This window comes from Eschrichtius robustus, chromosome 1 (genome assembly GCF_028021215.1).
Source record: "Eschrichtius robustus isolate mEscRob2 chromosome 1, mEscRob2.pri, whole genome shotgun sequence".
Classification (NCBI taxonomy): Eukaryota; Metazoa; Chordata; class Mammalia; order Artiodactyla; family Eschrichtiidae; genus Eschrichtius; species Eschrichtius robustus.
The window spans coordinates 87891967-87961879 of NC_090824.1; the positions used below are offsets into that span (position 1 = coordinate 87891967).

The 69913-nt window shown below is 50.7% G+C and overlaps 3 protein-coding genes across 3 annotated transcripts; all 3 read left to right on the forward strand.

The window, feature by feature from the left end:
- Window positions 1-11581: 11581 nt before the first annotated feature.
- On the forward strand, window positions 11582-22992 carry DISP2 (dispatched RND transporter family member 2). The gene is made up of 8 exons (XM_068535462.1): window positions 11582-11694; window positions 16467-16796; window positions 17082-17111; window positions 17261-17384; window positions 17658-17773; window positions 17887-18014; window positions 18383-18480; window positions 19726-22992. Exons 1-8 carry the CDS (start codon window positions 11582-11584, stop codon window positions 22990-22992), a joined length of 4206 nt encoding a protein of 1401 aa, XP_068391563.1.
- A 7841-nt stretch (window positions 22993-30833) lies between these two features.
- On the forward strand, window positions 30834-41230 carry KNSTRN (kinetochore localized astrin (SPAG5) binding protein). The gene is given in 10 exon segments (XM_068535476.1): window positions 30834-30906; window positions 30909-31041; window positions 31205-31296; window positions 34111-34240; window positions 35115-35162; window positions 37490-37595; window positions 37762-37855; window positions 38883-38938; window positions 39710-39784; window positions 40520-41230. Coding segments are annotated over 10 exon segments (939 nt in total). The 3' UTR covers window positions 40652-41230.
- An 8065-nt stretch (window positions 41231-49295) lies between these two features.
- IVD (isovaleryl-CoA dehydrogenase) lies at window positions 49296-62009 on the forward strand. The gene is made up of 12 exons (XM_068549299.1): window positions 49296-49493; window positions 51311-51400; window positions 51638-51689; window positions 53751-53920; window positions 54872-54965; window positions 55170-55306; window positions 57026-57122; window positions 58442-58535; window positions 59016-59097; window positions 59800-59904; window positions 60016-60088; window positions 61099-62009. Exons 1-12 carry the CDS (start codon window positions 49341-49343, stop codon window positions 61230-61232), a joined length of 1281 nt encoding a protein of 426 aa, XP_068405400.1. The 5' UTR covers window positions 49296-49340; the 3' UTR covers window positions 61233-62009.
- Window positions 62010-69913: the final 7904 nt, after the last annotated feature.

Consider the following 69913-nt stretch of genomic DNA (forward strand, 5'->3'; position numbering starts at 1 on the left):
TGAGAAGCCCACGCACCCAACAAAGAGTAGCCCCCGCTCGCCGCAACTAGAGAAAGCCTGCGCACAGCAACTAAGACCCAATGCAGCCAATAAATAAATAAGACATTATTAAGCAAGACTAATCCATTAAAAAAAAAAAAAATTGACTCCAATATGCCCACCCACTGCTGTGGACATCCTCCTCACCTCCCGAAGGCCTGCACCCCACCCAGACCACTCAGACTGTCCTCGCTTCTCTGTCCACCCTATCAAGATGGGTCTACCTCTAAATTGGGAGATTGGGATTGACATATACACACTACTATATATAAAACAGGTAACTAATAAGGACCTACGGTATAGCACAGGGAACTCTACTCAATACTCTGTAATGACCTATATGGGAAAAGAATCTTATAAAGAGTGGATATATGTATATGTATAACTGATTCACCTTGCTGTACACCTGAAACTAACACAACATTGTAGATCAACTATACTCCGATAAAAATTAAAAAAAAAAAAATGATGGGTCTACCTCCTCGGCCCAAGGCCTCTGTGCCTCCTACTGCCTGCCTGCAGTGATGCAGACCCGGAGCCCAGACCCTAACTCCAGAGATGCAGAGAACCAGGGTACTGAACCTTGAGCCCAGAGCATGAGGCCCCACTGCCCTCCTCAGCCCTGCAGTCCCCTCTCCCCCTGGGGGTCCATGAAGCCATAGGCCTCTCCTTTTAGCTTTCTGCCAAAGGCTGGGGCTGGGGGTGAACAGGTCATGACATCAGGGTCCCGGAAGGGGAAAAGGAGGATTCTTGGAAGAGGGGGGCTGGGAGGGCTGGGGAGGGCAGGGCGTGGTGGCCACAGGTAGTACCATTCAGGCAGCGTGGGCTGGAAGGTGTGAGCTCTGCAGACACCACGCCTTTGTAAACTTCCACCCGTCCTCCGTTCACTAGCTCCCCTAAGGCTCACAGCAAATACGTACATGACGGATTAATAACTCCCCATCTAGTCATAAACCAAAGTCCTTTGCCCACAGTGTTACCAAAGCAGGCTGGAATTTTTCAGAAATGCATTCCTGAAAAGAGAGACAACGTAATGTGGAGAAGGGGCCCAGGCTCTAGACTCAGATGGTCCTCGATTGGGACTAACTACACGCTGGCTGGGTGACCTCAGGCGAGTGTGTTAACTTCTCTGAATCCTGGCTTTTCCTAATCTATAAAAGAGAGGAAGATAGTAACACCCATCCCCAAGAGCTGTTGTGAGATAATTGGTATTTTAAAAGAAACTGACACACAACTACTTTCCTTTCCTGCCCACCATGGAAATAAAGGAGAGTCACTATTTTCCTCCTCTCCATTTTCCAAATTGTTTTCTGATGTGGTTATGTTGCTTCTGTTTTTACAGCTCTGACTGAGGCCAAAATGATATACCAGAAATGGCACAAAATGTACAATTTGATAAGTTTTGCCGTGTGTTTACCCCATGAAACCATCCTCACAATCAAGGTAATGAACACATCCATGAAACCCAAAACTTTCCTCATGTCCCTTTCTAATGTCTCCCCCAAGCCCCTCCCCCTCCCACCACGCTTTCCCCGGGCAACCACTGATCTGCTGTCATTATCAACTGGTTCACATTTTCTAGAATTTTATAGACACTTATGTAGTATGGATTCTTTATGTCTTGCTTCCTTCACCAGCAGTTATTTTGAGGTTCACTTATGTTTTTGTGCGTATCAATAGTTCATTCCTTTTTACTGTCGTATCCCATGGAGTGCATGCACCATGATCCGTTTATTCATTCACATATTGATGGACATTTGAGAAGTTCCCCAGTTTTTAGCTATTCCAAACAAAGTTACTTCATTCAAGTATAAACCTTAGTGAGGCCCAGGTTTTTCCTTCTCTCCGGCAGGTCACTGTTTAAAAATGAATTTAAAGCAGTCCAGGTGCATCCAGTTCAACCAGGCTTTTTATAGGAGAACCTAGAGAGAGCAGCTGCTTTAACTTCTCTGCCTCCTCCTGCATGTTCTCGATTTCACACGGTCCTTGTTCTCCTTGATCGAAACAGGGCCCCTCCGAGCCCCTTCGCCTAGTTGAGGGTGTGAGTGTCAGCTGGCCTCGGTTTCATCCATCACGGTGAGCCCAGGGGTGGGCAGCATGAGCTCAGGTCAGCCAGGGGACTGCCATCATGGGAGAGATCCTCCTCCTTCTCCTTTTTCCAGAAAATAAAAAATGTTTTTAATATGTAAAAAAGAGAGAAAAATAGACAGAATATAAACCACAGAAATGGAGACCAGTTACTACCCAACAGTACCTACACTCCAACCTTGCATTCATTCACCAGATTTTTATTGGGCACCTGCTAAGGGCCAGTCCCTGGGGATACAAAGGTAAGCAGATAGTCCCGTGGAGCAGGATACAGGAGAAGAAAGATGCAGGGAGAGAGGGGGTGCCTTGTAACAGGGGCGCCTGGTCTGTCTGCAGGGGCCTAAGGGAAGCCAAGGGGTGTGGCACAAGCAAGAGGCCAGACAATTCAGCTGGGCCGGGCCACAGGGGCTTGCAGAGCACAGAGCAAGCTGGTGGTCTGGACTGCAAAACCCTAGGCTTGCTTCCCGCTTGTCGACATTCCAACCCCAAAGTCCCCTCTTCTTCTTTTCTTTTTTCTCTTTTTTCAGTGTCCTGGAAATTTATTAATCTTATCCCCAGTTCTATTTTAAAAACTTTTTTTTATTGAAGTATAGTTGATTTACAATATTGTGTTAGTTTCAGGTGTACAGCATAGTGCTTCAGTATTTTTGCAGATTATATTCCATTATAGGTTATTACAAGATAATGAGTATAATTCCCATGCTATAGAGTATAGCCTTTTTCCTTATCTATTTTATATATAGTAGTTTTTAATCTGTTAATCCCATACCCCTAATTTGTCCCTCCCCACTTTGGTAACCACAAGTTTGTTTTTTTTCTGACTCACTCAATTTCCACTCCCAGGCGAGCCGCCTGAGCTGGGGCAGCACACATGAGAACTCAGGCCTGGGGCTTGGCTCCCAGGGCACAGATTCCAGAGGCCCCTCCACTAGGCTCACTGTTTCCTCCTCCCCCATGGAAGCAGGTGATAATCTCACTGTTTTGTATGAGTCAGTGGGTTAACTAAGTGTGTGAAGCACCTCCGGGCCTGGCATTTACTAGGAGCTCCATAAGTGTTTAGAGACGGCCCTCTGGGTGCTAAACAGCCTCGCCAGGGTATGGGCCCCCTGCCTTGGTTCTGTGGCATCTTGTTACCAGGCTGATGGGGTAACGGGTTTTTCCCTGCTCCTTCCCACCCACTCCACCCTTACACACACACCCCCCCCACACACACACCCTGTTTCCAGCTGCTCTTTGCCCAGTTAAAGATTAGCCCAGCCCCCCTCATTCCTCCACACCTTCAGCCCAGGATCCTCCCAGCGCACCTGGCCCACCCCAGCCCCTCCCTATCCTTTACAAATATACCTGAGGACAAACAGAGCCTCAGACTGCCTCCTGCCCTCTGCTCTGCACTCCCAGGTAAGGGTCTGGCTCCGCTGGCTGTGGGCTCTGTGAGTGCTGTGGGCCTGTGTGGTCATGGTCTCCCTGGGTATGTGTGTGTGTGTACTGAATTGGTACCTGTGCCTCTGTGTCTCTTTGTGTGGGTGACATTCGTGCACACGCGCGCGTGTGTCTCTCATAAACGCAATGTGGGTCTGTGTGCTATGTGTCTAGGTGCCTGACCCCACTCCTGGGTCTGCGCTCTCTTCTTGAATTAGAATTGCATTTACAGCCTCTGATGCGCCAGGCACAGGGGTTTAGCTGAGGGTCCAGGAGATTGTGTTAGTTCCCTTCCAGAGTCACCAACTCCTACCCCTCAAGCACCTTGGCCTGAACTGGGGAGAGACAGTCCAAGGCCTGTCTTTTTTTTTTAAATTGAGGTATAATTAACGATAAGGTTAGATTAGTGTCAGGTGTACAGCAGCTTGTACCTTTCGACCCCCTCTACCCATTTCACCCAGGTCCCACCCCCTGCCTCTGGCAACCACCCATCTGTTCTCGGTATCTGTGAGCTTGAGGGGTTTTTTTGTTTGGGGAATTTTTTAGGTTCCACATGTAAGTGAGATTATATGATACTTGTCTTTCTCTGTCTGACTTATTTCACTCAACATAACGCCCTCAAGGTCCACCCATGTTGTCACAAACAGCAAGATTTCATTCTTTCTTGTGGCTGAATAATATTCATTGTTTATAATATACATTTTATCCATTCATCTGTTGATGGACACTTAAGCTGTTTTCATGTCTTGACTATTGTAAATAATGCTGCAATGAACATGGGGGTGCATGTATCTTTTCAAATTAGTGTTTTTTGTTTTCTTCAGATAAATATCCAGAAGTGGAATTACTGGATCATATGGCAGTTCTATTTTTAATTTTTTGAGGAACCAACATACTGTTTTTCATAGTGACTGCACCAATTTACATTCCCTTTTCTCCACATCCTCGCCAACACTTATTTTTTGTCTTTTGGATGACAGCCATTCTAACAGGTGTGAGGTGATATCTCGTTGTGGTTTTGGTTTTCATTTCCATGATGATTACTGATGTTGAGCACCTTTTCATGTACCTGCTGGCCATCTGTATGTCTTCTTTGGTAAAATGTCAGGTTCTCTGCCCATTTTTTTTTAATTAATTAATTTATTTCTTTATTTTTGGCTGCGTTGGGTCTTCATTGCTGCGCGCAGGCTTTCTCTAGTTGTGGCGAGCAGGGGGTACTCTTCGTTGCCGTGCTTGGACTTCTCATTGCAGCGTCTTCTCTTGTTGTGGAGCACGGGCTCTAGGTGCGCGGGCTTCAGTAGTTGTGGTGCGTGGGCTCAGTAGTTGTGGCTCGCAGGCTCTAGAGCGCAGGCTCAGTAGTTGTGGTGAACGGGCTTAGTTGCTCTGCGGCATGTGGGATCTTCCCGGACCACGGCTCAAATCTGTGTCCCCTGCATTGGCAGGGAGATTCTTAACCACTGTGCCACCAGGGAAGCCCCTCTGCCCATTTTTTAATGGGATTGTTTTTTTTCCAAGGCCTGTCTTTTCTCTTTCTTCCAAGCCAGATCCTGGCTGGCCCTAAGGTTTCCTTTACCACTCCCTCCCCAACCCTAGTCCCATGGATCTCTTCCATACTTATTACTCACTAAGGGGAAGAAGGAGGTGACAGGAAGGACCATGGCATAGCTCAGAGGCTGACCTCAGCTGAACATTTCTTGCATAAGTAAAAGCCAGTAAAAATGGGTGGCTCAAAAGGTGCCAGGGGGACTTCCCTGGTGGTCCAGTGGTTAAGGCTCCGCGCTCCCAATGCAGGGGGCCTGGGTTCGATCCCTGGTCAGGGAACTAGATCCCACATGCTGCAACGAAGATCCAAATAAATAAATTAAAAAAAAAGGTGCCAGGGGCCTGTCTTGCAAGGGGCTGGGGCTGTTGTAGTACAGAAGTGTGTGCGTGTCTGTGTGTGTGAACATTTGTGCCTCTATGTTCGGCAACCATATGAGTACCAGAGTGCCCTCATGTCAAGTAGTTGGTCTGTATGTCACATATGATATTCTGATTTGTGGGTCAGAAAAAAAAATTAATTAATATACCACATTTGCACTGGGTCCATTCTGGAGTTGTCCATCATGACCTATGCGCCAGCCCCAAGCAAGACAAGGCCAGCCTTGGCACCAGGGCACCTCAGAAGCTCCATCCTATGAGAGCACACTTATTGGCAAATGACAGATTGGCTCAGCCCCCAAGTCCCCTTCCAGTCCTGGTGGGAGGAGACAGGAACAAGCAGCTTGGATCAAGGAACGTTTTCCATTCACTTGTGCCAAGGGGGTAAAGGTCTTAGGATCCCCTGGATCCCCCAGAGGCCCCTACCCACCAACCCCATCCTCCCTGCTCTGGGTGCACTGATCTCTCCAAGCCTCCCTCCCCACCTTTATGCCAGGAGTCTACACAGGGACAAGAGTCCCTAGGGACTGAGTACTGTGACCTGACACATGGTAGGCATGCTACATGAATAATTAACATGATTGAAATTGACCCAAGTAGAAATGAATTAATAGGGGGCTTCCCTGGTGGCACAGTGGTTAAGAATCCGTCGGCCAATGCAGGGGACATGGGTTTGAGCCCTGGTCCGGGAAGCTCCCACATGACGCGGAGCAACTAAGCCCACACGCCACAACTACTGAAGCCCGCGCTCCTAGAGCCCGTGCTCTGCAACAAGAGAAGCCACCGCAATGAGAAGCCCACGCACTGCAACAAAGAGTAGCCCCCGCTCGCCACAACTAGAGAAAGCCCGCGCGCAGCAACGAAGGCCCAATGCTGCCAAAAATAAATAAATAAATAAATTTATTTTTTAAAAAATGAATTAATACAGGATTGTGAGTCTGGGGGTGGATCTGGTGGGTCACGTGTGAGGGTGTAGGGTTCAGGGGTGCATAATGCTTTCATGTCTCCGCCTACCTACCATATGAATGAACCCAGTGCATCCGCTCAACACCCTTGCCTGGCGCCTACTCAGTGTCCAGCTCCATAGTGAGTCCCAAGCTAAGCCACAGGGAGCAGTTTTATCCCTTTCATCCCTTGAAGGGTCTACGTGTGTACATCCCTGGGAGGAAGAAGGAGAGACAGATTTAGATTACAGTAAACTAAACTTTACCTGTTGACTCACAGGTGTTCTTTTTGTCACTCCCTGTGCTTGCCCCATAAAGATGGAGCCAGGTAAGTACTGCAGCGGGAGGCTGTAGGGTGGAAGAAGGAAGAGAGAAGGAAGGGGAGGGTGGTGAAGGCAGGGGCAGTCAGTCAGTCACATCTACTGCAAGCCAAGAGTGTGTATGTGTGTGTGTTGGGGGTGGTGGTAGGGTTCCAAAATGAAAACAAGCCCTTAAATTTTGTAGTACACTCTACAGTTTAAGAAGCATGCCCACACATCCTTCATTTCACTAGATCTTCAACCTCAGGAGTAAAACAGGCAGGGGCTCCTCCTGCGTACACATGAGCTCTGGGGAAGTTAGGGGTCACGCTCAGGGTGAGGCCCTGGAGGTGTGGCTGGGTCTGGAGCCCTGAACACAGCTCTTGGCAACTGTGCCATTGGCTCCCCTCACAAGGAACAAAAGACCATGCTGGCCCTCAAGAAATATAAATCTCAGACTTCCCTGGTGGGCCGGTGGTTAAGATTTCGCACTACCCCTGCAGGCGGTGCGGGTTTCATCCCTGGTCAGGGAAGTTCCACATGCTGTGTGATGCGGCCAAAAGAAAAAGAAAAAAGAAATATACATCTCATCAAGGAGGCGATTCTCACTAATGGAGCACTTCAGAACACCCAGGACCACGCAAATTAGTTACTGCAAGAATAAGCCCTCTGGGCCAGCAGCTGGGCAGTGAGGGCAGGCAGGACAGCCCAATCTAAGCAGACTTCCTGCAGGAATGCGACACAGAGTCAAGCAAGAGAGAGTTCCAAGTGGCAGGAGACATGAGCAAAGGCTAAGAGCTGGGACCAGAAGGTCATAAGCAGGAGCCAAGAAACAGCTGAGGATCTGAGTAGAGATTGGGCTGAGAAAATGGGATCGGGGGGAGGAGGCAGAGGGGGAGACTGGGTGGGGCCCGCCTAAAGGTGGAAGTAGAAGAAACAGGGTTTTCACTGCAGACGGCTCCCTTAGTGTTAGGGAGTTTGGCCGAGGTTGGGAGGGCAGACAGCTGGCTCTTGAGGCTTGTTGGAGGAGGGGGGTGGGAGGTGGGCACAAAATCAGCACCAGGAGGAAGACAGGATTCTCACTGCAGAACCAAATAACTAAAGCTATTTCTTTTTTTCCCTTCCTTTCCCACAGGTCCAAAGGATAGAAAGTTCCCCAGCCGTCTCCCCTTTTTCCTCCCCGCTGCCATGTCCCCCAGACCTCCAGCCCCTTCCTAGACCCTCAGGGAGCAGCCACAATGTCCCCCAAATGCAGAATAGGGAGACCTCAGCCCCAGCAGGGCATCACAGCGCAAGTTCACCCACTACCGGCGGCAGCCTTCTCCTCTGCTCCTCTCCTGTTTTCCCATCTGTCTCTCTCCTTTTCTCACATCCCCTCCCTGCCCCAGCAGCCCATCCTCTCTCCTGCTGCTTCCCCTCCTGTTCCATGCTTCTCTGCATTCCTGGCTACTCACAGCCTCCCTGGATAGCTGGCTTGCTCCCAAATCGCAACCACACTGCAGGGCCCCAGTGACCTGCCTCTGCCAGAGAAGGGAGGCTGCCTGCCCTCCTCCCTGCTTCCCCCTCCCCCAGCCCCCACTGGCTACCACCAGCAGACCCAGCTCCTAGGCCCGGAACTGGCCCCACCACAAAAACAGTCATAGAAGAGGCAAGCAGGGTGGCAAGTGGCAGTTTCCAGGCATCACTGAGCCTGGATGGGGCAGCGGCAGCCCTAACTTGGTCACAGGAAAGTCCCCTAACCATAGAGCCTGCCTCTTCCCCACTGGTTATAAGCCCTTTTCAGGCCCTAGGCGGCAGGAGCAGACTGGGGAGTTATCCACTCCCCAGATTAGGGCCATAGCCCCAGCCCTGCTCCCCCGGGGCCCCAGGTCCCCTGTGCCCAACACCAGAAGCAAGGTAGCGTCTCTACTCTTCCCTAGGCCTGTGGCAAGAGGCAAAGAGACTTCTCTGGCCTTGGGGCCTCAGGAGTGGTTCCAGCCAAGACAGAAGGTTAAACCACTTTTCCCAGGACTCTATTGGCTCAGGAAATAAAGCCTTGATTTTACTTTCTATTCTTCCTGGTTTCTTGAGTCTGGCACTTTCTCAGGGACAGGCATGGGCTCACATGTACTCCCACAGTCACATACACACGACCAGGCACATGCACTCATACACATGTATCTGTGCACACAGCAGGCATGTATAGGCGCCCACCCATGCACATGTATACAGACATAGCTATCTGTATGTAAATGCAGCACATAGCCTTGTACCTGCATACACTACCTGCATAGAGAACAAACACATCCTTACCTTGTCACCTCCTACCTTTGTCTCCTCCCACCCTCCAGCTGCCTCTCCTTCTCCTTGGCTCCCGCAACTCCCCTCACCCTGCCTCCTGTCTCCTCCTTGCCCCTGGCCCTCACTGTGCCCCTCTGTAGCCTCCCCCAGCCCCACGTTCACTTCTAAGTAGTCAGCATGGCAAAACCTCTAATCACTCTGCATGGGTTCCTGGGTGAGGGAAGAGAGAAGATGAGATAATTCTGCTTCTTAGTTGCAGATAAAATAAACTGAGGTCCAGAGAGTGGGAGTCATATCTCAGCTCAAGGAATGGAACCCAATGAATCTAGGTTCCTCCCCTTGTGTCTGCTCTGTGCTCTGGCTTCATCAAGGCAAAAGGCCCAGGGCTAGGAGCAGTCACTTGCTATCCCTGTCTCCTGACCTCCACAACGAGCCCCTGCTAGTGCCCAGGAATCCTGAGTCCCCTAGAGTAGGGGCTGGAGAGGGGAAAGGGGAAGGGAGACGGAGAGTTGACTGCAGGTAAGATTGGCACTGACCTCTGACTCTATTATTGTTCATCTGGCTCATCTGTTCATCACAGGGGCCCTGCCATGGTGGCGGGCATGGTCACGGCCCTGGCTCTGGGCACTGCCATGGTGGTGGGCACCCCCCCGGCATGGCAACCATCCTCCAGGTTCCCACCCTGAACCAGGGCACTGTCCTATGGGGGGCCACCCCCCAGGGCCATGTGGGCAACCCCCTGGTCCACATCAGTGAGGAAGCAGAAGAAACAGGACATAAGAATGGAGAGCATGACCTGGCATGGGGCCTGAACCAGAATCTTCTGTATCTAATAAACAGCCTCCTGGAGGCCATGTTCTACTCTTAAAAGAGCCTATCTTCCTTCACATCCAAACTGGCACTCAGGGGGCCCAGTGGCCTCTGAGTTCCCTAGTTGTGAAAATCGGCACCCAGTCAGGCATTCTCAGTAGTGTCCATAGCATATGGTTGAATAAGGTCACCCCTCCTTTTGTTTTCACTTCTGCCCCACCCCCCATCAAAGGGTCTCAAGTATGGTCTCATCACATCTATCCCATCATATATACCCAGACCTGGTGGGCCTTCCAAGGTTCCATCTTACATGCCTCACCCTACAGATCAGAAGCCTTCAATGGATCCCTAACTCTCCAGATGTTATTTCTCACTATCCCCTGAAAACACATAGAAATTTCCAGCCTCTTAAACTTTGCACAGTTTCCCCACCACCACCACCTCCACCTCACCCCCAGGTCAGGAATGCCTTCCTTCCAAGCCAGCTGAAGCTCCACCATCAACATGAAGGCTTCCCTAAAGCCCATTAGGGATGAGTGAGGTCCTCTCTGTCTTTGCACACTGCCCCCTCCTCTGCAGCTCCTATCGACCATCACATGGGCCCAACCACACCCTACCCAATTGGCATCAATTAATCGGCTGGCTTTTTATCTCTCTAACCAAACTAAGCTACTCAGGGCAGGGCCACCACTTCTACAACTCTAGACTCTCCCACCCTCATGCCTACTGGTCTATGCCTCGCACACGGTTTGCACACAGTTTAGGGATACCCATAGTCCAAACACTTCTGGGTTCTGACTCTCTCCCCAGCCCCATGCTTCAGCCAAGGCACCTACCACACACACAGAGAGCCTGCTTACTGTAAAACCCCTTCTGCCCATCCAAATTCCACTTCTGGGATCCTCTCCGCTCCCCAACTCCCAGGCTTCTCACAGGGCCCATATCTGTTCTAGAGCTGTGGTAACAGCCCTCTAGCCAGGCCTCTCCACCGCCCATCACACCGCCCCTCTCTCACAGCCATTCCCTGACAGGGGAAGCAGCAAGCGCCCTGGAATGAGTGACTATTGGGTACCTTCCAGGCTGAAGTGGGGTGGTTGTAAAAGAGTTGAGGCTTCTCTGAGTGTCTCTCTTGTCCCTCTTCCCGGCCATACTCTGCACTTGAATAACAGAATCCAGGCTCCACAACTGAGGGGCGCAGACCCAGGTCCAGACCAACGTGAAGACCCAACTTGAGCAGGTGCCTAGCCTTACTGGGAAGGAAAGAGGGGACGCTGAGCGGAGCCGAGAGAAATGTGAGTCTAAAAGTAGCCCAACCTGTCAACCCCTCAGCGTCCGGAGCAGTGAAGTGCCGGCTTGGAGCTGCTCCCTCTTTGGGGCTGGAAGAGTCTGCGTTACAAGTTATGAGGCTCTTTACACGGTGCCTGGGGTCGCGTTTCCTGGTCCCTCACGGGAAGACGGATGCCCCCCAGGAAAGGCCGGTGTGCGAACTACTGCACAGACTCCTAACAGCAGATCTCAGACTTGGCCTGAGTACAAGGGCCCACAACTCCCGCCCGGGGGTCTTAAAGACAGCGAGCCTTCCGGCAGCGGCGCGGCGGGAAGCCTCTGTCCCCGCCCCCCGGTGCCTCGCCCATTGGCTGGGCTCCTCGTCGGCCCCGCCCAGCTATCGACCCGCTTGGCGTCGACGCGTGCGCAGGAGCCCGCCGCCGCCGCCGCCGCCGCCGCCGCCGCCGCCGCTGCCGCTTCAGCACCAGAGCCCGGACAGCGGCGCCGCCCACGGGCATGGACGGCGGTAGCGGCAGCGGCAGCAACGATCCGGCTCCCGGCCCGGGTCCGGAAGGGGAGCAGCGGCCCGAGGGGGAGCCTTTGGCTCCAGACGGCAGCTCCCCGGACAGGTAGGGGCGGACTGCTCCGCAGACCCAGCTCGCAGACCTTCCCAGAATCCCCGCCCCAGGTATCCCCAGTAGCCGCCATATGTCGTCCCATTCAGTCCCCAGCCCCTTCCAGAGCCCCTTCTGGGGCCTCCAGACTCCCTGCCCCCTGGCCACGCCCTCATTCTGCCGGGTCAATTTTCTCTCTCCCGATAGCCCCTACTGTCAGCCCCCTTAGCCCTCACCGCCCCCAGGACCTGCCCCACCCACTGTTCCTACCTTTCCTCTAAGGCCCCAGTATCCCCAGCCCCTCCGGCCTCCAGAGCCCCTCCCTCTAGGCCCTGCCCCCGCGTCTTCTCTGTAAGCCCCAAGCCTGCAGCAACCTCAGTCCGGGTTCCAGCGAGTCAATGTGGTCGAGGGTGCGCGTGTACTGTAGACGGGAGACTCTCCAAGGTGTGTCCTGGGGAGAGGGCAGACACTCGGCCTCCAAGCTAGGGTCTGTCTTTGTCCATCACCGTCTGTCTCCAGTCTGCCCCACATGGCCAGCTGCGCACGTGTAGGCTCGAGTCCCCACGTGTGGCAGCCACCTGCACTCTTTGGAGGCGCTGCGTGGGCAGGCTCTGAGGCTCAGGCTGCGGTCAGTACCGTCCCTGAAGGAGCACCAGGCTGGCGGGACAGAAGGAACATCTTCCCGCTGAGGGCCCAGATCTTGGTGCCTCTCCTCTCCCTTCCTCCACCATATGTGTGAGGGAACAGCCCAGCCAGGTAGCAATATGGCGCAATTTCTGTGCCCTGCCTGGTCTGCCGCCCCCAGAATCCCTCACCTGACATGACACTGCCTCTCTCTCCTGCCTGGACTGAAATAGGAAGCGTTCTTTGGGGGCAAAAGCAGAGGTGGACACATTGTCTCCAGACTGCCCCAGTTAAAATGTGCATTCTGTACCTGAGTGAAGAGGAGACCCCACAAGTGGAGGGAAATGTTTTCTTCCCTCTATGTTGACACATCAGCCTGGGTAGATTTAGCCACCTTTCAGTCTGAAAGCCACAGAACTTTCTTCAACGGGATGGTACACAGGTTTAATGTGTTCCCGGGACCAGGGGGCTGCCTGGGACTATGGCTTGACCAAAAAGCCAAGTATGGACAAGGCAGAGACAGTGACAGGACAGGGCAGGGGCCAGGAGCATCCCTAGAAGGGGCTGGAGAGTCATTTGCTGCCTTGGATATTTTGCCAAGGATCAGCCCTGTCTGGTCTGCTCACTTCCCCTGCACGTGGGGGTCATACTTGGGCACAGGAATCACTTGCTCTCTTCTAGCAACTCCCTGAGACCTCTGGCCCCTCTCTGCACTTCCCCAGAGACCCTGGACAAATCAGGCAAAGGGATTCATTTCAATCCAAGAAACAAAGATACATTCCTGCTGAACTAAGTAGCACTCTGGGGAGTGAATAAGGTAGCACACACACACACACACACACACACATTTACTAATGCATTGACAACAGGGCAATTTGAAATAGTTCATTCTTTGTGTTTTTAAAATTACCTTTTTATTTTCCTAGTGGCGTGAATTGCTCCCTCATCTGTCCTGGCCACTCCGCAGGATCACATGGATGTCCATATGGCTACGTGTCTGTGGACTTGGGGGCATGGTTAATACACATGTACATTTTCCGCTCACGGGGCTCCCAAGAGAGGTGTCTGGGGCACTATTAGCCAGGCCCTGACTGCTGTGACTTTGGCCATGAGTGAGGCCTGTGTCATCACTTTCCATTAACCTACCTGCCTGCCCCAATCACTTAGCTTACAGACCAGTGGGCCCAGGCAGGTGGCCCAGGAAATTGCTCATCCCAGTCAGAGCCATGGAACTGAGAGGGTGAGAATGAAAGCCCCCTGGGGAGGCAAGGCGTGGGGTGCTTAACTCATACTATCACTAGGTCTCTAGAGGGCAGCAGGGGCTGGCAGGAGAAAGCTTTTATTCTGAGAACAGTTTGGCTCTTCTCCTTGGGAGGGTCAAGACAAACTCCCGGTTCTACAGCAGTCGGAATGTGGAAAGTTTCAAATTCTGCCACATTCACAATGATGGGCACAGTCATGAAGGGTGAGATTTGGGAGCAGCTGATCCTAGGTCCCTGGAGAGGAATAGAAGGGATTGAGAGGAAGGGGCTGGGACCAGGGAGACCCCAGTAGAAGCAAACCAATGGTGGATGCTGGAATCCCCCTTGAACAGGAGCCTGCTAAGGAAGGGGGTGGCTTATGAGATTTGGTAGACTGGTGAAGGACAACTGGAGTTCTTGTTCTCCGCCAGCACGCCCTGGAGTGCTGGCTTCCCTTAATGAAAAAGAAACTGACACTCCAAGTGGGGGCCTGGCTCCTAGGATAAGCCCAAAGCTCAGTGAGTGCTCTAAGACCATGCGCAGCTGAAATAGGCACCCTGGCTGCCCCACCCTCCTGACTGCGGAAAGCAGGCCCTGCTCTAAAGAGGGAGACCAAGACTAATGGGTCACCTTCATGCCTTCAGGATCCAACCCAGACCAAGCACAGTGCCCAGCATGTGGCAGGTGCTCAATAAAGACCTGCAGAATAAAAATCTTAAAGAAGTAGATGTCCACACTTATACACATGAACCCGGGTCATTTTTCCAGCTTCCCTTTGGCCCATGGTGATGGGCCCATAAGCTATTTTATCTGCAAGGACACTGGTTGCTGTGTCATTGACTTTATGGGGTCATCTGAGGTCTTGCTTGAGAACAAGTTTAGTCAAATTCCTATTTTTCTAAGTGTTGAGTTAGTAAGAAAAAAAAAATCAGTGGTTTAAATCATGAAACAAATTCTGATGCTGCTTCTGGATAACAAAAAGAAAAGTACTTATAATTATATATGTAGTGAGATTCTCAAGGTGTGAGAAGTTCTCAAATGGAGATATATTATCTGAGGTGCCTAAAGAGGTCAAATTGTAAATATAAATACACTTCTTAAACTACACACTCCCTGCAGCACTGAGTGTGGGAAGAGGCAGGAAAGTAAATGTCTTCCACATGCCAGGCTCCACGCCAGGCACCTCACATGTGTTACCTCAGTTAATGCCCATACTAAACCTGAGAGGGAGGCGTTATCATCGTACCCTCACTCAGCAGACAAGGATGCCAATGCTCCAAGAATTGTGTGTCTTTCCCAAGACCCCAGAGTTAAAGGATGATGGAGCCAGGATCCCACCTCCACTGCTCCCCTATTTTAGTCCAAGCATGAGAATTATACCCCACCCCCCGACTGTCTGCCATCCAGCCTTCTGGGAGAAAGAGGAGGAGCTTGCCTATTCTTTCCAGTTCCTCTACTTGGTCTCTGGGCAGAACCCAGCCTCTGTGGGCAATGTCCACTTGCCACCACAGCCAGGACTCTGGCCCACGGCCCCTTCAGCAGTGCAGCAGGCAAGACTGGAAGCCAGGGTTTGCTCAGCATAGACTTGGCTCTCCCATGGGAGCTATGCAAGTTGTAGCAGGCGGCTGGAAGAAAGGAGACTCGCTGGAGGGCCCAGAACCCCTTGGGAACCCGCCATGGCCCTCAGGCACTCTGTTCTGTGGCCATCTTCTCCTGTCCCAGGCCTGGCAATCCTGCCCCTGGGGTGGGACTCCACCTCTGCCTGCACCCAAGGAGTGGGGCTGGGTCCATGCACAGAGTGCTGCCCTCGTGCGTAATTTGGAAAGAGGAATCTATTGCTGACTCCTCCCTGGCAAGTTCCTTGGGGGTCCCAACTCCCTCTCCCAACTGTGCACACCGTTGCAGAGCAAACCTCCTGCCCCAAGGCCCAGGGTTGGTGAAAAGGCAGTGGTTGCCTCTGCAAAGCTTTCCCTGACCCATCCCCGCCCCCGTCAAAGTTGGGCCCTCCTCTGGGCGCCTTCAGCCCTGTGTGACTTCCCCTCTCACAGCACTCAACACGGTGGCCCCTGCATATCGCCCACCTACCATGAGTGCCTGGAGGACAAGGACCGGGCTTTATTCATCCTGGCACCACTATTAGCAGCCCATCCAGCACTCAGCCTTCACTCAGCAAACATCCCTGGGGCACCTTCGGTGTGCAAGGTGCTGCTCAAGGCACTGGGGACACACAGATGAACAAATGCACCAGGCCCTGCTCTCCCGGAGCTCATGTTCCCTAGGAGAGACAGGCAGTAAACATGGCAATATATAATACAATGTCCAGTTGTGGAAAATGCTAGGAAGAAATATAGAGTAGGTAGGGGGATAGGAGTTGGTGGATGATTATTTAGAGAGGGTAGTCAGGGAGGGCTTCTCTAAGAAGGTAATGGTGTGAGCCGTGCAATTATCTGGGGAGGAACATCCCAAGCAGAGGGCAAAGAAAGCTCAAAGGCTCTAAGGTGGGAACAAAAGTGCAGCAGGTGCTCAATAAACGTCTGACAAGAGGATGAAGAGACAACTACAGCAGAAAGAGCACAGGGCTGCAAGTCAGAACTGGGTTCAAGGCCCAGCTCTTCAGGGCTCACTGAACCTCAGTTTTCAAATCTATAAAAGAAGGAAAGTACTTCCCCTGTGTGGTTTTTAAAGGAGTAGATAAGATCATATGTGTTTTGAGGTGCATGGGCAGATGAGTGAATGAGACAGTGGACCCCAAGAAGTAGGCTGGGGGTGTAGACCCAGAGCCTCCACCCTCCTTGCCTCTCCCCAGGCCTAGGAATAGAACAGCCTGAGCCCCGTCAGTCTCAGCTCACTGAGCAAGGCTGCTGCACGGTGTGGACCACCGCTGTCTCCCACCCCCTTTTTCCCTGCCTCCTCTCTCCCCAGGTCCCAGAGCAAGGCTGTGGCCCCTGAGGCAAGCCCAGAGAGAAGCTGCGCCCTCCACAGCTGCCCCCTTGAGGACCCTTCCAGTTCTTCGGGACCCCCACCAGCAACTTCCACCCTCCATCCTGTGGGCCCATCCAGCCCCTTGGCCCCTGCCCACTTTACCTATCCCCGGGCACCACAGGAATACCGGAGGGGCAGCTCCCTTCCAGGGCTTGGGGACCGGGCAGCGCTGTGCTCCCATGGCTCTAGCCTCAGCCCTTCCCCAGCCCCCTCACAGCATGATGGGGCCTGGAAGCCAGCATCTGTGCAGCACCACGTGGTCAGCGTCAGGTAAGGAGGGGTCCAGCAGCCTGCCAGCTGCCCTGGAAGGTGGGGCAGGGCTTAAAAGCGGGGTCGACCGCCCCCGGGCTCTGGACTCCTTCACTAGGAGGCAGCCCAGGATGTCCCCTGCGTCTGATGGAGGAGGCAGCCTGGATGGAAGAGGAAGGAAGTGTTGGAGCTTGGGAGTGGGAAAGCCTAAAAGGGTTGATGCCATCTTCCTCTATCCTCCACCCCCACCCCAACCTCCCACCCTACAAGAGGACTCTAGCAAGCGTCTTTTCTTCTCTTCCACAGGCAGGTACGGGCCTTCCAGATGCCAAAGAGGTAGGCCTGGGCCTTCTCTGGAGCCCTAGGGGTGACCAGGCCAGTGCCCAGTTTAGCCCCACCATCCCTTGTTGGTGGCTTCTAAGCTCACGCACTCCCTGCCATCACACCCAGCGCTAATTCATGTGGGATCTCTTCCTCTTTCCCAGCTATTCCCAGCTGATTGCTGAGTGGCCAGTGGCCGTGCTGCTGCTGTGTCTGGCTGTCATCCTCCTCTGCACCCTGGCTGGACTGCTGGGGGGCCAGCTACCCGATTTCTCCAAGCCCTTACTGGTGAGGGACCAAGGGGAGGGATGGGCCCCCAGGCCTGGCCACCTCAGCTCAGTCTGGGGCAGAAAATTGGAGTGGCCCAGCTGGGAGTGGGGTGGCAGCAGTGGGCTCTACAGAGAGAGCTGGGAGATGGTATAGAGGTGATCCTCGTGTCCAACAATCCAGGCAGGCAGGCCAGCCTTCCCTGCTCCAGGGACCCAAAGGGGCAGAGCCGAGAAGGGAGAAGGAGAACTCCCCCTCCTGCCGGCCTGATCTTCTCTGCCCTCCTCCCTGCAGGGCTTTGAGCCTCGGGACACGGATATTGGGCGCAAGCTAGTGGTCTGGAGAGCACTGCAGTCCGTCACAGGCCCCAAGAAGCTGCTTTCCCTTTCTCCAGACCTTGAGCTGAACAGGTAATGGGTTCCCATCTTTCCACTGTTGGGGGGAACCGGGGAAAGAATGAGGTCTCCAGAGAGCAGCCGAAGGCAGGTCAGAGGGCCTGGCACAGATTTTCTCTCTACCTCAGCTCAAACCCCCATACCACTCTGAGCCCCACACCCTGGAGCAGTGCCCAGGAGGGCATGGTCCGGCCTTGGAGGATGGTGGAGCCCCTGGAGGCCAGAGGGCAAGAGAGCTTCTTCTGTGGCCCCCCTGGTAAGCTGCAGCCTGGCCAGTCCTGGCTTTAATGGTGGTTACCCCCCTCCCCACCTACTAGAACAGGAGAGCCCAGGAGAACAAATTTGGGCAGACAGAAGGGGAAGGAGCCTGGCCAGTCACATTCAAGCCAAGGAAGTTGAGTTACAGCTGGGAGGATGAGGCAGGTGTCAGGTGCTCCAGCCAGGTAGGGGCAAGCTGGATGGGGGTGTGCCACAGGGGAGGGATGCAGGCCCAGGATCAGGCAGCCAGGCACAGGTTTCAGGCTCCTGAGAATCTAAACCTCATGTGGCCCTGGGTAAGCGTCTTCCCTTTGGTAGGCCCAGGACCTGGGGCCAAAGGGGTGAGCTCTGGGTGGTGTGTTGCAGAGAAGAGCTATGCACAGCTGGTGTTCATGTCCACCTCAGCGGGCAGCCTGTGGAACCTGCACGCCATCCATTCCATGTGTCGCATGGAACAGGATCAGGTGAGCTGGCTAGGGAGGTGCCAGGGGCTGGAGGGGAACCAGGGACACCAGGGACCTGAGCATAAGGAAATACAGCTGAGCCAGGACTCCCGGCCTGGACCAGGAGAGAGCATTCCCTGCTTAGAAAATTACTGCAACCCTGCTGAGAGGTTCTGGGTTGGCGGGGAGAGAAGAGTCAGCTGTTTCCAGAAGAGCCAAGACACAGGTGCTGGAAGACAGACCCTGCAAGAGCCTGGGGATTTTCGAAAGGTCCTGAAAAGGAGCCTCAAGAGCTGTTGAGGAGGCCCCAGCCCAAGGCCCCCAGTCCCCATCAACCCAAGCACTGCAGATCCAGTCATGCTAACTGGAGAACCATGTGCTATAACATCTGAAGAAAGTTTCGCTACTAAAAACAGTGTGAACACCACTAGGCTTAAAGAACGTGTGCTCTGGAGTCAGATTCAAGGCCAGCTCTAATACTCCTTGGCTGTGTGACCTCAGACACATTTCTCAACCTCTCGGTGCCTCGGTCTTTGTATATATAAAATGGGAATAATGGTAGTTTCCTCATAGGGGTGTTGTGACAATGAAACAAGGTAGAATTTGTAAAAAATATAGCATAATGACTGACAATAGTGATCTCTCAATAAATGTTACTGTTGTCACCATGATCTCAGGCCCAATGCCATACATCCAGCTGACGGCAGTACAGGGCCTCTGATTCCCAGGCTGGCATTCTCTGTAACTACACCAGCTATTGTAATGTCAGCATCAGGGTGGGTGAGAAAAACAGGCATGAGGTCTGAAAAAGAAACAGCCCTGTCCCTCACAAGGTTTAAGCAGACCAGTGGACAGAGATGGGGGCTAGGGTTTGGCAGTGACCCTGATCCTGGAATGTTTTGGCCTCCACTTTTCCTACCTGTCCAGTTCCCTGGACACTTGGCCCCGTTCCATCTGCAGCTGCCACTTCCACTCCTACTCCTGTCTCAGGCAGTGCAGAGTTGGGGTGTGTGACCTGCTGGGGCCTTTAGGGCAAGACCTCTCAGGCTGAGGCCTGGGGCAGCATTCCTGAGGCTTCTCTTTGATGGAGTCAAGATGTAGCTGCTGGAACCTGGGCCTGACCAGTCAGGTTTTGCTGGGCAGTCAAGATACCTCTCTGCCTCTGTCCTGCAGCCTGAAAGGAGGTGAGAGGGCCTCGGACAGCGCTGGGGAAACCTGGGACCCTGCACTGTCCCTGAGCTCTCTCCTGCTGTGTGTGTCCTATAGGTCCGCTCCCATACCAGCTTTGGGGCTCTGTGCCAGCGTACAGCAGCCAACGAGTGCTGCCCCAGTTGGTCCCTGGGCAACTATGTGGCCGTGCTCTCCAATCGCTCTTCCTGCCTGGACACTACTCAAGCCGACGCAGCCCGCACGCTGGCCCTGCTGCGGGCCTGTGCCCTCTACTATCACCGTGGTGCCCTGGTGCCCTCTTGTCTGGGACCCGGGAAGGACAAGCCCCCGCGCTGTGCCCAGGTTCCCACCAAGTGCTCCCGGAGCAGTGCTGTCTACCAACTCCTGCACTTCCTGCTGGACAGGGACTTTCTGAGTCCCCAGACGGCTGACTACCAGGTGCCCTCCCTCAAGTACAGCCTGCTCTTCCTGCCCACCCCGAAGGGTGCCTCCATGATGGGCATCTACCTGGACCGCCTAGCCGTGCCCTGGGGGCTCTCCGACAACTACACGTCCATCACTGGCATGGACCTGGGCCTCAAGCAGGAGCTGCTGAGGCACTACCTGGCCCAGGATACGGTGTACCCCTTGCTGGCCCTGGCTGCCATCTTCCTCAGCATCGCCCTCTACCTGCGCTCCCTCTTCCTCACACTCATGGTGCTACTGGGGGTGCTGGGCTCCCTGCTGCTCGCCTTTTTTCTTTACCGAGTGGCCTTCCGGATGGCCTACTTCCCCTTCGTCAATCTGGCGGCCCTTGTCCTGCTGAGCAGCGTCTGCGCCAACCACACCCTCATCTTCTTTGACCTCTGGCGCCTCAGCAAGAGCCAGCTGCCCTCCGGGGGGCTGGCGCAGCGCGTGGGCCGCACCATGCACCACTTCGGCTACCTGCTGCTCGTCTCGGGCCTCACCACGGGCGCGGCTTTCTACGCCAGCTACCTGAGCCGCCTCCCCGCCGTCCGCTGCTTCGCGCTCTACATGGGCACGGCTGTGCTGGCGCACCTGGCGCTCACGCTGGCCTGGCTGCCCTCCTCCGCGGTGCTCTACGAGCGCTACCTAGCGCGCGGCTGTGCGGCCCGGGCGCGCGGCCCGTGGGGCGGCAGCGCGCCCCGGCGACTGGCGCTGGCGCTGCACCGGCGGCTCCGCGGGCTTCGGAGGGCGGCCGCCAGCACCTCGCGCCTGCTCTTCCAGCGCCTCCTGCCCTGCGGCGTCATCAAGTTCCGCTACATCTGGATCTGCTGGTTCGCCGCGCTGGCGGCGGGGGGCGCCTACATCGCCGGCGTCAGCCCCCGCCTGCGGCTGCCCACGCTGCCGCCGCCCCGCGGCCAGGTCTTCCGGCCCAGCCACCCCTTCGAACGCTTCGACGCCGAGTACCGTCAGCAGTTTCTGTTCGAGCGGCTGCCTCAGGGCGAGGGCGGCCACATGCCTGTGGTTTTGGTGTGGGGCATCCTGCCGGTGGACACTGGCGACCCCCTGGACCCTCGCAGCAACAGCTCTCTGGTGAGTGACCCTGCCTTCTCGGCCAGCAGTCCTGAGGCCCAGCGCTGGCTGCTGGCACTCTGCCAGGGAGCTCGGAATCAGAGCTTCTTTGGGGCCCAGCCAGAGGGCTGGCCCACACTGTGCTTCGTGGAGGCCCTCCGGCGCTGGATGGAGAGCCCCGGTTGCGCCCGCCTGGGGCCTGGCCTCTGCTGTGGCCACTCGGGCTTCCCCTGGGTCCCCCAGCTTTTCCTGCACTGCCTCAAGATGATGGCTCTGGAGCAAGGCCCCGAGAGCACCCGGGACCTGGGAGCCCGCTTCAATACCCAGGGCGGCCTGGCCGCCCTGGTCCTGCAGTTCCAGACCAACTTCCAGTATAGTCCAGACTACAGCCAGGCCCACCACTTCTACACTGAGGTCAGCTACTGGCTGGCAGCAGAGCTGGGCAGGGCACCTCCCGGCCTGCGCCGGGGTTGGTTCACCAGCCGCCTGGAGCTGTACAGCCTGCAGCACAGCCTGAGCACCGAGCCTGCTGTGGTGCTGGGCCTGGCCCTGGCGCTGGCCTTTGCCACACTGCTGCTGGGCACCTGGAACGTTCCACTTAGCCTGTTCTCTGTGGCAGCCGTGGCAGGCACCGTGCTGCTCACGGTGGGGCTCCTGGTTCTACTCGAGTGGCAGCTCAACACTGCTGAGGCCCTCTTTCTCTCTGCCTCTGTGGGCCTCTCGGTCGACTTCACCGTCAACTACTGCATCTCCTATCACCTGTGCCCACACCCTGACCGCCTGAGCCGCGTGGCCTTCTCGCTGCGCCAGACCAGCTGCGCCACGGCAGTGGGGGCTGCAGCTCTGTTTGCAGCCGGTGTGCTCATGCTGCCTGCCTCGGTGCTGCTCTATCGCAAGCTGGGCATCGTCCTCATGATGGTGAAGTGCGTCAGCTGCGGCTTCGCCAGCTTCTTCTTCCAATCCCTCTGCTGTTTCTTTGGACCAGAGAAGAACTGTGGGCAAATCCTCTGGCCTTGTGCCCACCTGCCGTGGGATGCCGGAACTGGGGAGCCTGGTGGGGAGAAGGCAGGCCACCAACGACCAGGGCCAGTGGGAGGGGCGCCTGGGTCCTGCCCAGAGCAGTACGAGTTACAGCCCCTGGCACGACGCCGGAGTCCCAGCTTTGACACTAGTACCGCCACCAGCAAGCTGTCCCACCGGCCCTCAGTGCTCTCTGAGGATCTACAGCTGCATGACGGCCCCTGCTGCTCCCGGCTCCCACCAGCCCCTACCTCCCCAAGGGAGCTGTTCCTGGACCACCAGGCACTCTTCAGCCAGTGCCCAGCCCTGCAGACCTCCTCCCCCTATAAGCAGGCTGGCCCCAGCCCCAAGACCCGGGCCAGGCAGGACTCCCAAGGACAGAAGGCTGAGCCTGTGCAGGCATCACCGGAAGCCCCAGCCCGCTCCCCCAAGCCCAAACCCCAGGTCGCAGAGCCTCCTGATTGCCTCTGCTCCTCAGCCAGCACCCTGGAGGGGCTCAGTGTCTCTGACGAGACCTGCCTAAGCACCTCTGAGCCCAGTGCCCGTGTGCCAGATTCCGTGGGTGCCTCTCCAGAGGACCTGGATGAAACTGAGCAAACAGTACCTGAGCGGGGCCAGCTGAATGGGAAGCGTGACACGCTGTGGCTGGCGCTGAGGGAGACCGTGTACGATCCATCGCTGCCCGCCTCCCACCAGAGCAGCTCGTCCTGGAAGGGCCGTGGGGGGCCAGGGGATGGCAGCCCTGTGATGCTGCCCAACAGCCAGCCAGATCTGCCAGACGTTTGGGTGCGCAGGCCCAGCACCCACACTTCAGGCTACAGCAGCTGAGGGGGGCCCCGAGAGGCCGGACTGGGGCCCAGAGCCTGTCGGGGGTGACAAGGCAGGGGCAGCAGCAGGCTAGAGCCTGTTGGTGTTTCCTCACATCAGCGTGGAGGGGTCTCACTCTCCAGCTGCGGATTTTAAACCCTGCCAGATGATCCAGCCTTGGTAGGGGCTGCTGCTTCCTCCCCACATCTAGAGGATTCAGTGGTGGGGGGGGGGGCGCGGGGGGTGGTCTTTGGAGCGAAACGCCAAGCTCTCCTTGTGACCTGCTAAGGGCGCATCTGCCCCACAGTGCCAACCAGGACCCACCCTCTGGAAGGGGGAAGGCCACAGGTGTAGCTCCATGTATCAGGGGAGGCTGACCTGGCCCCCATGCCAAGTGACATGAAGTTCAGTGGGACTAAGGGACCCAGTCCTTGGGACCCTGCCAGGGCACCTCACCAACCAAAAGAGCCCTGGGAAACCTCAGCAGCCTCCTGGACCTCACACCTTTCAGGGGCTTTTTATCAGGACACTTCCTTCTCTTTGGGGATCCTCTCTGGGCCAGAATTGGGCTGGGCCCTCTGTCCTTAACTACCTGTGCCCCTCACACTCCTCAGTCTGACCAGGAGTTCGTCAAGGCCAGGCAGAGATGGCTGCTGGAAGTGAAGCAGGAGGAGGAGGAATGGTCAGCCTCAGAGCATCCCTAAATTGCTGATGGTCCCTCATGGGAAGCTGCATTGACATGGAAGGGGCCTCTCGCCTGTTAACAACCATAAGAATCCTTTACGTCCTGCATCTTTTAGTTTGCAGAACACTTCCACACCCGTCGTGTCCTGGGAATCTCACCAGTTCTGTATGGGGTAGCCTACAGTTGGTCAGGTCCTTTTGCCGCCAGTTTACAGGTAAAGACATTGAGACTAGGTAAGGTTAAGTGATTTACACAAAGTCGCATAGCTAGTAAATGGCAGAACAGGCTTCCTGACTCATTCCACCACAACTGCCACTCTCCTCCTGTCTACCTGCCCCAGGGACGTTGGCCTGTGGCTGTCTTGATCTTTGGCCTCTGACACCCTCTAACAACCTGCCTTCGCAGGTGCCTCTCAGTAAACTCCCCTCCTTCCCCACTTTAGGCCTCCATCTCCAGAAAGAGCTACATTCTGAGCAAGCCTGGAGTTCCTCCCCATCTCCCCCGTGCTTCCCTCCAGCTCCAGCTGAGAAGCCTACCATCCGTAAGGCATCCTGGCTGTTCTGATTCCCAGGTTCAGGGTCAAGAGGAGGAGGCCTCTTCAATGGCCACAATGTGTGGAGAGTCCCTGCCAGGAGAGGCATTGAGGGCAGTAGAGGCTGAGAAGAGTTCAATTAAGGCAGGAACTCAGGGCTGCTCTCTTTAGGAGTGTGTAAGTCTGAAGCTGTTTCGCAGGTCAAGGTCCCAGCTTCCTAAGGACAGGTCTCTCTAGGGGCACTCAGCAGACCAAAGGCTGACTGCCCCCTCCCCAAAGCAAAGGGTCTCTCTGGAAGGTTTTATCCCACATGAGAGCTCACGACACCTGGAGCTTCAGCAAGTTTACTGAACACCAACTCTGCCTATGGCACTACACGGGGACAGAGGCAAGGAGGGAAAATCAGACATCTGCCCTAAGGAGCTCACTCTCTAGCTGGGGAAACAGCTCACACACACATGCAGGCAGCGATGAGTCACTGATAGTAGCATGCAGCACATGCTGAGGGCCATAGGCCTGTCACCTTGACTATTGCTGGAGCTCAAGTACCCAGGAATGGTAACCAGGAAGGCTTCCTGGAGGAGGAACGACTTGAGCTGGGCTTTAGAAGTCCAAGTATCTCAAACTGGAAGGGACCTTAACAATCATTTATTCCAGCAGTTTTCAAACTTTGGAGCCTCAGGATCCTTTCTTCAAAGAATCCTTGTGTGGAAACAGTATAAAAGCAGATAAAAAGCAGCCACTCTGGTGGGCGCTGTGGGTGGGGGAGTGCAGAGCCAGGTCAGCCTCCCTTTCTACTGTGCCTCTCGGGGGACCCTGGGGATCCCCTCAAGCTCCTGGTGGCTCTGAAGAATGTGGTGCGAAACCACTGATGCAGGTCATTTTATCGGTGAGTATCACAGAGGGGAAGGACTTTTCTAGGGCCAAAGAGACAGTGTGTGGCAGAGCTGGAGGCAAATCAGGGGGTGTTTTGGTGTTTTTTCCTATATTGTTGAGCCCTACCTCCCTCTCCAAGTAACCCATAAGAAGTGAGGCCAGAACCCCAAAGAAAATATGGGCTTTGTGGAAGAGACAGAAGACCGTGGGCAGAAATGACCGGTTACGTTGGCTCCTTTGCAAGATAATGATACCCATTTGACTCCTGACACCAGGAAGGAGAGACAGTGACTAGGACTAATTTGGACCATCTCCCTGGAGGTCCGCTGGGACCTCTCTCTCTTCATGTCCGAGTAGAATTCAGCCTCTCTGGCCTGGCTTCTCTGCACCATGGACTATATCCTGTTATCACACAGCCAGGCTGAGAGAGCTCTGGTCTCGTCCGGGACCATCAGCCAGAGGGAGGACGAGGTGAGCCCTTCTTACTGAGCACGAGCAGAAGTCTGGCCTTGACTCAAAAGCGAGTCCAGCATCTTAGTGGTCTCTCAGTGACTCACCGCGGCTCTTCTGCCCTGTGTTGTAGGAAGGCAGCAGGGCCCTGGACGAAAAGGACTGGCTCCTCCACACCCTCTTTCGTGCCTTGCAGGGGGATACGTTGATGTCTGGGACTGGAGCTTCAGAAACTTGGCCTGAACACAACCAGTGAAATGTTCGAGAGAACATGAAGTGGTGGCTGGGGTGGGCATCAGGGATCCGGGCACAACTGAGGGCCCTCTGCAGGGACTTCTGGGTCCCCTTCTGGCAGGCTGTGGCCACACAACCCTTCAGGAAGGCAGATGAGTCAGAGCAGCCGAGGTACCCGCTGGATTTGTTCTTTACACCAGCGGGCCCAAAGGACTGGAAGAACCCAGTGGTAATCCAAAACAGCACCTCACGCCCAGAGTGGCCCCGAACGAAGAGCAGGCTTCCCACAGCAGCGGGTAATCCCGCCCGCCTCTCTAGCCCCAACTTTGGAAAGCGGGATTTGAAGCGCTTTCTATTTCCTTTGAGTTTCAGCAGATCTATTATTATCATTATGGGTGGTTACAGTGAGTGTATGGCCCTGGACACATGTGGGGAGAGGCTTAGATGCATGCTGTGAGGCAAGGGGAAACCAGTCAAAGCATTCACGATGGCTCTGGAAAATTCAAGAAGTGGTTTCTTAACACTGAGACACTGCATTAACACTCATTTGGGACTTGAAGTCATTTCTCCTATTTGTGCCACAGATCCTTGAACTCACACCCAGAGCATGAGTATGTGTACCGTATGTTTTAAAAATGTAACTTGGAATAGTTTGTCACTATGGGGAAACCCATCCTTCCATGGCTGTGGCACTTTGGTGACAATGTTAAAGATTGATTTGACCGGCAGAATCTTAGATTTTACGGGCACATCCCATACCATGATATTTAGGCAATATCTCAGCTTGAGCCTGGTTCTGAAAGAGACATCTCACAGGAGATTTATAAGGCAAATGCCCTCAGCCCCCTCCAACTAACTGCTTCTCCCAGTGCATGACAAGACAGGGAGGCGGGTGAGGGGTACCAGGAAAGAGGACATATTGGAGAGTTTCTGATCTTTTCTTCCGTGGTGGCCTTATCTCGGCCTTTGATAATACACGTGGGCAATGACAAGCTCTCTGGCACCCATGCCATGCATCAAGATTTGCTTGGGGGTGGGGAAACAGACATTCCTTACACTTTCTAACCTCACCCTTGTTCACAGGGACCACAGTAACTCAAGGTGTAGTGGTGTTTATGCTTAAGGGAAGAAGCTGTAACTCAATTCACTGGGAAGATGAGAAACAAAAGAAAGCCACTGTGTCCTATGTAAATGGCTGGCCGTCCCAAGCCACCTTGCACTGAAGAGCCCTGGAAGGACCTTGATAAACTTGTTATCATGAGGCCTCTGTGTGGTTATTCATGTTAGACCTTAACATAGGGAAAAGATCAACATTTTACCAAGTTCACAAACATCCAACAAGAGCTTCAGGATTGCTAACGAATATCACTCAGCTGGGCAGACTGATGTAGATTTGAATCCATGACCACCAACCTCACCTGCAGTCTCAGCCCTGCCTAGCCCTTCCATTCCAGTTACTAGTTTCCATTCTTTGCAATGATCATTTCATACTTTCTCTACCTGCTTCAGACATCAGATGCCCTTCACCTCCCTGCACCCCAACTTTCAGTAGACAAAAAACTCTATTCATAAAGAAACCTGGAGGCATCAGAGCAAAATGTGCTCACCTTCAAGGCACCAAGTCCCCAACTCAACTACCGTGCTCCTATTGGCTTCTCAACCCATCCCTTCTGTTACAAAGAAAGAAGCAGTAATGGCCCCATCAATGGCTTCACACACTTTGCATCAGAGGCCTTCAACTAGGGCTTGCATTCCCACAGAGACATAAACACTTTCTAGAAGGTAGGTGGGCACAGATAGTTTTAAGGGAATCAGTTTCAAGAGCTTCCTTCTTTATAATTTTCCTCTCCTCATATTGATCAGCCTAAGAAGGAGCCTTAGGTCGGCAAGTTCGCCTCCCCAACCTCCGCTTTCCCAGTTGACCCTTCCTTCATTCTGACTCCTACTCTGGCACTTCCCTCTGCAGTATTTTCTGAAAAACAAATAAAAGGACTACTTGAGAATGCTCTGCTTGAGGAAGTCCTTGATAGAGCAAAGCCAAGAACATCCAAACATTATTATAACTGTATTCCATATGTTCACATAGCTAAGTAGAGACTTAGAAAAAAATATATATATATATTTTAAATACCCAAATTGAACTTGTAGAGATGAAAACTAAAATGTCTGATTAAAAAAAAGAAAAATCCCTGGATGGAATCAATGGTTTAGACGTTTTAGAAAAAAAAGGATTAGTGGACTTGAAGACATAGCAATAGATATTATCCAAAATGAAACACCAAGAGAAAAAAAAAAGTTTAGAAATGAATAAAGAGCATACACAATATACAACAAGCAGAAAATATGTCCTTTACAACTATTTAAAATTATGAAATAATTTAGGCATCAACTGAAAATGAAGAGGGTGCATTTTAAAAATATATATTTTGTGAGGGTACATGCACAAAGGAGTTTGAAGATGCTACTCTAGGTACCATCTCCCTTGCCCCTTTCTCTATGACTTTGCTCTTTTGATCATCCCATCTCCCTTCTGAAGCATCCTTTTCTTCCTCTCAGCTGGCTCACTCCCATAGGCACATGTACCCACTGTTATCTACGTCTTCAAGAAAACCCTTCCTTGACCCCCACAACCCACCTCCAGTTATTGCCCAATTGTTCTAACTCCATTCACAGACAAACTCTTCTGCACCCGCCATCTCTGCTTCCTCGTCTCTCGTGTACTCTTCAATCTGTTCCAGTGTGGCTTCACTCCAGCCTCTCCACCAGAATTCCTCTTCCGATACTCAACAGTGACTTTTGTGTGTGTGTGAGAAAACATATGCATGAGTTTATTCATTGCAGGATTTTGTACACACCAATGACTTCTCTGTTGCTAAATTAAATGGATTCTTTTAAATTCTCATCTTGCTTGCCCTTTCAGTTATTTTCAATAGTTTATCACTCCCTTTTTCAGCAGTTTACCACTTCCTTCTTCCTGGCTTCTAGGACACCACCCTTTCTTTATTTTCTTCTCACCTCTCTGGCACCTCTTTATCAGATTTCTTGGCTGGCACCTTCTAATCATTGCAGCTTCTACGTACTGCCATCCCTGTCCTTGGTCCTAAGGCTCTCTGTACACTTCTTCCCTTGGTGATCTCATCCAATATCACAGCTTTAAATACATATGTATACCCATGACTCCCAAGAGTATATCTCCAACCCAGACTCTCCTCCAGGCTCAAGGCTTGTATTTCCAACTGCCTACTTGACAGCTCCACTTGAATGTCTCAAAGGCATTTCAGGTTTGCCGTGTTCAAAACTGAAATCTAAACCTCTCCCCAACACAAAATAATGACTCTATCCACACAATTATTCAAGCCTGGGAGTCATCCTTAAGATCTCCCTCCCCCTTACTCCTCTTTCCCCCACATCCAGTCTAGCACTGAGTCCTGGGATTCTGCCCTCAAAAGCTGTCTTAAATGTGTCCGCCTCTTTCCATCTCCACTACCACCACCACCATCCTGGCCAAGCCCCCATCATCTCTCACTTGAATGATGAGAGTAGCCTCCCAACTGTCTCTCTAATTCTGCTCTTGTTCCCCTTCAATCCATTCTCCATGGAGTAGCCAGAGTGAACTTTTTAAAATATAAATTGGGGAATTCCCTGGCAGTCCAGTGGTTAGGACTTGGCGCTCCCACTGCCAGGGGCTCGGGTTCGATCCCTGGCTGGGAACTAAGATCACACAAGCTGCACAGCGTGGCCAAAATATATATATATATATATATAAATAGAATGACACTCTCCTGCCCTAATACTTCAATGACTTCTAATTACCCTTAAGAAAAAAAATCTCAAAAAAAAAAAAAATCTCTTTACCTTTGGCCTACAAAGACTGCCATTTGACTTATCTCTCCAGCTTTATCAGTACCATTCGCCTCCCATCTTTCAGTCCGTCTAGGAAAAGCCCATTCCTACTTTGGGATTTTGCATTCCTCTCCTATTTCCCATTGTTCATCTGATTAACTCTTACTCATTTTTGTCAGTCAAACATCACTTAAGATGTCTTCCCTGGGACTTCTCTGGTGGCACAGTGGTTAAGAATCTGCCTGCCAATGCAGGGGACACGGGTTTGATCCCTGGTCCACATGTCTCGGAGCAACTAAGCCTGTGCACCACAACTACTGAGCCCGCGTGCCATGACTACTGAAGCCTGCGCACCTAGAGCCCGTGCTCCGCAACAAGAGAAGCCACCAGGACGAGAAGCCCGCACACCGCAAGGAAGAGTAGCCCCCGCTCGCCGCAACTAGAGAAAGCCCACATGCAGCAGCGAAGACCCAACGCAGCCAAAAAAAAAAAAAAAGATGACTCTGCAATTTAAACTAGGTTTCCCTGCTTTTCTCTCATAGCACATTGTACTTTCCCTTAATAGTTTTACTATAGTTGATAAATATATATATATATATATATATTTTTTTTTTTTCCCCCAGCTTAACTGAGATATAGTTGACAAGTTTGTGTGATTGTTTGCTGTTTCCTGGATTGTAAACTCCAGGAGGGCAGACCCCAGGTTAGTGTTGATATTTGCTGCCCTCATCCCATCCGCCCACTTAGAATTGTGGTCTGGCACATAGCAGGTGCTCAATAAATATTTGTTGAGAGAAATGAATCAGTGCACTGTTTGAGAACCCTGCCCTGTTCGCTAGGAGTAGCTTTGAATCTCCGCTTAAATTCTGGATAAGTGTTATTAAAGTTAGGACTGAGGGCAGGTGTTTCAGGTATTTCAGCTCACAGACCCTCTCCAAACCTCGCCTGCCACTCTCCACCCTGTAACGTGTAGTTTTCTGCCCATCCCTCTCTGTGCTCCTGGCTATCCGGTATCATGCACCATCCCTAACGATCACAGACCAAATAAAGAGGATTGTGACATGGACTCTAAACGTGACCGCGTTTGCGTCCCAAGGCCGGAATAAGACGCCAATGACTCATAGCTCCATTCAGGCCGGCAAAGCGCACCACTCCCCTCCCCCACCCAGACCTGGGGGCTTGCACATCCATCCTTCGCCAGGAAGCTCACGCTCGTGCCTCGATTCGGATCTTCCGTACAGCATGGCAGCCCCCGAAGGCGTCGCCCACGGCAGTGCCTTCCGTACAACATGGCCGCCTACAGAGAGCGCATCGCCCCCCTCCCTCCCGGCCACCGGAAGTTTCCGTTTGAAACCCAGGCGGCAGACCCGGTCTGCGGTACGGCGGTTATTGCCGAGCATCTTTTGAACCAGAGCGACGAGGCTTGCGGGCAGGAGCAGCAGGCGCCTGGGTTCGGCTCTCCCGGGGCGGGAGACTGCGCTGGATGTGGGAGGCCGATGGGATGGGCTGGGAATGGAGGATTTTCTCTCTCCCGAGTCGCGCTCTTCTGGGGTCCTCCGCCTGCTCGGGCCCCCTGGCCCACCCCTGGGTAACACTCACCTTGTACCTTCCAGGCCCCAGCCGTGCCGCCTCGTTACGATGACCAGCGTGGTCAAGACAGTGTACTTGCAGCCCCCCTCTGTGCTGAGCAGCGGCCTGCTCGCAGGTGGGTGTCACGCCGCCCCTGCCCCCGGGCGTTGCGAACTGGCCCCGGGTGGTCAGGCCAGGAGTATGGGGGATAAAATCGGTGGCTGGGAGTGGAGGGCTCCGGCAAGGGAGGGGGTTCTGTCGGCTCTGACAACCTGCTAACTCCCCTAGAACCGGGCTGTCTAGGCTTATGATGGGAGTTAGGGGAAGGGCCACATGGTGGGAATTTAGACTTGCCCCGCACCCCTGCTCCCCCAAACCGAACTCTGCTGCATTCACCAATTAGATTTAAGTTGCTGATTATTCTACAATATTATTCCCATTAAGCTAGGAGTCCCTTTTAAAACATTTACCTGTTTTATTTCCAGATGAGCTATCTGGAGGGACTGGGTTTGTTGTCAGGGAGGAGAGAAGAGAGTCATAGGAAAAGCAGGATACTTAGGGAGCACTAGGGTTCACACTGTGTCTGGTTCACATTTGTAACGGCACAGTGTCTCTTATATAGTACATTCTCAGTAAGCATTTGTTGAGTGAAGTGAGAGAGAAGGGTCAGGCCTAACTAGTATTCGAGAATCTTGGGAGAAGAGAGATGGTTAAAAGCAATGTTTGGGACTTCCCTCGCAGTTCAGTGGTTAGGCCTCTGCACCTTCACTGCCAAGGGCCTGGGTTCCATCCCTGGTCGGGGAACTAAGATCCCACAAGATGCCCTGTGCGGTCAAAAACTAAAAAATTAAATAAATAAATAAATAAAAATAAAATAAAAGCAATGTTTGATTGCTTTGCCATTTGCTTTGTGTTACTCGGCTTGTGGTTGAAAGTCATCTCCTAAAGTCTGCAGTTGTTGAGCTGCCTAATCTAGAGATTATAGCACAGAATAGGCTTCAAACATCAGAACCTGTGATAGGAGATTTTGAAGCAGCTATTTAAGATCCCTTCCCAGATGACTCCATGCAGCTGACTGATGAGCAGTAGCAGGATTGACCTTTGAAGTAAATAGGCTTTACTTCAAAGGCTTCAAACGGTTCTGTTTGTCCTATGTTGCTTCAGAACACCTGAGTGGCAATTCTGGCATCAGCAGGACCTAGGAGTTGATGGAGGAAATGGTGCCGGTCTTATGCTGCCTTTCCCTTAGAAAGCAGTCTCTCGTTCAGTGGGGAGTGACTGGCATCTCCCCAGCCAAGTTGGAAGTTTTCATCTCTTTGCTTTTTTCCTTGTCCCAGCTTTATGATATATGTAACCTAAATAGTTTAACATTTTTAGGCTGCCTCTCAGGATTTTAGATTTTAGGCATGGGTTGGTTGTTCTTTAGTTTTTTGAATAGGTAACATTCAAAATAAATAAATATTCAAAGTGGGGAAACGATATACAGTGAAAAACAAGTCTTCCCTTCCTTGACACCAGCCATCCAATTCCCTCCTTCGCATCTCTCATTTTAAGGAGATAGTCTTTGTTAAATCCTGCTAAATTTTTCCTATGATGCAGTCTGTAGGATCTAACAAATATGGGTTATTGAAACCAATTCCAGTCAATGAAGAGTGTTAATTTTGATCAATTTACTATTGACACCTTTTTGCATGACATAGATTTCTTATTGTGTGTAACTTATTAATACTTGAGAGAGGAGAAGGTAAATTCACGCACTCAAAGTTACCTTTTACTTCCAACAGAGGCCTCAGAAAGAACCTTTTTAACACTTGTTTTGTGGGTAAGAGGGGAAAATAGGATGTAAGTGCCCATTGAGTGTACCTATAAATGAAATAATTTGTTAGCCTGAGAAATCATATTTATTCCAAACTGTTGTGCAGCTAGAGTCATCAAAATAAATCTTTATCAAACACAAAGTTTCCTAATCCCTGTGATCCAGTGCTTTGTACCTCATTTCTTCAGCTTGATTTAATTGTTATGGCTCTTAATTTAGGTCAAGCTTAAAGGAGCCATTTTACAATGAACAAAGTGAAAGTTAGTATAAACTAGAAGAATCCTGTGCATGTGCTGGGGGTGTGTGCTTAACTCCAGAACAAGTGACTTGAATTTGCTATGGAACGTAAGTGGTAGAAAGATGTGTGTGGTAGAGGGCTGGCATAAGGGCTAGGGGGGAAATGCTCTCCTCTGGGGAAGAAGAATGTCATGTCAGGGCCATTTCTCTGGTTATCTGGCAGTAGCCTAGCAGGATCAGAACAGAATACCAAAAGGGAACCTAACGAGCCTCTAAACTTAACGATGGATAAACAGATTAAAAGGGCTGGTGGTAAAGGCAGTCAGCATGGAAGAGGGGAAGAAGAATAGAGGAGCTAGTTTAGAGATGGTCTGTGAAATAACCCATGAAACTGTGCCGTGTTCCGTTTATTCAGTAAGTAGGTTTTGAACCTCTGTTAATATGCCAGATACTCTCCTAGATGCTGGGGCACAAAGATGTCTCTTAGAGTACTAGTTAGGGAACCAGTCTGGTCAAAACAACTAAGCAACTGGTGAAACTCGAAGCAGCTTGAGTGTAGCCTTAGGAGAGCGGGCATAGTGCTTAGGAGCTGAATGACATAGTTCCTTTCAACTGCTGTGTGAGGAAGGACTCAGCTGTGTTCTGCCTTGCTGACGGCCACACTGCCTCTCATCCTCTTTGCTTGTATGAACCTCCACTTTCACATCTATACCCTCTGGCCATTCAGTTTGCTGTATCAGCAAGCTTTTGGCTACCCTCAAACACACTGTACTGTCACATTTAAAGAATTTTGGTTTCTATTCCCAACTGGTCTAGAAGTCTTATTCTTCTGAATTTATAGAGTTGCACTGTTGGGTCATGATGCGTGGGATTCCACCCTCTTGTTTTCCTTTGCAGATGCACAAAGTCGAGCCACTTCTAAGAGCCTATTACCTGTTAGGTCCAAAGAAGTCGATGTTTCCCGACCTCACTCAGGAGATTCAGAAAATGATGTTACAAAAATCATCAAACCAAGACGAGACAATGGGTGAGAGTCAGAGCATCGGTATCCAATTAGAACATTGGGCTAGAAATTGCTCAGTACCAGGAATTAGGGCTTTTGAGGGCACAGGGTATCTGAAGGATTGGCCTGTAGTCAGTGGCCTATAGCAGTGCAGCGTTGCTGACCTGTTTGTCAGAACCCTCTGTGTTGATCAGGTCAGAAGAGGCACAGCCAGGGTTGCAATAAGAGATATTCTTTGCTCTCTCAGCATTTGCTCTGAGTGTACAAATAGCAGCACAGCAGTCAAACGAGCCCTAAGTGGTAGTCGTGGCGGGTGGGGCCTAGTTGTTAGCCTAGGTTGCTGCTCTGAGCAGTCCAGCCCAGTGTAGTGGGCATGTGTGTCCCTCTACCTGGTGTTCAGCTCCCGTGTGAGTGAGGTTGACATGAAGTAGCCACACTGTCTTGAGCAGAAGCAGGTCTGTCAGGTTGTTGAGGTGGTCAAGAGGGGAGCCCGTGCCCTATTCATAAGCTTTTTTCAGTAGTCTGGGCTGAAACAAAAGTGCATGGGCCCTCAGAGCTTCTCAAGCTTGTGCTGTCTGGGACTTCCCTGGCAGTCCAGTGGTTAAGACTCTGTGCTTCCACTGCAGGGGGCACGGGGTTCGATCCCCAGTCAGGGAACTAAAATCCCGCATGCTGCACACGGCCTGGACAAAAATACCAAAAAAAAAAAAGTAATAACAGTACCGTGATTCTCTGATTGATTTCTTTGTTGTTGTTATTGTTTTAATTGAGGTATAGTTGACATACAACATTGTGTTAGTTTCAGGTGTACAACATAATGATTTGATATTTGTATATATTGCAAAATGATCACCGCAGTAAGTCTAGTTAACATCCTGATTTGTTTTTGCTTCTCTAGGCAGCTGAAAGCTACAGACACTGCCACCAGGAGGAACATCAGGAAGAGGTGAGCATCAGGGTAGATGAAACCTGGCCACCGTTTTAGGGTAGTGGAGCTCAATCCTGCTTGTACATCAGAATCACTCACAGGACTTGTTTTACTGTGTTGGAGTCTGGTGCCACCCCAGAAATCTAGATGGGATTTTCAGGGGTGAGGCACAGCCAGGTTTGCGAACCACTGTCAGGGCAAGAATCAGTGATGCTACCATCTTGAGTACCAGACAAGAGTTTGGGGGCTCCATGTGAGGACCACTGCCCAACCTAGCTGTGGCCCATCAGCAGGAGCGGGAAGCCCTCAGGATGGGAGAGCCTGCGTGTGGTTAGTGATTTCGAGATGAGTGTCCTGCTCCTGCTGCTGCTGCTGCTGCTGGTGAAATTCTGGAGAAGGATCCATTTGCTTGGACATTTTGCAGTCCTGCAGACAGAAATAACATAAGCTGAAAAGTCTGTAGAAATAGGTTTTAATTCCACATCTGTTATTTGGGCATGACTTAAAAGTTCTGAAGACAAAATACTATCAAGAAGGACTCAGAACTTTGAAAAGGCTTAATATTGATGATGATAATGGCTATTACTTTTTTTTGATTTTTTGCATTTTATTTTATTTATTTTTTTATACAGCAGATTCTTATTAGTTATCTATTTTATATATATTAGTGTATATATGTCAAACCCAATCTCCCAATTCATCACACCACCACCACCACCACCACCACCACCACCACCACCACCACCACCACCACCTTTCCCCCTTTGTGTCCATACATTTGTTCTCTGCATCTGTGTCTCTATTTCTGCCCTGCAGACTGGTTCACCTGTACCATTTTTCTAGGTTCCACATATATGCGTTAATATATGATATTTGTTTCTCTCTTTCTGACTTAATTCACTCTGTATGACAGTCTCTAGATCCATCCACGTCTCAACAAATGACCCAAGTTCGTTCCTTTTTATGGCTGAGTAATATTCCATTGTATATATGTACCACATCTTCTTTATCCATTCGTCTGTTGATGGGCATTTAGGTTGCCTCCATGACCTGGCTATTGTAAATAGTGCTGCATTGAACACTGGGGTGCATGTGTCTTTTTGAATTATGGTTTTCTCTGGGTATATGCCCAGTAGTGGGATTGCTGGGTCATATGGTAATTCTGTTTTTAGTTTTGTAAGGAACCTCCATACTGTTCTCCATAGCGGCTCTATCAATTTACATTCCCACCAACAGTGCAAGAGGGTCCCCTTTTCTCCACACCCTCTCCAGCATTTGTTGTTTGTAGATTTTCTGATGATGCCCATTCTGACTGGTGTGAGGTGATACCTCATTGTAGTTTTGATTTGCATTTCTCTAATAATTAGTGATGTTGAGCAGCTTTTCATGTGTTTCGTGGCCATCTGTATGTCTTCTTTGGAGACATGTCTATTTAGGTCTTCTGCCCATTTTTTGATTGGGTTGTTTTTTTGATATTGAGCTGCATGAGCTGTTTATATATTTTGGAGATTAATCCTTTGTCCGTTGATTCGTTTGCACATATTTTCTCCCATTCTGAGGTTGTCTTTTCGTCTTGTTTGTAGTTTCCTTTGCTTTGCAAAAGCTTTTAAGTTTCACTAGGTCCCATTAGTTTATTTTTGTTTTTATTTCCATTACTCTAGGAGGTGGATCAAAAAAGATCTTGCTGTGATTTATGTCAAAGGGTGTTCTTCCTATGTTTTCCTCTAAGAGTTTTATAGTGTCCGGTCTTACATTTAGGTCTCTAATACATTTTGAGTCTATTTTTGTGTATGGTGTTAGGGAGTGTTCTAATTTCATTCTTTTACATGTAGCTGTCCAGTTTTCCCAGCACCACTTATTGAAGAGACTGTCTTTTCTCCATTGTATATCCTTGCCTCCTTTGTTGTAGATTAGTTGACCATAGGTACCTGGGTTTATCTCTGTGCTTTCTATCCTGTTCCATTGATCTATATTTCTGTTTTTGTGCTGGTACCATATTGTCTTGATTACTGTAGCTTTGTATTATAGTCTGAAGTCAGGGAGTCTGATTCCTCCAGCTCCGTTTTTTTCCCTCAAGACTGCTTTGGCTATGGCTATTACTTATTAAAAGTTTTGTGTCAGTAGCTGTGCTAAGAATTGTATATGTATTCTCTCTTATCCTTCATGATAATAATATTATGAGATGTGGGTATTCTAGAAATGAGGAAACAGCCTCAGAGAGGTTACACAACTCCCTGAAGGTCATATACCACTATGTGGTGATGCCAGGATTCGAACCAACCCGACTCCATAGCCCATACTCTTAACCCCTCCACCACTTCATCTAAGTACGATTATCATTACAGCTGTAAGCCACTGAGTAAAGAGAAATCAGAGGAAGAGCTCAAGGATAAGAACCAGCTCCTAGAGGCCGTCAACAAGCAGTTGCACCAGAAGTTGATTGAAACTCAGGTAAGCGATCCCCCAGACCTGCCATCAGCTGCACTGGGTGATGCTTGTGGAATCCTGAGGGACCACGCCAGGTGCCTGAGTGCAGAAGGAGAAGATGCCAGGCTTGCACTGTGGCTGCCCCTGAGGAATGGGGCAGGCCTTACCTGTCTGTATGGCACCCCTACAGGGAGAGCTGAAGGACCTGACCCAAAAAGTGGAGCTGCTGGAGAAGTTTCAGGACAACTGTTTGGCAATTTTGGAGAGCAAGGGCCTCAACCCAGGTAAGAGATGGCACACAACTGCCTTCAAAGGAGTCAGTGCATGTGCCCCTTCCTGGGTGATTCTGGACTGTGCATCAGGGGTCTGGCATGGTGTCAGCTGACCCAGTCAGTGCAGGGGTTGCCTAGCAAAGCCCTGAAGATTTGGAGGAGCTCCTCTCGGTTCTGTTGTGATGTTGACTTTGCCTGCCCAGCGGAGTTTCAGATGGTTGTGCAGAGAGGATTCTCTCTTTCTTATCTGAACACTTTATACCATTAGTTTGGTGCTGACAGGTATGATCTTGCAAATAGATCAGAAATATTTTCTTTCTTTCAAGGGATATAGCATACAGGTAAGCTTCACAGGTGGAGAGAGAGATAATACTGTTGAAAGGGTTCCTAAAGCTGACTAGTTAGCAGAATCACGGTGTTTAAAATGTGATTCCTGTTCTGACCCTGTCCCTAGAGGGCAGAGTCTGTCACAGAGAGGAAGCGGAAGAAGGGATTACCCCAGGACTGTAAGAGAGCCTGAATTGAGGAGCCTGAGAATGCCCAGGGAAGGAGCCCAGGCTTGTTTGAATTAAGGAGTGCTGACTTTGAATGCTGCCATTCACCTGTGTATTTTAGGATATATTCTTGATAGTCATCATATACGTTTTTGGATGATTTTAATTTCCTACGTGTATGCACTGTTTTTACCAAAAATAATAAAATTTTTTAAGGCCTGAAAAGCTTTTAAAAATAGTTTTGTGTATTGTAAACAAAACCAAAAATTACAACCTATACATTTCTTTTGGACAAATTTTCCGCTGAGCTGAGGAGAAAGCAGGATGAAGTTTTGGCCATATCCATACCTAGAGAGGAAGGGGAGATAAAATCCAGCTCTGGAGGGCAGGCGTGGGTGACCTTGCCAAGGTGAAAACTCAGGGGAGAGAGTTTTCAGATGCTTAGAGAAGTTTCCCTCATGAATACTCCTGTGGAGGGCTTTTAATTTTCTTTTAAGTTGCAGTTCCCTAGGCAGGGCTGACTTTGTTGTATTTACTGGTTTTAGGCAGTGAGACCCTGGCGTCACAGCAAGACTCCACCACGGATCACATGGACTCGATGGTGAGGGTGTGGGTGTGAGTGGGCGAAGGCCCAGTGAGCGTGAGGCCCTGCAGATCTAGGCAGGTCTCTGCCGTATGCTCGGCAAAGCCCGCGAAGCAGCCTTCAGTTATCTAGGGTAGTGGAAGAGGGTGGTGGATGTGTACTCAACATAGCATATTTTACTTGGAAGGTGACTTTGTGCTTACAAATATGAGTGAGTCTAAGTTGAAAATGTACTACTTTAAAACCCATAGTAGGGTGGACCAGTAGAGACAGCTTTCTGGTTTCTCTATTCTTCGCTTTACCAAATTTCTCCCCTTATTCCTTTGCTGAGAACTGTGTCTTACAAAGGTCCAGCCTGAATTAAATCTGTCTTCTCTTTGGTTCCTTCCCTGAAGTAGGAAGGCAATTGTTTGCAATTAAAGCCTTTTGAGCTTCTGTGATCTATTCCCCAGGAAGATCAGTTGTCATTTTAGAATCCTAGAATACTAGGTATGGAAGCCTTCCTCAGCTCCCCTAGGTGATTTGTCACCCCTTTAGTGGCTACTGCCTTCCGTTCATATTACCTGTGTAGCACAGAGCACGTGGAGGTGGGGTTCTCTGTCCATCCTGTGGACTCAGTTCTTCCAGGCCCACAAGAGAGCCCGGCACTTTTGCGGACACTCAGTCAGTGACTGAACAGATGGGATATTAGCGATCATCTGATTCAACTCCCATGAAGAGATTAGTTTGTATGAAGAAAGTTCTCACATTTCAATAAAGACTTGTTACTACATTGTACTTTTCTCTTAGCTGCTGTTAGAAACTTTGCAAGATGAACTGAAGCTTTTTAACGAAACAGCCAAAAAGCAGATGGAGGAGTTGCAGGTGAGAGGCAGACATCTCCGCAAGGCAAAATTACCATTTCCTACCACAATAGGTGGATCTGTGGAGGGCTCTTTCTTATTTATCTATTTATTCATTTTTAATAAACTATTTTGTAATAATTTTAGATTGCAGAAAAGTTGTAAAGATAATGGAGAATTCAACTCCCCTAATATTAACATCTTACATTATCATGCTGTATTTGTCAAGACTAAGAAACCAATATTGATGCATTACTATTAACTAAATTCCAAGACTTTATTTGATTTCACCATTTTTTTCAACTAATTTTCTGTTCTAAAGACTCTTAGAAATGTTCACATCTGCAGGGCATGAGGCAATGTGCAACACGCTAGGTGGCTCCAGGTTGACAGTTGACACCTGTGTGAAATCCATCCTGTAGAAACTTGATATCTCAGGGAAACCTGTAATAGGAAACCCCGATTCTTGGGTCTGGACCGCTTTGGATTGCTTGGATGAACCATGGGATACTACACGGAATCCCAGAGGATTTCATTGCTCCAGTTGAGATAAGAGACTCTGTAGTAGAGAGAGACAATTCCTAAAACCAACACAGATAAACAAACCTAAGATAGAAAAGACAATGTCTGTCAGTATCCCAGTGGTCTTCCTCAATGAAACAGAAGCATAATGTTCTGGTTATGGTATTGTCTTTCCTGTGAGTCAGAGTTTGGTGGTTTTTTTGTTTTTTGTCTTTTTTAATGTCTTTCCATGCAGGCCTTAAAGGTAAAGTTGAAGATAAAAGAAGAAGAGAGGGCCCAGTTCCTAGAACAGCAGACCTTATGTAACAGTCAAGTAAATGATTTTACAACAGCCCTTGAGGAAATGGAGCAGCTGTTAGAAATGTGATAAAAAGCAGGTGGCCACATGGCTCCCTCTTGGGGATAAACTCTCAGAAGAAGCCACTTAAGACATCTGCTTCTTGGCCATGATCTTCTAGGACTCACCATCCCCAGAATGAAAACAGTTTCTGCAGTAGGATTAAGGACAGTTTATGCTGGAATGGCAATTCCTCCTTTAAGCAAGCATTCCCAGCCTTCAGATTGGCCAGCTCTCCTGAACCTCACAATACGTAACTGAGGCCTACAAGAGAGGGGGCCTGAAAGCTTGGATCAACCTCCTAGGCAACAGAGCGGCACAGAATTAGTATCAGGAGACTAAACCAGCCACAGCCAGAGAAGCCAAAAGGTCACATTCAGACGTGCGGGAAGAAACAGTGGTGCGCAGGTGCTCCGCGGGAGACATCACTGAGGAGCCCTGCGGTCCCCTCCTCACTTGGAACACATTCTGTCCCATCCTAGTTGGGCTCTATAACCTCACTGTAAATTTATGAACTGGAAGTTACCTGAAATGGCTTAATAAATGGGGTGAAGGTATAAATAGCAATAACACCTATGAAACAATACACCTTGGAGCTTTTAATCTAAATCAGTTCTGGTTTTTTTTCATAAAGTGTTACTTTTAAAATAAATATTTCTGTAACTATTCAGACTGCAACACTGGCAGATGAAAATAGCCTTTTAACCTAAATACGTCCACTGAATACTATCGAACTAATCTAGGTAACAAGTCCAAGCCTCCAGTTTCACCCAGAATATTTTTCTTCCACTCATTAAATGCTCTGTGGCTAGTGCCCCCCCACACACACACACCCCCAACCCCATCTTCCAGGAACATTAGCTAGTCTTCTGTGGTGTTCCCTGTTTGTAGCAGTGGGTGCCACACTTCGTCCACCAGGTTTGTGTCACTAGCTGCCTGCATTCCTAAGTACGCGTGTATCTCTGCTATTGCTTTGCTCGGCCAATCCTGGACCTGGCCCCCTGGATCCTTAGTCAACTGAAGTCCGCAGCAGCCACCCCCAACCCCTGCAACCGCCAGATCACCAAAGGCACCGCCATATTTCATAGTCAAACTAGGCAGACTTTGGCTTTGGCCATCTCCCATTTTTTTTCTGCACCTCTCCCAATTTCTTCAGCAACTCCCCCTACTCTTCAGCATTATTGGGGCTGCCCAGAGCCACCCAATCAAGTCAAGTCACGTCCCACCCTAACTTATAGGGCTAAAATTCTTTTCCTTCATACACATACAACATTCACACAGTTGGTTATGTCCCAAATATTTTTGATAGGGAAACCCAGTTAAATAATTCTCACTGGTGAGAAGGGCTGAATATTTTCTTCTACCCATTTTCAGGATGTTTATAGTTTAAAAGATTGTTTACTCAAGTGAATTTGTAATTGGCATTTCTGGTCCCCCCAAAAGTTCTACTTCCTTCTTGGAAGGAAAGGGTGGGAAACTCAGCTGTGAGATCCTCACCTCCTTGTCATGCCTCCCTAGTTAACTCCTAAGAATGGAACTATCCCAACTCCTCCATTACTCATGTTGCCCAGTGTTGAGATCCTGTTTGCTCAAGGTCTGGCCTCACAGGGGCCTTCACCTCACGACGCTGCTTTGCACCACCAGCCAGCATTTGTGCAGTCTTGCCTTTTCTTGTGTTCCCTCTGACCTCTGCTGCTCCATCTGCCTTTTGTACGTGTGGAGGTGTTGTGGTGCTTATTCTGATGTACAGCGTGAATAAGTTCATGCATTACATGAACCAGTGTGATCTGCACCCTCCACTTTGCTAGACGCTATAGGAAACTTTAATGTAGCATGACGTTCTTAACCTCAGAAATGCTTACAGTACATGTGGCGAAACATTGCACAAGTGTACACAAGTTGAATAACAAAGGCAATAGTTAAACAGTGGGTTGTGTGATATAGTTGTGTGCTATAGTAGTTAACTCTGAGCTAGTTCGGTTGGGGGAGGCTTGATGGAAGCGGTAGACTGTGGTTGAAGGAAGAGTAATATTTAGAGAGGCTAGCTAGAGGGTTGAGAACTTTCCAGGTTGGTGAACACATGGAGATTTGGGGACAGTAGCGCACTCAGAGAGGGCATGGAAGCTTCACGCCCTTTCCCCATGCATCTCTTCCATCTGGCTCTTCCTGGGTTATATCCTTTTATAATAAACCAGATCTAGCAAATAAAATATTTCTCTGAGTCCGTGAGCCATTCTAGCAAATCAATCAAACCCAAGGAGGGGATCATTGGAACTTCCAAGGAGAAAATAAAATTATGAGAGACTGAAGAAAAAAAAAAAAGTTGAGGGGATATCCAGATGAGTCTTGAGGAACTAAGTAAGAACACTGGGCTTCTTCAGAAGGTTCAAGATGAGAGGGGAGGAATTCCCTGGTGGTCCAGTGGTTAGGACTCTGTGCTTCCACTGCAGGGGACATGGGTTCGATCCCTGGTCGGGGAACTAAGATCCCGCAGGCCATGTGGCACGGCCAAGATATTTTAAAAAAAAAGATGAGAGGGGATTATATCTGACGCTTAACCGAGCACTTGTAATATGCCATATGTGATGTTTATGTGTGTGCCTCCTTATGTTCATTCTCATGTAATCCTCATTACAGTCATACAAGGTAAGCACTATTAACCCTTTTTATAGCTAAAGAAAAAGGCTCAGAGAAATTAGATGAAATTAATCCATATAATTAATTAATGAAATTAGTTAATGAAATGAAGTTGATTTGCCCCAGGTCAAACAACAAGCAAGTACTGGAGAGAGATTTGAGACAGGGAATAATGGTAGTGGAAAGATTTGAGCCAGGGAATAATGGGAGTGGAAATTAGTTAATGAAATGAAGTTGATTTGCCCAAGGTCAAACAACAAGCAAGTACTGGAGAAAGATTTGAGCCAGGGAATAATGGGAGTGGAAAGTACATGGTGCTACTAGATGTTTTGAAGAAACTTAAATGCAAGCTAGGAGGTGTGGATTTTTATCATCCGGGCCAGAAGTTTACAAACTGTCTCAGCTCATGATGCTCCTAGTGTCTCAATATTTTATGACACACCAAAAGATATACCTAAAAGTTCTATTTTTAAGTAGTTAGATCCAAACAATAAGCACTTATGTCCTAACAACTTAGTAGGTATTTGAAAAAATAATACACATAAATCTAAAGAAAATATTTTTATTTTTAAATAACTACAATTATTTACTAATGGGATGTGGGGCACAGTTTAATTTCTCAAGCCTTGGAATCAAATTGGACACTACCACCTTCCTATCCTGTTTGAGAGGAACATAGCATGATCTAATGTTGAAACTGACCTACTTTGAGCCAGTACTTCACATGTGGTCTAACATGTCATGTATCACTGTGATTCCCCCAAAAGTTTATCCCGTGGCATCCCAGTGAGCTTGCTGCCTAGGGATGCCTTGGCTCACAGTCTGGGAACCATGAATCTAGGCAACAATGAATCACTGACACATTTTGAGCAGATAATCACCATAATGAATGATTTAGAAAAAATGAATCTAGCACTGTGTGAAAGATGGATGGCTTGCAGGATCTTAGTTCCTGAGCCACTTCTTGGGCAGGCAGGAGGTCATGGGGCACTACCATAGCACCTTTTTTTCTTTCAGTTTTATTGAGATACAACTGACATAGCACTGTATAAGTTTAAGGTTTACAGCATAATGATTTGACTTACATACATCATGAAATGATTATCACAACAAGTTTCTTATTTTATGTTTTTGGCCATGCCACGTGGCTTGCAGGATCTTAGTTCTCCGACCAGGGATCAAACCTGGGCCCACAGCAGTGGAAATGCAAAGTCCTAGACACAGGACCACCAGGGAATTCCCATTAATTTACTGTTCTTTTTCTAGGTTCTTAAAATAGAAGATAAGGTAATTCCATTTCAATTTTTATCTTTTCCAGTATGTGCATTAACAACTATAAATTGTCCCTCTAAGGGCCAGGTAGGAGCATCCCAAATTTTGCTATGTCCTATTTTCATTATTCGTCTTTCTGTTCAAAATATGTTCTAATTTCCATTGTGATTTCTTCTTTCACCTGTGGATAATCTGGTTTCCTGTCTCATTACTCTCCCAAAACAATTTTTGATAAGGTGTGTGAAATGAAATTCACATTTTATGGCAAAACAAGAAAAATTTAAATATAAAAAAATTTCCTCTGCCCTTTAGCCTCCTGTCTCCCCTCTACTGTGCATTGTGTATCTGCATTTTGCCTCCACAAAACCTTCCCCGCTGGCAGAAATACCTGCTCAACCATAAACAGCAACATCCTTCTAGCAGGAACAAGACAACTCCTTAAAAGACAACATTTCTTCTTGATCTTGTAAAGGGGTCACAATGACCCATCGGTTTGCACTTGCCGATCTGGATTGTGTAAACTGTCAATAATACGCCATCTAATGTACGGCTCTGTCTCAAAAAACTTACGTAACTGTGTTTTGACTTCTAACAGGCAGAACAGTTCTTGGAACACAAACTTGAGGGTTACAGTACTCAGATCTGGCTCAAATAAAATTTTCCATTTCTTTCATAGATTGGCTATTGATTAATTTTTCATCGACATATGCTTGGGGTAGTCAGCAGGATACCAGAGACCAGAGGACACCTGGAAGACGCCTAAAACCGGCACTCAGTACCAGCATGGGTACTTTGACCCTCACCGGCTTCTCAACATCTCTCAGGTGTTCTGGTGAGTTCTCCTAATACCCAGATCTCGTTGTTTTGGTGATGATCCTGAAAATTTTATTTGGGCTGGTTTTTACTTGTCTTAAGGGGCACGTAGGAATTTCCTAGGCAGGGTCCTAGGGGGATCTGGACAGCAAGTCCAGGGAAACATAGGTAGCTGGCTTTTGTTAAGTTTGGCTTAAATCAAGGGAAAAAAAGGGGTCAATTGATATCGGGTCTTAACAAAACTTTTTTGTTAGTGAAATGAGAGACTGAGTTATTCAGCTCTGAAGAATAAAGGGACATTTTGCTCCTTCTGGCCACAAGGCGTCCTCAGGTGACTGAGGACCTTGCAGAAGTGTCTGAGGATCAATCCTTACTATGTGCAGTGGTCCTACAAGGGAACCCCACTACGACCATTAAGTAAATACTGCTCATCTGGGGGGCGCAACAGAAGCTGATAACTTAGCACTCCCCGCACCCATGACAGTTTTAGACTGTCACAGGGAGAAACCGAGACACATAAGAGAGTCAAACCGACTCAAGGGTAATTCCTTGGGGAGCTAGACTCAGAAGCAGTGCACATCCAGTCCACCACACTGTCCTCAGAAAATTGTTCAGATCATATCTCATACCTGAACCAGACTACCAAATTAATAATGGGAAATCATGCCTCACGGGCCAAACAGCTCCCGGATGAATAGCCACCTATGGGAACCCCAGCTGGGTTTACGTATAACACCCATTAAACTGACGCTTGCAAGCATTTAACTTAATGGGAAGGTCTGACCAAAAATCATTTGTCCCCGAGATGGCCCAAAATGGGGCACTTTCGATTTACCTAAGTTGGTAAATTTTATTTGCACACTAAATTAGAAAAAGCCAGCTTAAGATCAAACAGCTAGAATGGAGACATTTTAATTGGTACCTGGAAGCCTCAAAACGAGAGAATGATAAAATGGCTTCATTGTGAGAGACAAATCAGAAATTATCAGAAATGGTGACTAGATTAGAAAAGACCTCGGAAGTCATCACTGCTTCTCCTCCTTTCTCTCCTCCTTTGGCTCCTTCGTATCCTCTTCTTTCTGAGCTCCCCTATGCTGACCCCTCTGCTCTTCCACCACTAATCTCAAAGGAAGAACTTGTTGAGTCTAAGGGAAAGGATAAAGACAGCCCTAAAGTAATAGCCACCCCCTTTAAGGAGAAACCTGCTCTTACCTGTACACCCTTGGACTAGGACAGAACTTAAGGCCTTAACTAGGGAATTTCCAGATTGTTCACAGGATCCCTTGGGGTTTGCTAAACAATTTCATCTTACAGTAAGAACTTATGAGCCTAGATATTCAAACTTGTACCAGCTTGTACATTTACTAGTCCCTGAAAGTAAAGCAAAGGAATGGCTCCAAGAGATAAATTGGAAGGTGCCTATGGAAGATTTTCGCAAACATGAGGCTGCAGATCATCAGAAATGTAGAGAACCTGCCCACAATCTATATCAGGTTATTCTGAAAATCTTCTCCACCTGGGGGTGGGGGGCACCCTTGATATGAAAGGCAGTGAGCTGAAGAAGAAAGCATTTTGGTCTGGACAAACTGACAGAGCCTGGCTTTTGTCTTAGCTGTGTTTGAGACCTTGGACTAATGAATGGGGCACTGTAAGAAGGAACACAAAGTGTTGTCATTAAATATGTAATCTCCTTTATTCCTCGTTGCAATGGGTGGTATTGTTTTCATTTAAAGATGATGAAAGGGGGGACTTCCCTTATGGTCCAGTGGTTAAGAATCTGCCTTCCAACGTAGGGGACTCGGGTTCGATCCCTAGTCGGGGAACTAAGATCCCACATCCCACAGGGCAACTAAGCCCGCGCGTGCCTCAACTAGAGAGCCCATGCGCCCTGGAGCCCGAGCGCTGCAACCAGGGAGAAGCCTGAAGGCCACAACGAAAGATCCCGCGGGCCGCAACAAAGATCCCACATGCCACAACTAAGACTTGACGCAGCCAAAAATAAAATAAAACAAATAAATATTAAAAAATAAATAAATAAAGATGATGAAAGGGAATTCCCTGGCGGTCCAGTGGTTAGGACTGTGCTCTCTCACTGCTGAGGGCCCGATTCAATTCCTGGTGGCTTGGCCAAAAAAAAAAAAAAAGATGAAACAGAGTCTGAAAAGATCTAAGAAACTTGCCCGAGGGACTTCTCTGATGGCGCAGTGGTTAAGGATCCGCCTGCCAATGCAGGGAAAACAGGTTCGAGCCCTGTTCCGGGAAGATCCCACATGCCGCGGAGCAACTAAGCCTGTGCACCACAACTACTGAGCCTCTGCACTCTAGAGCCCGTGAGCCACAACGACTGAGCCCACGTGCCACAACTACTGAAGCCCGCGCGCCTAAAGCCCGAGCTCCGCAACAAGAGAAACCAATGCAATGAGAAGCCTGCGCACCACAACAAAGAGTAGCCCCCGCTGGATGCAACTAGAGAAAGCCGGCATGTAGCAATGAAGACCCAACGCAACCAAATAAATAAATTAAATTAAAATTTAAAAAAAAAAAAAAGAAACTTGCCCGAACTTCCACATCTAAGTAGCAGGATTGCAATGGTGTCCCTGGATTCAGGGCACTAAACTACCTGAGATGAGTTCTTCAAGGGCATTGACCGCCCCACAGAGAAGGAAATTAGCAAAGCAGGGAAGGGGATAGAAGCTGAATTCTATCAGCTCTCCTCTTTCCCCTCATACACCATTCTTCCTTTCCTGTCTCCCTGAAATGGAGCAGGACCCTGTGAGGCCCTTCTGTGTACAAATCCTTTCTGTGTCCCCGTTTCTTGTTTGTAGGAAAGAGGCATCAGCCTCCTAGACCTTCCCTGTGTGCCAAAGGGCAGATTCAAACAGTTGCTAAATAGAAAAAAGAGGGAATGCAGAAGCAAAGGAGGAGCAGTCAAGAAACTATAGTACAACAATAAAGCAGGGTCCTGGTTCCCCCAGAAACCAGGAATATACCTAACAATATCTTTGAGTTCTTCTGCTAGAACTAAGGCCCCACCCAGGTGGAAGATGGTAACTTCAGGCTGAGCACCAGATTCCTGAAACACCACCTTGTTACCCCACCACCAACCAATCAGAAGAAAGTCTGCACTTAGTGGAAGATAAGGAAGACTCTGATTCCCCCTCCCCAAATGGTTAACTGCGAATGGCTTCCCCCCTTTCTCCCTTTAAAAACTTTCATGGTGGAGCAGACGCTTCAGAGTTGGTTCTTTGACGCGACTCTGCCTTCCCCCCAGGTTGCCTTCTGAATAAAGCAACCCGTCCTTTCCAGCCAACACTTGTCTTTCCAGCGGGGAGCAGCTGAACCCGAGCATCTGAGTTCGGTCCACCATCACCCCACCCCTGTTAAAAATAAGTCCTGACTCTCTTGTTCTTAGGTACATTAAATAATTTGGAAGACAGCAACTCCTTAACAACCCCTTTCCCATAAAACTCAAAGTCAACAAACCTTGTTACATAATAAAGCAAATTCACTGAGTTATAACCAACGTGCACCCTAGAGCGAGCGCTCTTTTCCCAGATTTTCTTTAACAATGTATTGCCAAGCAAGGGGCATTCGGGGCTTTTCCGTTTGCTATTTTAACACTTGCTTTCCCACAGATGTCTGCAGTTAGGGACTGCTATTTTCAACGCCGGGGGAATACTTATCCTCAACTCAAAAAAGAAGACACTCTTCCTACTCGTCCACTTTAAAAAGACCCAACCTTGACATGACACCTGCAGGTCCAGCTCCCCCAGCAAGCACACCAGCCTCGCGGGGCGTCGGTCCGCGGGCGGTCACCGCTGATTGGCTGGTGCAGTGGCCGGGGAAAGCGCGGCCTTCCTCGGACAGTGGAGGGTGATTGGCTACTGGAGACCCACCCCCTCGCCGATTGGGTGGCGGAAGCGAAGCCGGGGATTGGTGGAGCGCCGCAGGACTCGCTCACAGCTGCTGGGGCTCAGGCTCCCAGGGCAAGGCCGAGATGGCGACTGTAGCTTGGCTACTGGGTCGGCGCGTGGCGAGCTGGAGGCCGCGGCCGCCACTGCAGCCGCTCGCCGGCCTGATTACCCAGCGGGCCAACTCGCTGTTGCCCGTGGACGATGCAATCAATGGGCTAAGGGAGGAGCAGAAGCAGGTAGGGAGCCTGACCCCCCTCCCGGCCCCTTTTCCGTGCTCGGTGGTCTCCCTGGCGCTCTTCTACCCAGCGCCCACCCAGCCGCGGCGTGTGATCCGGGGGCTGTAGGAGCGCCAGCGCGGGGGCGGCCGCGGGCCCCAGTCTCCCCTCTGTGGCGGCAGCAAGGCCTGGTTGCCGGAGTTACACGAGGAGTCGAGGATAGGAACGCTCCTGGGAGACCGGGGATGGTGGGGCGGGGGGTGTTTTGGTGGAGGATTGGGAGGACTACCCGCGTGTGGCAAAAGGGCCCTCAATCTGTCCGAAGTCTTCTTACACCTCAATACTGTCTACGGCTGTGGTTCTCAAACCTGGTTAATCATCACCACGGAATCTTTTTCAAATACACACCTTGGGGGTGGAGTTGAAATGCACCGTGTAGTCCGTGCTGTAATTCTTCAACCTATCGTGTCAAACCACAAAGTTGAAAAAAAACTTGAAAGATGTTGTTACAAATGGGGCTGAACCAGAGCCATTCCTGGAGGAAGGAGACTGTTCACTTGGACACTGGCTTGGAGTTCCCGGGGAATGTGATTCTCCTGTGGCTCTAAGCAAGTGCCCAAGCTTGCCCAGAACCCCAGAGTTCACTTGCATTTACAGTCAGCAGACAGAGCTTTGAATCACCTCAGGCAGAAAGTGTTCAATCCTAGTTCTCAAACTTTCCTGCCAAAAGGAGTTTCTAATCTCTTTTGAATAATCCCTTTTACCCAAAGGCTCAGGGACAAAAAGGAGCCTGACACGTGCCAAGAACTGAAGGGGGCGTGGCTGGAGCACAGTGAGTGGGGGATGAGAAAGGTACTGGGGAATGCTGGATAGGCTGCAGGGGTCACCTCACACGGGGCCTTCTAGTCCTGGGTAAGAAGTTCGTCTTAATTTTTTTTAATGGTTAAAAAAAAAAAAAGAAGCGGGGCTTCCCTGGTGGCGCAGTGGTTGAGAATCTGCCTGCCAATGCAGGGCACACGGGTTCGAGCCCTGGTCTGGGAAGATCCCACATGCCACGGAGCAACTAGGCCCGTGAGCCACAACTACTGAGCCTGCGCGTCTGGAGCCTGTGCCCCACAACGAGAGGCCGCGACAGTGAAAGGCCCGCGCACCGCGATGAAGAGTGGCCCCCGCTTGCCACAACTAGAGAAAGCCCTCGCATAGAAACGAAGACCCAACACAGCCAAAAAAATAAAAAGTAAATAAATAAATAAATAAAGTCAGGAGCTCTTTAAAAAAAAAAAAAGCAAGACTTGCTAGATCTTTAAAAAAAAAAAAAGAAGCATAGCTAATTTACAATGTTGTGTTAGTTTCAGGTGTACAGCAAAGTGATTCAGTTATACATATACATATATAAGGAGTTTGTCTTTTAAGGACCATGTAAAGCCATGGAATGATTTATGTAGGGGAGTGACATTTAAGAAATAATCTTCAGGGACTTCACTGGTGGTCCAGTGGTTAGGACTCCGCGCTCCCAATGCAGGGGACCCGGGTTCGATCCCTGGTCAGGGAACTAGATCCCACAGGCTACAACTAAAAAATCCCCTATGCCGCAACTAAAGACCTGGCGCAGCCAAATAAATAAATAAATAAATATAAATAAATAATCTTCAGAAAGAGAGGGGAAGATCATCTCTGAGGAAGCATAAACTGGTGGGGCCTCTAAGTTTCAGTTTGATGCTCTTTGGTGAGGTTACTTGTGTCCCGTTTCCCTGGAGGTGTCCTCAGTAGTGGAGACGCTGTCCTCAGGGGCAATTGTGTACCGTTTCAGCAGCATCTGTCCATCTCTCTCCCTCTAGCTTCGTCAGACCATGGCTAAATTCCTTCAGGAGCATCTGGCACCCCATGCCCAGGAGATTGATCGGAGCAATGAGTTCAAGAACCTGCGAGTGAGTCGTGGGGCCCACTCTGAGGGGGACAGGGGGCAGACTGGGAGCTGGGCTGGGATGGTCTGGGAATTGCACTCCTGCCTGGCAGAGCTCTCACAGTCTTCTGGTAAATGAAAGCTCCCTAAGAATGCAGCCCCTTTCTGTGAAGCCCTTGGGTCTTGTTGTTCCAGATATGCCAGGCCCCTGTGACTGGCTGCTTTCTCACAACCCACTACACTCACTCTATTCTGTTGGCAGGAGTTTTGGAAGCAGCTGGGGAACCTGGGAGTCTTGGGTGTCACAGCCCCTGGTGAGTATGGTTTCTTTCCCTAGAGAGAACTTTTCTTGCATGCCCTTTAAAACCATTCCCAAAAGAAGCAGGAAAGGAGAAGAAAGATCATACTTGGAGAAACCAGAGTCTCTTCCCACTTGGAGCTGAGAAAGTGCCCAGTGACTGTCAACCCAGAGAAGAGTAAACTCTTCTGTTTCTCTAGGCAGTGATGTTAACAAGGCAAAGGATTTAGGTCAGTGTGGTTCACTTGGGTCACCCAGACTCTTGAACTCTGCATGCTTAACAAGTTCCCCCAGGTGATCTGGGGAGTTTAGAAAACTCCAGATCAAGCAGTGGTCTTAGTACCTCAGTCTTACTGCCTCACATAATCCCTAAGCTCTGCCCTACCAGTAGCATCGAGGCAGTACCACTCAGGACAGTGTGTTCCTGTGGGGGATACCTGTGTTCTCTGCCCACAGCTTGGCCCTAGAGCTCATTTGGAAGCAGACGGAGGTGTAGGGGAGAGGGATGCCTGTCTGAGCCTCCACAGTGAGGTGGCCAGATGATGTATTTAACAGGCTGTCCGTGGGCCTGTCCAGAGTCCCCTGTGTGTCTTACTACTTGTTTCCAGGGGGGGAGGGCAGGGAGCTGGTGGGCTTTGTTTCAGATGTTGGCCTCTAGAGCAAAGGCCAGGCCTGGCTTGCGGTGCCTTGTAAAGAGGTGAGCCTATGGCCTCGCCAGCCAAAGCCTGGACAGCCCACCCTGCTTTGGCCTGTGTTCACTGGGCATTAGAGTAGCGGTGGACCACAGTATTCTCTCCTTACATCCTCCCCTCACCACTTGGAGACAGTTCCTGGGATTTAAGCTGATCGTACAAAGTTACATCATGAGTGATGATGTAACCACTTAAAAATTAATTTAGACTGTCTTAACATACAATAGTAGGGGGAAGGTTGCTGGGAACTCTCAAACAAGACTCTTTCTCCCACTGTGTCTTGGGGGTTTATGAGCCCCCATAAAGAATATTCTTCTGAATCAGATGCTAGTTAATGGAAGAAAGAGGCAGTTAGGAATCAGATGAAAACCCTATCCAGGGAGAACCTTGAAAAGAAAGCCAGATATGAGTTCTGGTTTCCACATGGTGTCCTGGTAGCAGTTTCTAACGTTACCTGCCCGTGGGCTTTCCTTCCTGGAGTCGTGCGGGTTGGGCTAACCCTTCCCTAGAGCCAAGGACCAGCCTGACTTCTTGGTTAGAGTGAACATACACAGAGGGCCTTTCCAGGGTTTACCCAGACAGCAGGACGGAGGGCGGGAAGGCTGGCACCAGGTAACCCAGCCTCTTTGATTTTGGATCTGCTGCCAAGGAAAACAACCACATTTTTTATGAGGAGTTCTGAAATTCCCTCCCAGCATCTCTTCTGCCCTCTCCAGACTTCCTCTCAGGCTGCAGCTCTCCTGTTCCATTACCAGCCCTGCTTCTTTAGGTCCAAACCTACGCTATGAAGCTCTCATCTTCCTCAGGGCTTCTGCATGCACATCCTCTGCTTTGTATCTCATCTTCGTGCTTTGACCTTTCCTCTTTGTGTTTCTCTGATAAACCCCAGGTCCTCTTGCTTCATTTGTTCATCAGCGTCGGCACTTCTATAGCTTTCCAAACAGTAGGTGCTCAGGTCTTCTTGTCTTCATTAAGAAGTCCATCTGGGATAGGGAATTCCCTGGCAGTCCAGTGGTTAGGACTCTGCGCTTTCACTGCCGAGGGCCTGGGTTCAATCCCTGGCTGGGGAGCTAAGATCCCAAAAGCTGCGTGGCGTGGCCAAATAAATAAATTTTTTTTTTTTAATGTTTGGGATAAAGCAGGAGTTGCAATGACTGTTTTCTGAACCATGCCTCAGCTGACCAGAGGCAGCAGCAGGCAAAACCAATTCTGTGAGCTTGCAAGCAGGGTCCACAGCATCCGCCTGTTGACCTTGCTAGAGGGAACTTGGAATAGGTGCTATAAGAGTGTTCCTCTACTGCAAATAAATGTAAGATTCCTCTCAGTGTCCTCATTTAACTGGGCTGCCTTTTCCACTCCCCTGCGCCCCCCACCCCGACCCCTAGTTCAGTATGGCGGCTCCGGCCTGGGCTACCTGGAACACGTGCTGGTGATGGAGGAGATATCCCGAGTCTCTGGAGCAGTGGGTCTCAGTTACGGTGCCCACTCCAACCTCTGCCTCAACCAAATTGTTCGTAATGGAAACGAGGCCCAGAAGGAGAAGTACCTCCCTAAGGTGAGGAAACGGGGATGGAGAAACACGCTGATCGCATGGTGCAACCACCAGCCATGAAGCTTCTCCCCCATTGGGGAGGGCTGGTCAGCCTTGCTTTCTGTAGCATGCTGCTACCCTGAAACTGATAGGGCTAGGAAGGGGTCAGGGATTTGTTTTAAAATACTTCAGTTAGGGCTTCCCTGGTGGTGCAGTGGTTAAGAATACGCCTGCCAATGCAGGGGACACGGGTTTGAGCCCTGGCCCGGGAAGCTCCCACGTGCCGTGGAGCAACTAAGCCCGTGTGCCACAACTACTGAGCCTGCACTCTAGAGCCCGCGAGCCACAACTACTGAAGCCCGTGTGCCTAGAGCCCGTGCTCTGCAACAAGAGAAGCCACCGCAATGAGAAGCCCGTGCACTGCAACGAAGAGTAGCCCCCGTTCTCCGCAACTAGAGAAATCCCGCGCAGCAACGAAGGCCCGATGCAGCCAAAAATAAATGAAAAATAAATTTAAAAAATAAAAAAATAAAATATGACACTAAAAACAAATAAAATACTTCAATCAAAAAAATTAAAAATAGGAACTTCCCTGGTGGTTCAGCGGTTAAGACTCCGTGCTTCCAATGCAGGGGGCGTGGGTTCGATCCCTGGTCGGGGACTAGCAAGCCACATGGCACAGCCAAAAAATAAATTAAAAATAGGGCCAGAACACCTGAGTCAGTCACTGGACAACATTTACTGAGCATTTTAAGAAATGAAAGCCTAGGACTAGCTTCCCTTGCAAAGGGAATGGGAATAGAAGAGAAAGCTTCAGGCTTGTGGGTATGGGGCTTCTCTTCTAGGACTTTACCTATGCCGGGATCTGAGAGAAGTTAGAAGGGGTGTCATGTGACCAGGCAAGACATGGTATCAGTAAGCCCCTGCAGGGTACTTCTGAAGTCATAACAAGGCCCTTTGGGGTTTTCCTTGCAGCTGATCAGTGGTGAATACGTCGGAGCCCTGGCCATGAGTGAGACAAATGCTGGCTCCGATGTTGTCTCCATGAAGCTGAAAGCAGAAAAGAAAGGTGAGGCTCCCCTTGATCTGAGAGCTGAAGTGGGCAGAGGTACAGACCTTCGGGGTGAGGGAGCAGTGATTGGAGGTGGCCTCTGCTGGGCTTCTAGAAGCATTTGCCAGCTGGACAGCTTTTTGCTCAACAGAAGGTCTGGAGAACTGACTGGTTGAGACAGGCCCATACAGCTTATGCAAGTAGCCAACTTCCTGTCCTTAGGAGATCACTATGTCCTGAATGGCAACAAATTCTGGATCACCAATGGCCCTGATGCTGATGTCCTTATTGTCTATGCCAAGACAGATCTGGCTGCTGTGCCAGCTTCTCGGGGCATCACAGCCTTCATTGTGGAGAAGGTGAGTGTCGGGGAGTGTATGGCGGGAGGCTTTTATCTCCTGAAAGTGGCACCAGAGATGACCTCCTTCAAGTGATCGCAAAGACCATCAGGGTTGTGTGCTCTGCCAAGGCTCCCTCCTGGGATGGGGCTGAGGCGGGAATGGAGGCTGAAAGGAGGGTGGCCAAAAAGTGGAATTCAGGGAGGAGGGGTCAAGTCTGAGGACGGTGGAGCCATCCACAGAGCCAGGCTGTCTGGAGGTCCAGGAAGATGAGGACTGAAGGGAGGCCACCAGCTGTGACAATCATGGTGTCACTGGTGGACTTGGAGAGAGCAGCCACGGGAGCCCAAGGTGTGATTGAGGATGCAGGTGGAGACCGGAGACTGCACCTTCCAAGTCTTGTCAGTAAAAGCACAAGGGAGACAGCAGGAGTTAGAATGAAAAGTTGGGAGTTTCAGTTTGCTTTTAGGAATGGGAGAGAAATGAGCAAATTTTTTGGTAAAGAGAAAAGAAAATAGGAGAGGGAGAAAGTGAGATGCGTGAGAGAGTGAGCAAAGCACAATGGTGAGTTGAGGGAGAAGAGGCACGGGTGGGGGACGGTGATGGTGGAGGAACCATCTGCCTAATGGTCATGAAGTAGGAGGCCAGGGCCCCTGGGAGGGCAGGGGGGCCATGGGGGCAGGGGAGTTGGTAGAGAGTTTCATGAATGAGTGTTTTAAAAATTTGCAGTACCCTCCATTGGGAGAGGGGGAGAGTATATCGGAATGGGACTGGAGGACAAGAAAAGCGAGTAGCCCAAAGGGCGTGGCTGAGATGGGAACTCTCCAGGTTGAGTCACGCTGCTCTCGTCTCCTAGAGGAGAGGGAAGCAACACCTGGCAGTGCTCTGATGGGCATATGCCAACGCGTTCTGCATCTGATTAGTCCAGGTCAGAGCACACAGGTGGTTGAGTTGAACCCCGGGTGGGACTCCATTAGGTACAGGTGGCAGAGGAACAAGGGGGCAAAGGAATTGAGTGGGCTGGGGAGAGTGTCTTAGAAGTGCTTTCCCGGGCTTCCCTGGTGGCACAGTGGTTGAGAATCCGCCTGCCGGCGCAGGGGACACGGGTTCGAGCCCTGGTCCGGGAAGATCCCACGTGCTGCGGAGCAACTAAGCCCGTGTGCCACAGCTACTGAGCCTGCACTCTAGAGCCCGCGAGCCACAACTACTGAGCCCGCGTGCTGCAACTACTGAAGCCCATGCGCCTAGAGCCCTGCTCTGCAACAAGAGAAGCCACAGCAAGGAGAAGCCCACGCACCGCAACGAAGAGTAGCCCCCCTCGCCGCAACTAGAGAAAGCCTGTGCAGCGACAAAGACCCAACACAGCCAATAAAAATAAATAAATTTTTTAAAAAATCTTAAAAAAAAAAAAAAAAGAAGTGATTTCCCCCAAGGAAAGGAACCAAAGCCAGGAAGGGTCAGAAGGGCCCCAGGGATCTGGCATTTCACTGGGAAAGAACCGGTCTCGCGAGAACTGGGGAGAATGCAGCCAGCAGCAGGGTAGGCTGGGGTGGAGTGTTAGGGGCAGTGCCTTCAGAAATGGGGTGGTCACATACAGAGTGGGGGCCTGGTGAGTAGACGCTGGTGTATCAGGCAAATACAGGGACTTGATGGAAAGATGGTTACTTCCCAGGGGTTTCCCTTTTCTTGGCCCCCTTGGGGACTGCTCTGTAATCAGGGCCACCTTTTATTCCCATAAAGGGTATGCCAGGCTTCAGCACCTCCAAGAAGCTGGACAAGCTGGGGATGAGGGGCTCTAACACCTGTGAGCTAATCTTTGAGGACTGCGAGGTTCCTGGTGAGTCTCTGAGAATGAGGGAGCCCCTGTCCTGACCCCATCACACGCTGAGAAAGCCCATCTCTGGCTTGGAGAGCCTCACCATTGTTAGCTCACCAATGGTATGTGGCCAGACAGTGGGCCTGCCACTGTGCCCTTGCCCACTGGCCCATAGGTGTTGGCCTCAGTCTGGACAGCTGTCCTTCCCGGCCAGAGCTCCTGCAGCTGTATGCCCTACTGTGGCTTCAGGGAAGGGTGGTGTTTCCTTTGTGGACCACACACTGTGCCTGGGGCTGGTATTCCAGTATCTGGAGTAGAAAGGTAAGATCTGCCCTTACCCACTCACGTCCTTCAGACTTCCTTGTATGTACATTTGCCTGTACAGCCTGTGTGAAGTATTCATTAACAATGCTAAAAAAACGTCTAAATAAACTGATGGAAGCTGGACTCGGTGAAGGGAAGGCAGTTCAGTTTATAAGTATTTCTCCCCTGAAGTGTAAGTGAAAGTGTGCCACATCATGAGAGAGCCAGCACCCCTGTCATGCACTGATGAGACGGAGGGCACAGATTTGATCATCAGTTAGGATGGTTCTGTGCCTCAGCCATAAACCATCCCTCTCCCCCACGATCCGCCACCGGAGAAAAGTGTGCTTTAGTTATAAGGAGCATCTAGGGAGGGATGATCAGTGCAGAGCCTTCTTTGTCGGCAAGGATAAAACTCCACTAGCATTAAAGACAGGTCAGTGGTGTCAACTCTTCGCACTCAGCTTCCTGCCCACACCTCCCCAGGCCATCCAGTGTCCTTGCTTCCGGGCTGGGGAGGTGTTCAGCAGTTTCTGTCACCAGCACCGAATGGCCCATCTCCTGGCCAGGCTCTTCCATGGACCACCCAGGGGAGGGGGGAGAGTAGTATTAACCAGAGCAGACTCAGCCTGGGGGAAAGAGTAATTCTCTGGTTCCTTTATGGACACAAGTGTGTTAAAAAAAAAAAATTGGGAGAGGTTGGATGACTTCTAGACCAAACTAGCTTTTCTTCTTTCCCATCCAAGGCAGCTCAAGAAGAGAAGGGGAGGATCTAAGGATTGGGCCTGTGTGTCTGGTCTTGGGGATGGTGTGTGTGTTGGGGGCAGGGTGAGGGGAGCATGTCCCCACTAGCAAGCTCCACTTCTGACTGGAAGTGGTAAACTCCATCCTTTTCCTCACCTGGAGCCCTAGTTGAAGGTCAGGTAACATATTTTAATGCCTTGTGAGAGAGCCACGTTACTAAACCCAGCAACTTTTCTAAAAGTGAGGAGGCTGTGGACAGCCCCCTTGCCCCTGACCGGCACTTTTCCCTGCAGCTGCCAACATCCTGGGCCATCAAAGTAAGGGCGTCTACGTGCTGATGAGTGGGCTGGACCTGGAGCGGCTGGTGCTGGCCGGTGGGCCCCTCGGGTGAGTGTGAGGCTCGGGGGGGAGCTGGGCTCTTGTAGCCTCCTCGGCAGGTGGTGCGGCAGCCCTCCCCTTGGGGCCGATGGGAGCCTGTACCTTGTCTCCTGGAGACAAAAAATTACCTTTCCTCTCACGTTTACTTTCTTTGCATTGAAGGCAAGTATCACTGGGTGACAGACAAAAGGCCTGAGGAGCCACCCTGCTTATTTACTCAGACGTGAAGCAAGACGCCTGAGCTCTAATCATCTACGAAGGGTCCCGCCACTCCGCCTGGTCTCAGGGGAAGGGGCACTGACTGCTGGGCAGTCAGTGCGGTGGCTGAGCAGGGCTGACAAGGCTCCTCACGCTCCTTTTCTCCTCCCTGGGACGCCAGGTCCTTGTCTTGCTGGGCTGCCCCCCAGGCCTTTCCACACTAGCATTTGCCCCCCAACCAGCAATGGGGCGACGGCGAGGCCCCTCGCCAGTGTTCTCTCCTTCCCGCAGGATCATGCAGGCCATCCTCGACCACGCTATTCCGTACCTGCACATGAGGGAAGCCTTTGGCCAGAAGATCGGCCACTTCCAGGTGAGTGGAATGGTTTTGTTAAGATGCACTCTTTTGTTGGGTTCAGGTTTTCTTTAACAAATGAACAAATAGGGCACTTGCTGTGGGCATTTACTCTCCTTCGTCAAAAAAATGAGTTTGAGGGAATTCCCTGGTGGTCCAGTGGTTGGGACTCCGTGCTTCCACTGCAGGGGGCCCAGGCTCGATCCCTGGTTGGGAAACTAAGATCCCGCAAGCCTCAAGCCTCGTGGCATGGCCAAAAAAACAAAAACAAACAAAAAAATGAGTTTGAATGCTTGGGGCGCAGGCTTCCTCAGCATGCTACCTGGCTCTGAAAGCTGTCAGGCAGTTCATCTCGTGTCACCTCCCTTCCTGTCTGAGATGAATGAATGAGACATTGTAGGGTTGGAGGGTGAAGGGAGCCGATTGTGGGGAGGGAGTAGCATTTTGAGTCACGCTTTCTGGGCTGCCGGACGGTCGGTAATGAGGGAGGGTCGTGTGAGTGAAGGGTCAGGTCCACAATGCAGCAGCAGCTTTCTGGCCTTAACTCCAGACCCACTACCAAGTCTGTCGTCCTAAGCAAGTCCCACCTCCTCTCTGTGCCCCGGGTCCCCATTCCTGGCTGTCAGGTTGCTACTGCTGACCTGATTTTGGTAACGAGGGAATGATTCCGAGAGGAGCGTGTCTCCAGCACACTGACCCGTGGGCTCCCTTTGTGTGCAGTTGATGCAGGGGAAGATGGCAGACATGTACACCCGCCTCATGGCCTGTCGGCAGTACGTCTACAATGTCGCCAAGGCCTGTGATGAGGGCTACTGCACCGCCAAGGTAAGGGCCGGGCCCAGAGGAGAGCGCGCCGGGGCAGGGGTGGTTGCTGGGCCCCCTCCCCTCCGTGTGGCCCTGGCGGGGGCCCTGCTGACACGAAACCTCCTCCCACAGGACTGCGCTGGGGTGATTCTTTACTCAGCCGAGTGCGCCACACAGGTAGCCCTGGACGGCATCCAGTGTTTGGGTGAGTGGCCCCCGCTCCCTACTCCCCACTCCTCACCTGTGCTTCAGCTGAGCTGCACCTTTAGGCTCCTCCTGCCCCAGTTACTGGGAGGACATGGAAAAGCAAAGAGGAAAACTGCCAGAGGCCACAAGTTGCTACTGTCTGCAGTAGTGCCCCCGTCTCACCCTCCCAGCCTGGTCCTATGGACACTGGGAAATGGGGAAGAGGAGTCACCTCAGAGGTGGAACAGCCTCACTTCAGTGCCGCATAGTGGTTAAGAGCACAGGCTTGAGCCAGACGGCCTAGGTTCGAATCCTGGCTCTACCACTGACCAGCTTTGTGACTTGTGCAAGTTACTTCAGCTCTCTGGGCCTGGCACCCACTGAGTGCTATGCAGTAGTTTCTTGTCCCCCTTCTCCATGTCTGCCAGTGGTTCTCCCCTACCTTTGCCTGGCATCCTCAGCACTCTGAGTGGACTTCCAGCCTCCTGTCCACCCTCCCCACAATTAGGTAATCCCCACCGCATCCCTCTCACCACCTTTTTTTTTCTTTTAATTTATTTTTGGCTATGTTGGGTCTTCATTGCTGCGTGTGGGCTTTCTCTAGTTGCAACGAGCAGGAGCTACTCTTCGTTGAGGTGCGCGGGCTTCTCATTGCGGTGGCTTCTCTTGTTGCAGAGCACGGGCTCTAGGCGCGTGGGCTTCAGTAGTTGCAGCACGCAGGCTCAGTAGTCGTGGCTCACAGGCTCTAGAGCACAGGCTCGGTAGCTGTGGCGCACGGGCTTAGCTGCTCCGCGGCATGTGGATCTTCCCAGACCAGGGCTCGAACCCGTGTCACCTGCACTGGCAGGTGGATTCTTAACCACTGCGCCACCAGGGATGCCTCTCACCACCTTTTGCTGCTTCTCTTCAATCAGTCCCTCCTCCTAGCCCATTTCTATGTATTTGATCTTCTGTTTGCTTTCCTTGCTTTGCCCACTGCCCATCACTTTTCCTGTTGTCCTTTCTTCTCTGCCCAAACCATGGCTGCAGGTGGCAATGGCTACATCAACGACTTTCCCATGGGCCGCTTTCTGAGAGATGCCAAGCTGTATGAGATCGGGGCTGGGACCAGTGAGGTGAGGCGGCTAATCATCGGCAGAGCCTTCAACGCAGAATTCCACTAACTCCAAGGCCCTTAATCCCCTTTCCCAGCACCTAGAGGCCTTTCTCTGGAAGGAGAGACGCGGCAGCTCTTCTCCAGGAAGGCCCTGCCCACCGGCCCAGGAAAAGTGTGCAGCGGCTTAACATGGACTCCTCAGGAAGCATGCTGGCTTTTCCGGGGCTCAGTGGGAGGGCTTTGGTGACTCTGCGCCCTTGCTCTCTAACTTCAAGCCTGATGCCCCACCCCCGCTCCCAGGGTGGGCACCTTTTTTCTGGTGAGCCTCTGCCAGGGAACCCTCTGCTCAAGTACACCAGAAGCATTGCCCCTCTCCTTAATTTGAACTTGGTAGCCTCTTTTCTTTCTGGGGAAAAATACCCCCCAAACCTAGCCTCTGTTTCTGCCAATTTCTAGAGGCATCAGCTCCCAGCAGCCTGTGAGTGGGCACCCCCTCTGCAGCAGCCCCTCCATCCCTCATTCTTTAAGCTGAAATCCTACCACTGGGGTAGAGCTCTGGGAATAGACATCTCAGAACACCTGTGCCACCCAGAGTCCACGGTGGGGCAGAGGTCAGCGTGCTTGTGAAGGACGGGGCTCAACGCCTCCAGCACAACGCTGCCACCGCCACCATCCAGTCCTGGCCATGTGACAGCCCACAGCTGACTGGGCAGCAGGCCTGGGTTGGCTGGCTCAACTCCAGCCAAGGCTGCCTGCATACATTTCTCTGGACACCCTATGGCTAATTTTGTTACGACTGCACGGTGGCTGCTGCCATTTTGTATTAAACATTTCATGAAGCAAACCCATCTGCTTCGAAACTGGTGTTTTGGGGGAGAAGCAGTCTACTTGCTACTGCCTTCTGTCTGGCTCCAGCCCTATGTCCTTGGAGAGTGGCTGGTCCAGGTCCTGCTTCTGGCCCTTCAGCCTGCTCACTGGTGATAGGGGACACAGGGGTGGAACCAGCCCTTAGGATAGAGGAGTTCTCAACCTCCCTTTTCCAGATCTCCCAGTGATTTTTTTACAGAAAGGAGGGAGCGGTAAGAGTCTTGGAGCTAGAAGGAAGCTCGTAAGTTTCTGGAAACCATCCCCATGTTTTTTGAGACATCAAGACAATTTGATTTTCCCAAGGTCAGACTGGAGCTAGAATCCAGATCAGCAGAAACAGGGGTTCTGAGAATGCCAGCCTGGGGCCCTACTACATGGCCGCCTGGATGGGGCATAGTCAGAGTGGGACAGTTTTGGGTTGTCCCACCCCATCTGATTCCCTAAAAGAGAACTGGTTTTCTTGGCCCTCAGCCCAGCGACGCCTGTTCTGACTTTTGGTCCTGGCCTATAGCCAAGAGCTGTTCCCAGCCTGATGCTTGTGACAGGTGGAGCTAGCTCCTTACCAACCCCAGCCCAGTCCTATCCTGAGGGGCTTGTGGCCCTGTCCCTGCACTTCCCCACCCTGCTCCCTACTATGCTGGAGATGAATGTGGCTAAAATGGTGGTCTTGCTGGTTATAAAGTGTAGCTGGAACGAACAGCCTGAAGACGTTCAGAATGGGATGTTTCATCCAGTCAGTGTGGGTAACGGAGCTCTGCCACCAACTTGGGGAGGATGATTATTCTCCCAATTCTATATGTGAAATAGAAATGTTATAAAATAAAGCCAAAAAAGTGTAGCCTGAGTCATGAATGATGGGAGAGCAGGGGGCACTGGTTCTTGGAATTTGGGGTTGTTTATGTGCATTGTGCAACTCTGCAGTACCAGCTGCCAGCACTCCTTCCTGGGGCTGCCTCATTCCACTCCAATTTTAGGCAGGTCACTATCAGCCCAGCTCCCCTGTTGACTACCATCCCATTCTTTGTTTTCCTACTGCTTGCCCCGTCGGATGGCAACAGAAGCTAAGGGAATGGTTTTCCAAGTGTGGTCTGGGCACACCCTTTATCAGAATTTAGCAACCTGTAAAAAACCCAGATTCCTGGATGGGCCCCAGACCTAATCACATCCCCAGGGGTAATTATAAGGCACAGGCAACCTTTTAGAACAGCTGATCTGGGGCCTAGAGGACACGCCTCCAGAGGCCTGAGTCCTAATTCTAAACCCATATAACCTGGTAATGACAATCCCTCACCTATATAGACCTCTCAAGTCTCACACTGACATATTAGCTCCTTGATCCCGACAACCCGGTGCAGGTGACAAGGTTGCGCAGGGCCCGCTTCCCGAAGACCGGTGAGTTGCCCACGGTACCCGAAAAAACGCTAGGTGAACCGGCCACGCCCAGACGTGGAGCCAGCGCTGGCGTCAGCTAGGCGTTGGGGCTGAGAAAGGGCGCCTCTTTTTTATTTGGGGGCGGACGCCCAGTCCACGCCCCGCCCGGCTAACCCAGGACCGTTAGTCGCGACCCCCCAGCCTAGGACAGGTCCAGGGTCCAGGGTCCTCCCTCTGTCCCCCTCCCGCGAGGCGCCGCACTAGCGGCGGAGCCCTGCTCGGGCTCGGGCTCGGGCGCGGTTCCGTGGGCCCTGCGTGGAGCTCGCCTGACCCCTGCCGGCCGCCGGCCGCAAAGGCAAGGTGCTCTGGACTGGAGGCTCCCAGTCTCGTATTTCAGGATGCACAGGGCTCAGCGACGTTTTCTTCTGCCAAATGAGGACATTAAGGGGTGGGGGGTGGAAAGCCGGCTACTCTCTATCTGTATCGTTTCATACAAGAAAGGCCACTTTTAGCAATTTAAAAAGTAGAAAGGACAGAAATTCAGAACAAAGGCCAGTTTGTGTTTTGCTGGTGGGGGTGGTGTTTCTTTTATGTACATGGGTTTTAAACTAGGATAGTTTAAAGGCTTATTTAAAAACAACAACAACAACAAAAACTGCAAACCCTCCCCTCCGCCCAGTTCCAGGATGAAACTCCTTTTGAATCTTTAAGAGATTTCGTTTGGTAATTCACTTCATGCCTTTAAGTGATATGCCGACTTATTGATTTAACTGCAGATGGATCTTTCAAGTGCACACATTTAATTTATAAGAAGCCCACTACATGCCTCATTTCCACAGGCAAGCATCTGGGAGCCCTGGAATCAGAGAGCTCAGAGCCCCATCCACATTCCTGGCTGTCGCTGCCTCTGCCCACACTCCTCATACCCAGACCCAGAGCCACACTAGTTCCAGCGGGGAGCCCTGTGGGACACACCTGGTCACTCGGCAGGGAGCTGTTTGTGAAGCTGGCCTCTCCTACACCCACCCACCCAACCACCCACTCTCAGACACAGCTAGCCTGTCAAAATAGTTCTTGGATACACAACAACCTGACAACTTGCCTGCCTCCTTCCAATCCACGCACCTCAACCCTTCCTCTATATTGAGCCAGAGTGAACTATCAAGCCCCTAAATACTTCTGTGGCTCCCAACACCTATAAGATCTAAGGTTTTGCAAGGCAAATATGACCCTGATCTGCCTTGGCCTTCCCCTTTGGCTGCTCCTCTCCCCATCCCTGCTGAGTACTTGTGTTCTGGTTGCAAACAGTCCTCGTGACACTGTTTCTTACCCTGCGCCTTTGCTGCAGCTGATCCCTCTGTGGAGGATGTCTTAGCCCTTCACCTTGTTCTTGCTTCCTCATCCCTAAAGCCTCAGTTCAGGGGCTGCTTCCTTCAGGAAGGCCTCCCTTCTCCAACCTTTCCCACTCGTCTGTCCCCATCTCACCCATCCTGAGTGGGGCACCTTCCTGCTTCTCCCTGGGCATATTTGCATCAGTGGGCTTTCCCCACTGTCGTTTTTATCTCATCTGTGTCTGTTTCCCATGCACCAGGCTAAGAACGTAAGGGTCAGGATTGTGACTGAACTGCCTTTATATGCTCACCATCCAGCACAGTTTCTGGCACATAATAGGTGTTCAACAAATGTTTATTGAAAGTGCAGATGGGAGGTCATGTGATATCTAGCTCACATTTTCCTGGTACCATAGTTATTTGTATACGTGATTACCTCCGTATACAGTACAGATCTTTGAGGTCAAAGACCATTTCTCACTTATCTGAACACTCCCAACAGCACCCAGTGCTCACAGTAAGTGCTCAGTGCCTAAGTTCATGCTGCATGAGTGAAACAACAGGTGGGCCAGAGCCCTGGCCTAATCCTCAGAGTTGGCAGAGACAGCAGAGCCAGCCGGCTTCGCCTGGCCCTGCTTCCCCCAGGCCTTCCTACTCTGGAGTAGCGGGGCCCAGCTGCAGAGGGGAGGCCCTCACCTCCCATAGTCCTCTGGCCCCCCTCAGAAACAGAAAGGAACTGTGATGAGGGACCCTGGCCCCCTCTCTGCCAGCTGAGGACAAGTGCAGGGATTGGATACAAAAAGAAGGCAGAGTCGGGGCACATACCATCCTTTTTTTTCTTGTATGAAATGTAGAGTATATTTAGAAAAGTATATACCATGCATGTATGCAGTGTGAAAAACAATAAAGCAAACTCCTGTGTACCCAGCACCCAGGCCAACGAAGAGAACATTCCAAGTACCTTAGAAGCCTGTGTGCCCCTCACTGACACATTCCGCCCAGAGGAACCATGATCCTGAATTTAGTGATAACCCTCTCCTCGCATTTCTTTATGGTTTCCTACCTCTGTGTGTCTCCCTAAACAATATTATTTCGATCACCTGTTTAAGCTTTGTGTAATGGTACTCATACTAAATATATTCTTCTGTGTCTTGCTTCTCTGGCTCATCATTGTATAGTTTTTAAAGATTCATTCACGTTAATGAGTGGAGCTTTAATTTGGTTACTCTTTTTTCTTGTATAGTATTCCATTCTGTGAAAATACTACAATTTAATTATCCATTCTTGTGTTGATGGACATTTGGGTTGGTTCCAGTTTGGGGCTACTCTAAAACATTCCACATGTGTCTCCCAGTTTATGTGTGCAAGTCTCCAGGTACACTCCCAGGAATGGGATTTCTGTGTTGTAGGGTATACATGATCAACTTTACTAGGTAATTCCAAACTGTTTTCCAAAGTTGTTGCGTGGCCTATATTTTTTAGAATGATGCCACCAGACGTGACCCAGGGCAGAGGCGGCACGCCAGCCCCAGGGCCAACCCCATGAGCTTCTTTTCAGCAAGGGGGAAAAATCAGACAACAAAAGAGTGCGCGTCACAGCTTCCCTGCCCAGACCTATAAGCCACAGTCAACAAACCTTTATGGACAAGCAGAGAACCATGCGCTGGGCCAGCATTGAGTTAGTACAGACCAGCCTCAGAGAAGGACAGTTTTGTTTCCACTTACTCTGCCAGGCAGCCCAACACAACTTTGCCCTGGAAGACATGGAAGAGTATGGGCTAGACAGGTAAGGGGGAGTTTTCTTGGAGAGAGGAACGATATTCCGAGCCCAGGGATATCTCAGCACAGGGAGTATCCTGCCCCCCGCAGAGGACAGGGGATCAGTGGAGGAAGTACAGAGGGCTGCTCTTGCCAGCAATAGACGGAGGGAAGAACGAAGAGAAAACTAGGGCTATGCAGGGAACCACAGAGACAGGCACATCTCCATCCAAACACACCTGTGTCCTGTGCCCACTGGGCAAACACGGCTGCACACATACAGACACGCACACGGCTGCACGCACCAAGAGACAGGCTGTTAGACATGCCGCAGGAGTGGAGGCAAGGAGCGTGAGCTTGCAGCTGCCAGAGGGAGATAAGCCCAGCACTGGGGGCCACCTGCCTGGCCCGCCTTGAGAGTCCCCCCTGCGCATCCGCCTGGGCTCCAAGAGGCAGCCTCTGCAAAGCTGAGTATTTTCACGGCAACGCAGGTCCCACCCCAAATGCTTGTTCTATTTATGGGAACGGAGTAGCAGAGTCTCAGTCCGTACCTGAGTACCTTGCCTGATGCTGCCAGGTTGGGCGAGGTTGGGTATACAGTAGGTCCCTTTACTTGCTGAAATAAAATTATTTACTTAAATTTATTATGAGATGAATTAAGATCTAAAATCAGAGGAGGAGGAATCTGAAATGAGAAGAGGCTAGGGAGGTGAGACCCGATGTCCTTCATAACTGGCCTGCAGCCTACCCAGCCCTTTCTTTCTTTCCAGACTCCTGCTGTTGGCCCAGAGTGGAAGGGTGGGGTTGCGGCCATTGCAAAGTTGTTCATTAAGACTGGAGGGATGGGAATTTTGTATGACTGCAGTTACCTGGGAGAGCAGGGATCTGCTCTGCAATGCTGAGACTACTTCCAAAGTCCAGAGCGAGCAACAGTGCAAGCTAAAGAATCACCACCTAAAAAAAGTATATTTTACTGTTTTCCACGAAGTTTGAATCCCGTTTTATCTCTGATTATAATTAAAACTTGTTTCTGCAAGATTAGCGAAATGATGACAATTGATGAAGTTCTGTAATGGGCACATGGCTGTGTATTGCATTATTCTACTTTGTGTTCGAAAATTCTCATAATAAAAAGTTAAAAATAAAAAGATTTTAAAATAAAATTAAAAAAAGAAGCACCACCCAGATATGCAGACCCAGCAAGTGCCGTCCCCTCTCACTACCTCTCTCCCTGCCCCCGCCTCCTGGGTGCCTCTGGGCAGAGTACACCTTGCGGTAGGTCCTGCAAGGCTGAGAAGAGGGCAGGTGGGGAGCAGGTTGGCCTTTGGGATCTTCATCTGCCCCGGGTACCCTCCTTTCCTGGGAGGCTGCCTGGCTCCAGAGTGAAGGAAGGTGAAGTCCACACTGGAAAGCAAGTGGGGCCCTGCCTTGTCTTCTCCTGTGCAGGATGCCCGGGTGCTTAGAACCCTGACACACACACCCCTAAGCCCCATTCACCAACCCCCTAGGGGCCTTTCGAAGTTTCATGCTGCAGTTTTTCTGCTCTCCCCACCTGATCACCCAAACTTCCAAGTGGGCTAGAGACTCATGTCCTGGACTCCTCAGCCTGGGAGAGGCCCCGGAGGTGCCTCAGAGTATGTGGAACCTGCTGTCAATAGGCAACAGGACAATCTGTAAGTAAGGCTGTGAGCCTTCCCCAAAGAAGGGTCAGAGAAACACAGGCTCCCCGGTGTTAGCTCTGCGGTATCTCCCTCACTAGTGGGTACCCTTTCCTACTTCCTTATCCCATATTCTGCATTCCTTAAACTTCCACATTCCCCTCTGCCTTGAGGATGGGGGCCCCACGTGGCCACTCCTGCGGGCTCAGCCCTCTTTCTTCCCCACAAGGTTCTCTGAGCTGTCCCTTCCCTCCACTCCCTGCCGCCCCAGCCTGCCCCACTCGCCAGGAAAAAGCCACCCAACTCGTTTCCCTGCAGCCTCATAGAAACTTCATCACTCTGCACCTAGAGAGTATGCAAGGGTTTCCTGGGGTCCACCACCCAGTCACGCTGCCAGCCAATGGATGGACCTGCTTATCCAGCCTCCTGCCCCTCAGGTAGAGTACCCCAGACACAGCCCACTTGAGTGACCCACCTCTCCACCCCTCCCCCAATCCCCAGCTTGGTGAAGAACGACCGGCATTGGGTGCCAGGATTCAAAGGCGAGGAACAGTTATGGGGCCAAAGGAGCTTACAGTCTAGTTGGGGAGATAGATGTGAAACGCTGATAGACACTTAATCACACCGGTCAGTTCTAATGTTATCCATTCTTTAAGACCCAGCATGAGCACCACTCATCCAAACACCCTCTGTCTGGTTTGCTGCTGAATCCCCAGCATTAAGCCTGGCTTAACGGAGGTACCCACCATTAAATACTTGCATAATGAATGCCTTCCCTGGGGGGCTACAAGAGGGGACCACCTGTCCTCCTGTCACCCTTCACCAAGCTTATTTAAATGAAATCAGATTTAACTAAAACATCCAGGGCCGACTTGCAGGGGGAAGGGCATAAGAGGACAGGAGAAATCCCAAGGCTTCACCTTGAACTAAATTCTCCGATCTTTTTAGTAGCAGCTAAAAGAGCAGGGTTCTGGGGCCACAGATTGTAGCTTCTTGGACAAGCCATCTGGACTGCCAAAGCCAACACTATAACTTTTATGTCTTCAGATTTCAAAGAGTCTGCCCTGTCGAACCCACAACTGTTGTAATCCAGTCACTGAATTAAAGTCAGAAAATTTTATAGTAAAAATAGCGGCAGGGCCTGGTAGGCAGCGTGGCAGCAGGAGGTAGTTTTCTAAGCGGATATGGAAGGTCCAGTGCTGTGCCCACCTGGCAAAGCAGGCAGACTGCAGAGCCGCTGCAGCACAGGCAAAGGCTTGCTTTCTTTGCCAGTCATTCATTTATTCATTCATCATTCAGTAATTGCTACTGAGAACTACCGTGTGCAGGCGCCCTGCCAAGCTGTGGGGAAACGGCAGGACCCAGTGCAGGCAGGGGTCTTCACCCCAGCCTCTCGGGTGTCAGGCCTTACCCTTGCTGGCCTGGCTTGGCTTGGGAGGGAGGGAGCATTGCCGGTTCAGGAGTGCAATTGGGGGGGGCGGGGTAGGGATCAGGGAGCCTCCCAGCTAGGGCAGCCTCACTTGTCTGTCCCATATTCGGATTTTTATCCTGACAGCCAGCAGGAGCCATAGAAGGGTTTAAGCAGGAGAAGGTTGCAGTGTGATCGGTTTTGGGAGGATCCCTCTGGCTGCTGCGTGGAGAACAGGCTGCAGAGTGGGGATGGGGGGATGGGGTGGGACAGGGCGGATGCAGGGGCCGGGGCTGCTGTGCTGGGGTGGGGAGGAGGTGTGAGGAGTGGAGGTAAATGACAGTCAGGCTGTGGT

Bases quoted from the DNA above. Each gene is read 5' to 3' on its own strand.
- DISP2 (XM_068535462.1), top strand. From the start codon at position 11,582: ATGGACGGCGGTAGCGGCAGCGGCAGCAACGATCCGGCTCCCGGCCCG. The intron at 17,112-17,260 runs GTAGGCCTGGGC...CCTCTTTCCCAG, and splicing joins GCCTTCCAGATGCCAAAGAG to CTATTCCCAGCTGATTGCTG. The intron at 18,481-19,725 runs GTGAGCTGGCTA...TGTGTCCTATAG, and splicing joins GTCGCATGGAACAGGATCAG to GTCCGCTCCCATACCAGCTT.
- IVD (XM_068549299.1), top strand. From the start codon at position 49,341: ATGGCGACTGTAGCTTGGCTACTGGGTCGGCGCGTGGCGAGCTGGAGG. The intron at 49,494-51,310 runs GTAGGGAGCCTG...CTCTCCCTCTAG, and splicing joins TAAGGGAGGAGCAGAAGCAG to CTTCGTCAGACCATGGCTAA. The intron at 54,966-55,169 runs GTGAGGCTCCCC...TCCTGTCCTTAG, and splicing joins GCTGAAAGCAGAAAAGAAAG to GAGATCACTATGTCCTGAAT.